The 72,089-nt window shown below is 36.9% G+C and overlaps 2 pseudogenes; one reads left to right on the forward strand and one right to left on the reverse strand.

Annotated features, from left to right (window-relative positions):
• Window positions 1-1,435: 1,435 nt before the first annotated feature.
• Window positions 1,436-14,311, reverse strand: LOC121249380 (annotated as a pseudogene).
• A 14,110-nt stretch (window positions 14,312-28,421) lies between these two features.
• Window positions 28,422-29,007, forward strand: LOC121250358 (annotated as a pseudogene).
• Window positions 29,008-72,089: the final 43,082 nt, after the last annotated feature.

A 72,089-nucleotide genomic window follows, 5' to 3' on the forward strand; every position in this document is an offset into this window, starting at 1 on the left:
GCAGTTGGGGTCGGGAGAAATCAAACCAACCACTATGGTATTACAATTTGCTGACCATTCAGTCAAAGTACCCCGGGGTGTGGTAGAGAATGTTCTAATTCAAATTGACAAATTTTATTATCTTGTTGTTTTCCTAATCCTTGACACTAGCTCTGTTGTTGATACTACTTCTAAAATTCCTTTGATTTTAGGTAGGCCTTTCCTTGCCACTGCTAATGCTCTTATTAATTTCAAGAATGAGCTCATGAAGCTGTCTTTTGGAAACATGACTCTCAAGGTGAATATCTTCCATATTGCAAAACAGCCAGAAGATGATGACAAGAGCCACCAGACATACATGATTGACTCACTCATGGATAGGGGAGTTTCTACAGCTCATGATTTTAATCCCCTTGAGTCTTTTTTTGTTAATTCTGAGTTTGATTCTATCAATGATCCATCTGATGTAGTTGATATTTGTGCTATTTTTTTATAGAACTCAAGATTATGGCACTCGGGCATGACAACCGAAATTTGAGGAGTTGCCTGAGAAAGGTGAAAAACAAATTCCTTCAACTGTGGAAGTACCAAATGTTGAATTGAAGCCTCTCCCTAAGGGTTTAAAGCATGTTTTCCTTGGTCCAGCCTTAGGTTGGAGCATTGCTAATATAAAAGGTGTTAGTCCCTTAGTCTGTTCTCATAAAATTAATTTGAAGGAAGGAACTAGCCCTCGTAGAGACCCCTAGCGTAGGCTTAATCTCACTATGAAAGAAGTGGTGAAGAATGAAGTGTTGAAACTATTAGACGCAGGAATCATATATCCTATTACTGATAGTAAATGGGTAAGTCCTACACTGGTTGTTCCTAAAAAGTCAGGTGTTACTGTGGTGAAGAATGACCTGGGAGAGTTAGTACCTACAAAACTTGTGAGTGGGTGGCGAATGTGCTTTGATTACAGAAAATTGAATGCTGCCACCCAGAAATACCATTTTCCTCTCCCCTTTTATTGATCAAATTCTTGAGCGTGTGGCTGGTCATCCTTTCTATTATTTCTTGGATAGTTATTCTGGTTAGATAAAAACTTGGGACTGGATGAGTTTAAAAGAGGTTTTCACACCAGTCAATCATAGTATGACATGTAGCCTCTCCAAGAAAAAAAGTGCTAGAGCCATGCCCACCCAATCAGGCTCTTTTCCTTCTCCCTCCCGAGATTCCATCCCCTGCCTCGGTTCATCTGCAAGCAACCCTCATTTCTAAGATTTCTCCATCTACTTGAAATTGGCCGATCTCAACACAGGGACCCAGAGCTTGCTAAAGAGGGAAAGGTTGAGAAGTTGCCTTTCGTGTCTTGATGTTCCTTAGAAGCTATTTTTGTCCCCTCAGGAAACCTTTGTTGGCAAACTCCCATCTATCTAGATCAGTTTCATTTCAGAAATGGATTGATTTAGATCTCTCATCAGTTCTTGCCCTCATCAAGTTCTTTATCCCCAATATCTAGTGGTTCTAGCTCCTCCTTCCCATCCTTTTGCTCCTTTCTCGCCTTACCAAGACCTTGCATTTCCAATGTAAGTGCTTCAAGCTCCGATACTTCAAACCCATATTCTCCCAATTCAAGTGGCTTAAGTTTAATGGGTTTTGATCTTTCACAACCACTCTGCCTTCATTGGCGGCCACTCTTGCCCAAGTAGGTCCTTGATCGATTGGCCTCCTCCTTTTCTGTTGGACTAATTGCAGGATAGAGATTGGGTTTTGCATTGCTCTAGCTAAAGAGGACATCATTTGTTGTTGCTTCATTTCTGTCCCCTGTAACCTTTGTTCCATTACTTGAAGGCAAGCTCTAGTATTTTATTGCTGCTGCCTAAGCTTCACTAGTTCCATTATTAATACTTGCTTGTCATGCTTCAGAAGGTCGATTTCTCCGTCCACTCCAAACCGGCCGACCTCAACATAGGGACCTAGAGCTTGCTGAAGAGGGAAAGGTTCAGAAGTTACCTTTCGTCTCTTGATGTTCCTTGGAAGCTATTTCTAGCCCCTTAGAAAACCTTTGTTGGCAATATTAACTTGCTTCCAATATGACTGCCCTGAGTCATGATGGGCGTCGTCCCTCTTTTCTTTTTGTTTTGTTTGTCGTGGTGGGAGCAGAATTGGGGGAGAGGGAGATGGAGAGAAAGAGGGTTTTTTTTTCCATAAATGAGGCTTAGTTGCAAGTGCAGATGAACTGAGGCAGGGGAGGGAGAGAGATTCGGTGGAAAAGAAGGGGATTGGGTGGATTCGGCTCCAACATTTTTTTTCCTAGAATGCCTACATGGCACATTATGATTGACTGGTGTGAAAATCTTTTTTAAACCCATCCGGCCCCAAGTTTCTCTCTTCTGGTTATTAACAAATTGAAATTGCATTAGAAGTCTAGGATAAAACCACTTTCACTTGTCCTTTTGGTACTTATGCTTTTCGTAGAATGCCATTTGAATTGTATAATGCACCTGCTACCTTTCAACGTTACATGATGAGCATTTTTAGTGACATGGTTGAAAATTGTATGGATGACTTGACTATTTTTAGATCTTCTTTTGATACATGCTTATTGAATTTAGAGAGAGTGTTGACTCGTTGTGAGGAGAAGGAATTGGTTTTGAATTTGGAGAAATGCCACTTTATGGTACCTTCAGGTATTGTCTTAGGGTATATTTTTTCTTCTAGGGGGATAGAAGTTGATCAATCTAAGATTGAATTAATCTCTAAGTTGCCTACACCTAGGACAGTAAATTGGACAGCGAAGGGAGGGGAAACCTTTTATCATTTACTATGCTAGTAGAACTCTAAATAGTACTCAGATAAATTATTCCACCACTGAAAAAGAGTTGCTAGCTATAGTGTTTGCTTTGGATAAGTTTCATGCTTGCTTGATTGGTTCTCCTATTATTATTTTCACAGATCATGTAGCCCTTAAGTACCTTCTTACAAAGAAAGATGTTAAGGCACAACTAATACGGTGGATTTTACTTTTGCAGGAATTTGACATCACCATCAAAGACAAGAAAGGAGCGGATAACGTAGTGGCTAACCATATCTCAAGGCTCACATTTGAGGACACCTCTGACCACCTGCTAATTAGGGATAATTTTTCCGATGAGCATTTACTTTCTATTACTTCTCTACCATTGTTTGCTCATATTGTGAATTATTTGGATGTAGGTGAGATACCGATGGATTGGAGCGCTCAGGACAAGAGGAAGTTCATGACTGAGGTACATAATTTCTACTGGAATGACCATTTTCTTTTCAAATACTGCTCTAACCAAATTTTAAGGCGTTGCATCCCTGATGAGGAGATTGCTAGCGTCTTGAAATTTTTTCACTCCCAATCTTGTGGGGGCCACTTTTCAATGAAGAAAACTGTTGCAAAAATTCTATAGTGTGGATTTTATTGGCCCACCTTGTTTAAGGATATAAACATTTATTGTCGCTCATGTGAAAAGTGTCAAAAATTAGGAGTTATGTCCCGTCGTAATATGATGCCCTTAAACCCAATTTTAGTAATTGAAATTTTTTATTATTGGGGTATTGATTTTATGGGACCATTTCTTCCTTCTTTTGGATATCAATATATTATTGTGGTAGTAGATTATGTGTCAAAATGGGTAGAGGCAGCAGCTTGCAAGAGCAATGATAATAGGATGATAATTAAATTTCTCAAAGAGAATGTGTTATCTCGATTTGGTACACCACGTGCTATCATTAGTGACTGGGGTACACATTTTTGTAATTGTTCTTTTGAGGCTTTGATGAAAAAATATGGGGTGGTACATAAGATCTCTACTACCTACCACTCCCAGACAAGTGGACAGGTAGAACTTGAAAATAGCGAAATTAAGCAAATTTTAGAAAAAATGGTCAACTCGGATCGCAAAGATTGGTCTTTGAGACTAGTTGATGCGCTTTTGGCCTACCGTACATCTTTCAAAACTCCCTTAGGCATGCCACCTTATAGGCTTGTTTTTGGAAAGCCTTGCCACTTACCTGTGGAGTTTGAGCATCAAGCTTATTGGGCCATCAAGCATTTCAATTTTGCTATGGGAGAAGCAGGTAAGCTTAGAAAATTTTAGTTGAATGAGTTAGAGGAGTTGAGAAATAATGCTTATGAGAACTCTAGAATCTATAAGGCTAAAATAAAAACGTTTCGAGATAAAAATATTTTGAGAAAAATATTTAAGCCTAATGATCGAGTGTTCTTATATGATTCTAGACACCAAAAGCACCAAGGAAAACTTCGGTCTAGGTGGACCAATCCTTTTGTAGTGAAGAATATTTTTTCCAATGGGGCGGTAGAAATAGAGGATCATAAGCAGATCTTTAAAGTAAATGGTCAACGTCTTCAAGTATTAATTGATAAGCAAGTTTCGAAAGTGGAAGACATTCCACTTGTTGATCCGGTCTATCAACCTTGACCACACCACGCAAATATGTTTTTTTTTATTTGTTTTTTTTATTTGTTTTGTTTTATTTTTGTTTTCTCTTATTTTCCTTCTTTTCCTTTTTGTTTGTTGTTATTTTGTTTGTTTTTGTTTGCAGTTTAGTTTCATTTTGTCATTTCAGGTTACCATCTTTGGTGCTTAGCGAGATACACACGTCACTCATCAGGTGTATTCTACCATTTTTAGTTACTCCCCATTCAAATTTGAACATTGAGGACAATGTTTCATTTAAGTTGGGGGGTGGTGGTGCAAATTCAATATTTAAAATCCTTATTGGAACTCTGTGGCATATTTTCATGTGTCAAAGTTTTTTTAATTTGCATCACACGTACATCATTTTCACATGTGTACTCATTCTCATTCATAGCCATCTTCGTGAATTCATCAAAGCCACCATAATCATTTTTTACTAAAGTATTCACAAAACCCATAATGCATTCATCCAAGCTTTATAGTAAGATGGTGGTTTGACACATGTAGCTAGAGAACTTTTTTGCTTAAGTATTCAAGTGAGTCTTGGAGAGGATTGAGTGTAACACTCCTCTCCTTCCTTCTGACGTACGTTCTTTCTTTTTGACGTAAGGTTTCTTCTTTCTGACTTTCGCAAATTCCAAGGATGAGATTATGCAATAGTATGTCCTTTCCCCCTAACTGTTGCGAGCCTCATCATGAGGGCTGAACCTCGATGACGTGTTTCAAAAGATATTACGTGACTTCTAAGGCACGCCCAGTGTTTTAAATGTATTGAAAATATTTATAAGGAGTATTTCTAGTGTTATTGAACTAAGTTTGATTTTAAATAGGACAAGAGCTCCAAAAATATTATAATTGTCGGAAATCATTTTAAGATTATTATTAAAATGATTTCAGTTATTTAAAATATTATGGGATTTAACTTATGTTTAAAACTCTAATTAAATTAAATGTTTTATTCTTTTAAAGATATTAAATAAGACTTCATCATTTATTAATGATGAATGAATATTATTCTATAAACTAAAGTTTTATTTAAATAATATTCTACCTTAATTCCTTTAAGTGCTTTTAATTAAGTTAATGTTTACGCATTTTTAAATCAGTATTTTAATCCCCCACCGTTAGATCTTTTTGAAGATCCCAAGACGAAGGGACTGGGTTAAATACCCAGACCCCTCTTCCTTCTCCCTCACTTCTCCCCCAGCTCTCTCTCTCTCTCCTCCCTCAGCTCACACTTACGCGGTACGCTAATCCTCTCCAAGCCGATTCTTCCTCTACCCAGCCCGGTGCCGCCGTGCGCTGGTAGGTCTCACCTCCACCACCACTGACACCACCTCACTCCAGCGAGCCTCCCCACACCGGTCTCCCTCTCTCACGGTCTCTCTTCCTTTCCCTCGGCAGTGCACAGCCCAAATGGGCTTCACGTTGCTGCGCTACCGTGCGCCGTCCTCTGGCGCCACCACCTCCATGGTAGCCCCTCCTCCCACCGGCCATCACCCTCCAACGAGCTCGGGCCCCTCCATGCAACCACCTTCTCCACCTACACGTACACAACCTTACCCATGCACGGGTTGACTGTGCACGTCCCTAGCGCCACCATGCTCGGCCCCCTTGGCCATCAGACACCACCGCAAGCTCCTCCTAGTCTCCCCCTTCCTCCTCCATCTGACCCAAGGCCCATAGCCTCCCTCCCTCATGCATGGGCTTCTCCCGTCCACCGCCTTACACCGCCACCCACGGTGCTCAGCCACCGTTATGAGCCTCCTCAAGCGACCATTGACCTACCCTAACCACCCATGGGCCCGATCTGCCACCTATGCTCTCTCACTATCTGACGGCATCTCTCCCTCTCACACGACCATTCCTCTCTCCATCACCTTGGACCACCGTGCCACCACCATCGAGCCTCCACGGCTCCACCAGAAACCTTCCTTGGTCTAACCCTAAGCCCGAACCACTACTTTATGTGGTGGGTAGCCACTGCACGTGATGGACAACCACTGTACACGGCTAGATCAGCCGTGTTATGCTCCTTGCCACCATCACAAGGCCACCTTGTGTCCTTCCAAGACCACACTTAGCTATCCAAATGCCCAAACAATCATTGTACGTGGGTTAGCAGCCACGTACAACCCTTCTAACATCATCGGCCGTGACGATCAGCGAGCAACGTACGGGTTATCCCATCGATAGTATAACCCTCTATCCTTCATTATTTATGTTAGATGTTGATTAGTTGATTAGGTTTTGGACTGTGCTATTGGTAATTGTGGAGTTCGCTATGTTATGATGTGCTGTTTGGTGAAGTGTTGGGCATTCTGTGTAGTGAAGTGTGGTGCAGTGTTGTGGGTTGTGTTATGTAGTGTTGTGAAGTATGTGCTGTAATGGTGGCATGACGTTGTGTGGAATAGGAAGAGTACACGCTAAGTGTACTCTATGTGGTGTAGCGTGTATGAAGGGAGTACACGTAGAGTGTACATCATGTGGTGCAGTGATGCACCATATGGCATGTACGCCATAGTGGTGATGTGGTATAGCGTATGAAAAGGGAGTATACGTGGAGTGTACTCCATGTGATGGGGCGATGCACCATATGGCGGGTATGCCATAATGGTGATGTAGCGTAGTGTGTATGAAGGGACTCCATGTGGTGGAGTGATGCACCATATGGCGTGTACGCCATAGTGGTGATGTGTCATAGTGTATGAAAATGGAGTATACGTGGAGTGGACTCCATATGATGGGGCGATACACCATACGGCAGGTATGGCATAGTGGTGATGTGACGTAATGTGTGTGAAGGGAGTACACGAGGAGTGTACTCCATGTAGTGGAGCAATTTACCATGTGGCACGTATGCCGTAATGGTGATGGGTCGCAGCGTGTGAGAAGGGAGTATACGTGGAGTGTACTCCAAGAGCCAGCGACACTCCGTGTGGGGTGTCACAGAGATAAGGATGGTTGTGTGATTGATGGGCGTGGAACGTGATGAGTAGTGTCGGGAACTGTAGAACAGTGTCCCGAAGTAGCTGTGATGTGGCCTATAGTCTGAGGTGAACTGTAATTGACTTATGACTGGGAGTATGTGTGAAGTAGCAAAACAAGTATCAGAGTAGTGCAACGGAAGCATGACTAGGCAACATCACGAAATGACGTGGTTACAGATAGTCGTGCTTGTGATGGGTGAGAAGTTAGTGTAGAAATCGTGTAGCAGGAACATGACGAGATGTCACGATGTGATAGGAGTACGTGAGGAACCGTACTCGTGATGAGTTAAGAGTTAGCGTAAGAATGGCATAGTGGGATGTCAGGTGATGTGACAAGGTTACAGTGTAGCTTGGGAGTAGTCCCGTGCTATATGACGTGACATAAGATGTGATTGTGAACGGAGTCTTGTCGTGCTAAGTGTTGGAATGAACTGTCAAAAGGGACGGGTAGCATGAAGAGTCATGCTAGCCGGGTTAAGAGAAGGTTGGTATCGGAGTATGGCCCTTGTCCCTGCGAGCAGGTGATCAACATGTTATGTGTTGGTCTCAGGTGATAAGGGGATAAGGTACGTAATATGTGCTGGACGGATTCACCATATATAATGGGTAATCTGTCCTAGACAGAGTTACACAGTGCTTAAGCCTCAGAGTTGGCTTAGATCCGTGTGGCTTGTATGGATACGAATGAGGATTAGTGTGAGCTAAGATGCACAAAGGCAGTTACGGGTGTATTGTCTAGGATTGTGATGCGTGATTCCATCGGTCGGAATCATGCGTCGCAATGTGGTTAGTAAGAAGAGTAAAACAAAGGCCTTAGTGTCTTAATCCTAAGGTGAATCATGGGTTCACTTTAATGGATGAGCACTCGAGACAAGACCTTGAGTTGGAAGATGTGGTGAGCGTAAGTAGTCCCCAAAGGGTTTAGCATAGTAAAGGACACGTAAGAGCACAGGATAGAAGGATAGTGTTCCAAGTGATGTGTAGCTCTATTTCTAGTTTAAGTTGCTTATGCATTAGATAGAGAATGACGTCAAGGTTATGTGTATGCATGTAGGTTGCCATCTGACACGCACATGAATGGACTGCATGATATGAAAGTAGCATAGAGTCCAGGTAAGTGTTACATTCATACTCTTCTAGAGTTTTCTAAAATATAATGAAATGAAAACGAAACGCTTTTCCTCACGATGCCTTACAAAAATGATGTTTTTACGAAAGCATGTAAGTGTTCAAAGGTATAAGTATGTACGGCTCCTCCTTGGCAGCCCTCTATTTACGCACCCAAAGTAATAGTTGTACGCTTGTGAATGGATGACTATACGCTATATCTATTGTATGTATTTTCTAAGAAAATTCATGAACTGATGAAAATGCATGAAAGACGATTTTCGGGCTTATGCCTCAAACGATGTTTTCTCATGAAAAATAATGTTTTCTCATGAAAGGACTATTAAATGAAAGAAAAGAAAAGAATGAAAGCTCCAGCTCTTTAAAGCTGACATGAATGAATGAATGAAAAGTAAAGAAAGACATTAAAACTTATGCTTTTATGGATCCTACAAACCGATGCTTTTATGAATGCCATGAGGTGATGCTTATGAATGCCATGAAAGACGACGTTTAAGCCCATGTTTTTAAATGATGTTTTCCATGAATGAACTGTTAAATGAAAGATAGAGATGAAATGAAATGTAAGTTTAAGCCCATGTTTTAAACGATGTTTTTCCATGAACTGAACTGTTAAATGAAAGGACTAAACTGTAAGAAAGGACTAAAATGAAATGAATGTTTAATATATGAATATATGTAACGGCCACATGAATAAATGAAAAGGGTACCAATAATGGGCAGATTGCAATGCCGGATAAGTAGTACTGGAAGTGCACCTAGTGCTGCCCCCTAACTGAAAAGGGATTCCCAACCCATGGCCATGGGAGGAGTCTAGGTTCAAAGGAAGATCGCTAACCCCAATACACGGGGTGTAATAGTGTGTACTGGCCTATGAAAGTGATAAGAAGAAAGTATGAATGTATGAACGCATGAATGCACGAACTCTTGAAGAAATGAAAGCACTGATGGGGGGACACATTTTACGAAAAGTAAACCCCTTTTAAAAGAAAATCTCGTCCAGTGATATTTTCAAACGAACACACGTATACATGTACGTATAGTATGTATGAATGATGAATGCATGAATGAAAACCTATGTTGTTATATTTTAACTGTATGAATTAATGCTTACGAGTCATCGACTCATTATTGTTTTTATGCATGTCCCTCCCCCCACAAGAACTGAATGTTCAGGACGGACACGGCCCATGGGGAAGAGCACGGAAATCTACGCATGAGTTTTAATTGTATGAGAGACCTTTTCATTGTAATATTAATGTTTTCCGCTATAAACCTCTTTTATTCTAAAAGCACATTTTATTTTATAAATGTAGAGTCTTGCACCCTGGGTATGCAAGTAAAAAGTTTTAAATCGAACAATTATTCTCGTCGTCCTTTCTAAAATTATTTTATAAAAAGTCACACCACATGCACGGGCGTTACATTGAGAGCCTACAAATACAGTAAATTATGATAAGCGTTTATTGATCTATTGAATTGGGCACTTCTTTTGAGAATATCATTACGTGGTTTGTGGTAAGATGGTGGATATACTTGGGATATGACGAAGGCCAACTTAGGATCAACGTTCGAGCCTTTCAAGCTAACCATTTCCATCATAGACCTCTAGTAGCCAACTTTGAGCCAATAAACACATGTAGCTTTTTCTTTTAATAAGTCCACATCATCCATGCCTCTCTACATTGGAGTATGGCCTATACACTGATTTTTCTACCCTTTTTACTTCCAAGTGTATATTAGGTGTGGAATTTGCATTTTCTTTCTTTTGTGTTGAGTTTTTCAATTTAAAAAAAAAAGTCAAGGTTGGGTAGAAATGCAAGAATACCAAAGTGGCGTGTGTTTCTTCATCAAATTATTATGAATAAAGAAAAAAAAAAGAGAGAGACGAGGAAGAAGAAGGAAAAGCATTATTATTCGATGATTTGAAAAGTTGGAGAGTACATCAAGTGAGAAGTGTGGTCTATTGAGATATTTAATAAGATTCCTCTTGTATGTACTTGGAAGTTTTTGAATCCTTTTTATACTTTTTTTTTTATATAGCCCCGAACCCAAGCCACATTACAACCTTTTGTGTTGACTGCTCTGATCCTAAGTAAGCTTTTGGAAAGAGTGGTGAAAGTCTCATTTGTTAGCGTTCATATCATAAGATCAATGTTTGCTTGTTGCTTGTACATAATTTTCTAATTCCCCATGAGAGTGTGTGTACACCCATTGTCAACTCCATAGAGAGAATCCTCACACGAAACACTTTTATACCCGTGAGTTTTGGAGTTGAACCTTTCGCTTGAGATGTTCTTGATGTTGCTGTGTCAGGGCTTCTGGTTAGATGGATATAGTTCGGAACACACACACACACACTCTGTGGATTGCTATAGGTGGATTGCTTGAGATAGGGTTATTAGATTCCTAAAATTGCTTTGATATATGAATATGAAAAGTGTGACTTGGTGGCCATTGTGTGTGATTTTCTTTGGTATCCTTCGTTGTTTTGGCATGAAAATTACTAGAGACTAGCAATAAGCAAGTTGGGCGGGGTGTGATGAGTGTACGAAAGTGCACTCTAAATACCCTATTATTGGACTAAAATGCTAAAATGTGAATAGAAATCATAGGAATTAAAGTGTATTCTTGAATTGAGTTTCTATTTACTTTGGGATACTCCTGAGCAGTTTTTTTATGTTTAATTTCAGAGTTTATAAAAGAGCAAGTCCAAACCTAGTCAAATTCAAAAGACTTTCAAGTAGGCAAGACATTGGAACAACCTAAGAACTTTCAACGAGTGTAGGACTCTTAAATAAGAAAAATGATGGGGTTTGAGAGTAATTCAGATCAAGAGAAAAAGTCAGTCTGAAATTCGCTAGAAGACAACCTGTACATACTTTAGTATTTTGCTCATAACTTTATGCTCAAATATTGGATTTATGCAATTCTTGATGCATTGGAAAGATATCTTAAAGGGATACAAAGTTATTTCTAATAAGAATTTCTAAATTCGAACTCTTGAAGCACATACATGGCTGCCAAGATGAGTCCTAAAATTTAGACGATTTTGTATACGGAAATATGAAAGACATTAGGGTTTCTTTCCTACCCTATATAAACATTTAATTAGCACGAAATTGGAAATTTTTTGGGAGAGGAGGAGGCACAGTTCTAGAGAAGAGAAAAATTCTATTTTTATTATTTCGTTCTTCTATGAAGAACTAAATCTTGGGTAAAGCCTATTGTGGAAATTGATTTGGTGAAAATACTTTGACTTTATTTCAATTCATATGTTAAGCTTTATTGTTTAAGATTCTAGGATTCAATTCTCCATTTGTTTTGGATATTATATGTTTGAGACAATTATATTAAATATTGCTATGGTTTGATTTTGTTGAGCTATAGGATTATGAATATATGATCGTGACTTAAACAAGCCTTTCATACCATTGATGTGATCTTCTGCTGCACTATTGTTTATGAACATAGGGTTGTCTTTAGATCTGATATTCATTTTTGTATATGAAAACCATGGTTTGTAAAGGTAGAATAGATTCTAGAATTAAATTTGAGAAAGTAGATGAATATAATGTCATATCTTCCAATTAGAAATTTTGTGCTATAATTCATAATTATGTATATCATTTGGATTGAAAAAGTCATAGTATTGGATCCGGTTGATAGAAGCCCAAAGCTTTACTTGTCTTCTTATCAATGCCCTAATCTCATTTTAATTGCATGCTGTAGGTAGAATTTTCAGATTCTTGTCATATTATAATTTGATCTTTTCTTTTAAGCTTGCATCTTGTTGTCTTTCTTCCGACTTGCTATGGATCGACACTCTGAACTATACTATAACACCTCATAACGTATGCGCCTTGTCTTATTAGTCACTCAGTCTCTACTATTCTTCAAGTCCGAAGGATAAATGGATGGTTGAGATCGAATGTCTCCCATCCAAGCAAGATAGAGGTCAGGGGAAACATCAAATTTCATCAAGACTGCAATTAGTAGTCGTGCCGTATAAAAGACAACAGACAATATCTCACTTCAGAGATTTTAAAGGACTTCAACACTCTTTTCCTTCTTTTCTACTCAAGGATTTCGAGAAAGCCGAGAGCTCAAAGTCTTCATCAACACAAGGATTGCCATTTCAACACAACTTTAGTATTAGAATACATTACAGTTAGGTTTACTCTTATGATCTTTCAAGCAATGTGGGGTAAATGTTTGTGAGTATGTTCAGGAGTTGCATATTCTGATTCTCATTTTGTTCTCTCATGAAAGAGCATACTTTGCTCATTATATTTATGGAATACTTTAATGATTATATTTTAAAATGATATGCTTTCACTGTGATATGTACTCATGATTCCATCTGTCATTCCTAAGGGCATGTTGGCACGAGTTTCTTATTGGTAGAGGGATTCCTCATGATGATGGGGGTGGGACGTTTCTATATAATCTTCACTTTATATAATGGGTAGAGAAAGTCCTTGTATTGGTCAGGTGGAGTGTCCTTGATGTTGTTTTAGTGGAGGTGTTCCACATGTTGACCGAGTAATGAGATTCTGTATGTCGAACAAGTGGAGTGATTCTTATGGAAATGCATGTTTTGCCTAGTGGGTGATTCATCACCATGCAATGAAAATGTATATGTTTTTCTTAGAGGGTGATTCATCGTCATGTTGTGAATATATATGTTTTTTATAAAGGGTGGTGACTCATCATGCTTATGAATACATGCGGTGAATATATATGTTTTTCTTAGAGGGTGGTTACTCATCATGCTTATGAATACATGCGTTTAACTTAGAGGGTGAGTCCTCACCATGCTTAAACTATGTGTGTTCTCACTCATTTACATGATATTGCACATACATATTTATCTCTCACAGTTGTAGGCGGACATGCAGTTCCGTTCTTTGAAACCGCTGACTTTGATGTAGATATAGCCTAGGAAAATTATCTAAAGGAAGAAAGATTGGTCCAACCTGAAGAATAGGTACGAAGGCCTGTCTCTTTTTTTTTTTTTTTTTTTTTTTTTATGAAAGTTAAAATTGTTATTCATGAACAACCACAATTACATCAAAGATTCAGACCGAATAATTTGAGAAATACATTATGGGAAAGAACTCCACCAAATTACTAGATCATCAAGATGTATAGCATACTTTGCCAAAGTGTGTGCTGCTTCATTAGCCATCTATCCCTTATGTTGGATAGAACATTTCAGGAGCATTTTCATCATATTCTTCACCTCAAAAATAAGGTTCCCCCCCCCCCCCCCCCCCCCCATAAAGATCTTGACTCACCTGGTGCTATCAATTCATTTATTATGAGTAAAGAATCACTTTCAATGATAAGCTCATAAATACCCATGGGGATACAAATTTGTAATCCTTTCAATATAGCAAGGAGCTCAATTTCCATTGGGTCATTAACTCCATTTTCCTTCATATTAGCAGCCATGATCACTTCACAAGAAGTATTTCTTAAAATAAGACCCATGCCTGCTCTGTTTAGAGTGTCAAAAACAGCCTCATCTACATTTAACTTCAAAGCATTTTGAGGAGGGGCCTGCCAACAACAACTGGGAAGCTTCCTGCTTTGTTTCTGAGATCTTGCTTCTTTGTAATCTATGGCCAAAGTCAGTGCATGCTCAATAACTTGATCTGTTGTTAAGATTTTGTTTTCAAAAACCTTCTGGTTCCTTCTATGCCACATGCTCCAAGCAATGAGAAAGTACTTATCAAAATCTTCAAATTTTCCTTGATTCATCACCTTAAGAACAAGCTGTATGACATCTAATTGAACCTCATTTGTAATTAAATAAGGAAAACAATGCTTCCACGACTGGCTTACAGAAGGGCAACAACATAATGCATGTGCCACATCCTCATCCCCCTTTGTACACCATTCACAAGGAGCTTCCTGCACTATATGTCGAGCTTTCAGATTCCTTCAAGTAGGCAGTCCATTTTTACATGCCTTCCATGCAAAGATTTTAATTCTATTAGGCACCTTCATCTGCCAAAGTTTCTTCCAAAGATGCCTCAGGTCTACTGCATTTGAGCTTTCACCATCTTGCTTAGAAAGCTTTTGAAAGAGATCATATGCACTCTTTACCTTGAAGATTCCAGACTTTTCTTGTTCCCAAATAATGCAGTCAGACCTACTCTCAGTACCTAACAAAACTTTGAAAACATCTTCTGCTTCTCGAGGGGTAATAATGTTCTGACTTTTCCCACATTCCACCACTGTGTTTCTTCATCAATAAGGTCTACTACAACTAAAGAATCATGTTCATGGAGATAAGCAAAATTCTGTATCAGTTTATGTCCAAGTAGCCCATAATCAGTCCAAACATTAATAGACTTACCATCCCTAACCCTTCATTTGCATCCTTTTAGCAATATATTCTTTGTTTCCCTTATTCCTCTCCAAACATATGAAGGGGGAGACGCTAATCTTGAATCACTAAAGCTTGAAGTAGCAAAATACTTTGCCTTGAAAATATGATGCAGCAAAGTTGTTTCTTCTATCATTATCCTCCAAGCCTATTTTGCAAGGAGGGATTGATTGAAAATCTGCAAGTCTTTGAAACTCAAACCTCCTTGTGTCTTAGCTTTACACATTTTCTTCCAGCTGATCCATCTCATTTTCCTGTCTTCCTTCTTTTGACCCCACCAGAAATTTGCTATCATGTTTTCTAATTCTCTACAAAGGGTACTTGGTATTCTAAAGCAACTCATTGTATAATTTGGAATTGCCAAAGCTACTGCCTTAATCAATATTTCTTTGCCTCCTTGTGATAATAATTTTTCCTTCTAGCCATTTAATTTTTGCCAAACTTTCTGTTCAAATCTGAAAAAGCTTGTCTTTTGCCTCTCCGTACCATAGGAGGAAGTCCAAGGTAATTTTCATATAATTGGCAATGTTGGATCCCCCAAAAAGCCATTATTTTCTCTTGTTGACTGCTATGGTTATTTTTACTAAACACCATTGTGGTCTTCTCTTTGTTCACCTTTTGACCTAATGCCCTTTCATAGATATCAAGGATCTACTAGATATGCAAACAAGATTGCAAAGTTGCCCTGCAAAACAACACACTGTCATATGCAAATAAGAGATGATAGCTTAGGAGCTTTTTTGCAAATCTGTATCCCTTCAATCTGTTTTGATCTCTCAACGTGCTGCAATAAGGAAATCAGTCCTTTTGTGCACAATAAAAAAAGGTAAGGGGAGATGGGTCCCTTTGCCTTAAACCTCGAGATGGAATTACAGGACCTTTAGGCACCCGAGTCACTAAAATATCAAAAGAAATAGATTGCATGCAAAGCATTATCAACTTGATCCATCTGTCACCAAATCCCATTTTCTACATAACAGTTTTAAGGAACCCCCACTCCACTCTAAAGCATTAGTGTTCTTTTGATTGACTAGGTAATTTGTTCATATCAATTTATATTATTGAAATTTATTCCTATAATTATTTACTTCTCTAATTAACTTAGGAGTGAGAGGACCATACTAGCGCAAGGGAATAGACCACCAATCGAGTTTGAGTGGAAGGCAAGGGAATAGACCACCAAGAGAGTTACTTGCCCAAGGCGAGCAACAATCGGGGAAGGACTAGGGCATATATGGGAGTTTTACAGAACAACATAGAAATGCTCAAAATGTCGAAGTGTTGGATGCAGAATCCCACAGTCCAACCGAAGAGCCACATCCAAAGTGGGTCTGTAGAAAAGGTTACGACTTGGCAAATCATATCATCTAATCCCGAGGTATGGTCCAACGTCACATAGGACACCCTTACTCGATGAGAGACTAAGGACTGGAAGTAAGTCAGGCAATAAGGATATGCTAACCATGTCCTACCGATCTGTCTCTATCATCCTGCACTAGGAGGATTGATGCTAGAGGATGACTTTTCAATCATGTCTAGAGTTAGAAGTATGCTAGAAGGATATCCAATGGCCCTGCTCACTAAAAGGGATTGAACAATGGAAAAAACCTCACTTTTGAGATTGTAACCACCCGAGCAACCTTGGAGTCAAATTCTTTGGACGAAGCAAGAGACTTCAAAGGAGACAAAGAGGGGAACAGCACAACGCCGCCGTGTAATTCCAAGCAGTGAGGTAGATTTGCTTTTAAGATAGTGCTGGGGAATGTGGGGTGAATATCGTGAGAATGTATGAAAGTGACATATGCATATTTTGTAACCTTATACTTTCTAATCATGAATTAATAAATATTTTCACCATTATGTTTATGTTTATGATTATTTTTACTTTGTGTTTTTTGGGAACTTGAATATAACTGCTTTCAGATTAATTCTACGTGATATCCAAGTGTGTGTAACCTTATCATGTGTCAATCATCATGGAAGGGTAGAGAGTCCTTGGACCATTCTTGTGGTACGTTGCCATGAGCTTCATATGGTAAAGAGTCCCCATGATGATGGGGGTGGAACAGTATCCTATTGGCCTCACCTGATAAATGGGAATGAAAGTACCCAGGGCATATCATGTGTGATGTCTTTGAGTTGGTTGGCAAGATAGACATTTCCTCGGTGCAACATGTATATTTTTGCATGGCATCCTTGTAAAGGCGCCATCTTTCTTAAGTAAAAACGTGACTTTCATATAGAGATAAGTAAGTATATCTCCATGTGAGTGTCGACCTATTTGAGACAAGAGAGTCGACTTGCACATTGGTAGGGTGGGAGTGATTCTCTGATTTCGAACGGTGCAGCAGCTTCCCTTGTTGGCCTTTAAGGCGACTAATGTTTATGTGATGAACATTAATGTGATGAATATGATGCATTTTACGTGCTTGTGAAGAGGGTGATTCCTTGCCATGTTTATGAGTACATGGGTGATTACTCGCCACACACTAATATATGTGTTCATCTTTTTTGTTACATGAAATTGTGTATTTCTTCTTCACGAATATTGTCTCTCATTAGCAGTTTTGTCATAACTGTCTAACCTACCTATGATTTCTTTTATCAAAATCGTAAGCTTTGATGCAAAAGTAGATCCAGGAGAGATATCCAAGGAAGAAGGACCAGTCCCATCCGAGCAATAGGCATGAAGGCAGATCTCTGATAATAGATGCTTGTTGTTCCTTTGGATTGGCGACGAACTATGTTCAGTTTGCTATTTGGAATTAGGGAACAAACAATTGAGTCTATATTTTATATTTGGAGGAAGTGACACATGGATATTTGGAGTATTTATCAAATGAATTTATTTAAGGTTTAAACTCTAGTACAACTAGCACTTAACCTTTACCATTCCGCTGCGATTTGATATCGACCATTCACTTACAAGTGCACTTTCTTGTGAACATTGTACGCCTAACTCGATTAGAATTTTTGGTGTTGCTGATTAGTTGACACTCTCCAGGTTCTTTTGCCAGAAGGGAAAAGAAACAACTTATGGCTTGAACAAAGACAAGTTGAAGATGCCTTGGAAGAGAAAGAATGTGGAAGGTTCAAACTCCTTCAATTTGTTTTGTTTGTGTTTCAAGACCGTGCTAGGGGTGGTTGTACCATGTATGAGTAAAGGATTCAATTCTTCATTTGTAAAGTTGATGTAAGTTTCTACTGAGTCGTCAATTATGAATTTTCTATATAATTACTATTAAATTGTCGTGGTACTGAATTGAGGAGATTGTCATGAAGATTCTTTTCTTAACTCATATGGTTTTTCCACTTATATAGCTCTATTTGTTTTGATTATTATCGCAACACCATATCAGATTAACTTTTTTTTTTTTACACTTTTTTTGGACTATTTGCAGCGAACTAATTTTGCTTAGTTCGCCGCAAATAATCATTTTTGCCGCAAGAAAGCATTTATTTGTTACCTGTAATACCAAGTAGGAAATAACATACTTAATTGCAGCTGGACTTGGTCACTGCAAAAAAGTAGTTATGACACAAACATTTGTTGCCATTAAGTTTTAGCATTGCAAATTGTTGCCGCAATTAGACTTTTACTCACAAAAGAGTCTAACAAAATGAAATTCTATTGTGGTGAAAATTAAACCTATCGCAACAAAGTTTTTTTGCTTCAAATACCCTCCTATTACAGAGAAAATTGATTCCGCTGAAATAAACTTGGTGAGAGGAGTTATTTTCGACCAACCTGCGTCGATAAAAAATTGACGAAAAAAACTTATTGTAGCAAGAAAACATACTTTTTGTAACGACTTGCCGCAAAATGTCGTTTAAGCTAGTTATGAGCTTTCTTTTGAGTAGGAGTTACATTCTATGCCCATGTAGAAAACTCATACTTTTCGGAGTATGAAGCTCATGGTGACAAGCTTTGATACAATTCATCTATCCCCATCATTCTTTGCAACCAATCCTTCATTCTGTACGCTCTGGATTTGTTCTTTCATTCAACTTACAACTTTAGCGATGAAATATTTCTCTTTAAAAAATATATTCAATTCCAACTAGAGATCTATCTTCCTTCGATGACCGAGTGTGATTAATTCGAATGGAAAAACCTATTCATCATGCATACGTTTTGTAACATGTATATGCATTTTCCAATTCGTTGAAATGCATACCAAGGCATGACATTAACAGGCAACTATATTAAAATAAACTTGGTTCCTTGCGCATGTTCTTTTCTTTTTTCACGATAGAGGGCGGCTGTAACACCCCCAGATTTCGCTTGGGATTGGACGGATATCTGAAGCGTTAGGACATGCAACATAAGGTTACTTGCTTCCGTTCATGACATATAAGATGCAATGTTCCTAACATGTATATAGCATTATGCAATATTATGCACTAAACTGATAGTTGATAGTACATCATCACAGTTGATAGTTCATCGTCACAGTTGAAAGTCTGTCGTTCGTTCTTTCATGCAAACGTGATGCCATTTGTGACAGTCAATTTTTGTCAAAAAATTATGTTCGAACGTGAACCCAGCTGACTAACATTCAAACATTACTTTTTCTAACATTCGATTATAGTAGTTCAGATGTGAAGAGGTAGACGTTCAGACGGTTAGTAAATATGTTCGCACATATCCTTCATTCGAACGCTTGGAATGCGACGTTAGAATGATACAGTATTTTAAGTTCGGACGTCAATTTATCAATAGTCTAAACTTGAAAGGATATACGTTTGGATGTGCATGGATGCTTTTACCATTCGAGAACTTTACATGTTCAAACGTGATATTGTACATTCAAATGTTTGCGGTTGCATGTATTCTTATTTATGTTCGGACGTTGTTTTGAGCGTGAAAACACGTTCGAAACTGTAAGGTTTATATTTGACCGTAAAGTCAATCAGAATTACTAAATCGATAAAATTAAATATCAAACTAATTAAAATTGTATCACACACAAATAAAGGGCAATGTTTGAAAATGTTTGAGATTGAGGGTACAAAATTAAATTAAATTTACCAGATGAAAATTCTTTCAAACATAGATTAAAGTTCATTTATTCTTCTTTCCCTGAGCATCGCGATCCTACTGCAGTGACATAACACGTTTCATCTAGTCCAACATCTCACATTGTATCTGTTCTTAAACTTCAATGCATATTATGTCCTACTGGTCTCTTTGATGCTCCTACAAAAGGAACTCTAAATTTGATTGTCAAGACAAGAGATCCTTCAACTCCTGTTGTCTCAACTTCATTTGCTCAATCTCTTGTCGCACAACGTCCAAATCTTTGATAAGATTATTCATTTCTGAAACACTTGAAAGAACGTCCAAGCCCTTTGACCAAACCAGACTTGGTCTCGAGGACCTAGGTAAATATGACGATGTTAAGGGGGAAGATTCCTTAGAGGTAGACTACAACTCAATCATTTTCTCCTACATGAATTACAAAAACTAAAATAAGTAACAAACAAATAATAAATAAAAAAAATGTAGAAAAAGTGATTTATAATGCCATAATGCTTTGAAAACTGAATTGAAGTTACATAATTATATCTAGCTATGGGATCAATCCACTCGCAGTTGGCATCGATATGGGTCATAGCATACACATGAACGGTGAAATTTTAAGGATTATCATTTTTCTAATTAAGCTGCATTAACAAAATTAAATCATTCTAGCACTTAAGCAAAGAATACCATAAAAAGATATGTCTAATTATCATTTTCTTTGCAAGACGTTGGAATGATCTTGAACCTGTGCGATGGTGGATTGTCAAAGACTACCTATTATATGCATTGAGAGAACTTAAGTGTTGTAGTTGAAATTAACAATGTTAAATATAACCTATAAAACCACGAGTTAATTAAAATAGGTTATAGGAAAAAAATGCAGTTACCTGATAATCTAGGCTTGAGAAAAGGTCGCAACACTTCCTCCAATCGTCTATGCTTATTTGTTGAAAAGTGTCTGAACTACCACGTCCAACGTCTCAATCTCTTGAAGTGTTCATGACACCTACCCTTGTGACACCAAAACAATGTAGCTATCTACTAATTCACAGTCCGTACATCCTCTTTACGATCGAAATTTAGATTGAATTCATCCTAATAAGTGAATAATTAAAATACCGTGCATGCAAACAGTAACATCACCTCATAAATAAAGTAAAAAATTACTCAAAAATCTTGAGATATATAAACTCACCAGCACACGACTTCAAATGTGACCCTTAACCTCATTTGGAACATCTCGCTAAGATCGCACGTAAAAGGATGCATAAGTTCTAACTAGTGTCCCAACATAGGAGGAAAGCCACGTGTTACTATCATCCATAGCTCCAGTGCAATCATTGGGGAATTTTGACCTTGATTTTCTCGTGCCTTCTCATTTTTTCCAACCACAAGCCACGTGTTAAGACACACCCGCAACGTAGTTTGGAATTAGCTAAGATATTTAAATGTATTAAAAACATTTAATTCTCCCTAAGTAGTATGTCAATAATAAATTCTTAGCAACAATATACTTACTGCTAGGTGTTGACTAGTCTGCCTCTGGTGTATCAAGATCATCAGGGGTGGGCTCCTCAATTGGTGAGTCCTCAACGGGTTCCGGACTTGGAATGGAGGCACATTTCTTTATTTCCTTTTCAGTGGTATCCTTCCAAATCACATTCACAATTGTTAACGAATTAACATATAAGTAATTATGAAAATCTATAGCACAATCTACTTACAATAAAGAATTTACTACATTTATTCTCCCTCATTCTCAAACGTATTGACCATGCTTGTTTCAAAATCTTGTTCAATAACATCATTCCCAACATCCACCTCATCTAGGGATCTTCATCATCATCATGATCATCATATTCTTGCTCTCTTCTTCATCCTTATCCTCTTCTTCTTCTTCTTCGTCATCAAGATCTTCAACCAGATAATCACTTGATACCGATGCATACAGGTGGAATTTCATCTATGCATAACGAGATTAGTTTGACTGCACCAAGGTCAACAAATAAATTAATACCCTGTCTACTGTCTTGGTAGGCGTCTATACTCGTAGTGCCATCTTCATCTTCACTAAGATTCTCCACTACCGATCTTGCATCATAAATATTCCGAGGAAAAAACTTATGTATGACTCGCCAACTTATCTCTTCACTTTTTCATTGGATTAACCAAGTAATACACTTGAATCGCTTGGCAACTCAATACAAATGGATCATCTTCATACCATTTAAATGTAGTGTTGACACTCCTGAAGTGACTATCTCTATGTATCAATACCCTACCACTGCCTAGATCCCACAATCACATTTGAATACACATGTCACATTCCCACCAAGATATTTCAGTCGAATAATGTAAGACACCATAGTAGTCAATATCTTTTGTTGCATGACGACCTTTAACCAATACATCACAGTTTTTAGTCTTCCGGCTATGTTCACGATCTGTGGTATGGAACCTATAACCTTGAGCTGTGCAACCTGTGTATCGAAATGCTCTATTTGAATGACCACAAGCCAATACATGCAATTCAGAAGATACTAATTGTGGATGATGATCACGTAGTTGCAAAATTAGACATGTGAAATAAATTTAATATGTGTGGGGTTTTGCTAATTTAACTTCAACCTAATCATGATTATTTATATAAAAGAAAACCTAAAATAAATACAAACCACCTGTCTCTAACACAATAAAGTTTTTTAATCAACACATTCACAATAAGTTTGACATTCACAATATAATCATAAAACAAACAAATCACAAGTCTTTTTTTTAAAACCATATCCATGTTTCTAACAAACTATCATCAACGCAATAAACAAAACATTCACATTAAATTTCACATTTGCAATTTAATCACCATACAAAGAAAACTCAAATCCTTTCTTCTTTAAGCCCTATACATGTTTCTAACAAACCAGCATCAACACAAAAAGCAGCACATTCACATCAAACAACACCCAACCCTTTCCTAACTACCCTATACATGTTTCCAACACACTTAAACAACACATTAAGCAACAAATTCACAATTAAATAACCATACAAGCCAACTCAAATCAACAATAAATTTGAGAAAAATCATGATCAAGTTGCAAGAAATTTACCTAAGCACACTTTTCCCCCCCTATAAATTCCTTCAAAAAGCTAAAAGATGCCTCTTAAAAAATCAACACAAATAAATTAGTACACACTACAAAATATTAGTAGTAAAAACTATGAGGATGAAAAACGCGAGAATACATACCAAAGGGCTCTCTCTCTCCCACGGAAATCTTCCTCTCTTTCTCTCTCCAAACACCTCTCTTCCTCTCCTCGACTTTAGTTCAAAGTCCCTTTCACTCACTCTCTCTCTCTCCCTCCCCTTCTCTCTTTGTTTCTCTGTTGTTGAAATGGGGAATGAAAAAATTCCCCTCGGCTTAAACACACCCAAACTTGTTTGGGGCATTATATTTTTTAAAAAATTGTTTTACTTCTTGCAATGAGTTTTGTTGCAGCAATACGTCTATATATACAAAACGATAGTGTTCTAGGCCACAGAACAGTTGTTACGATGACTATTTTAAACTTTAATCCATCGTTGTTGATAGATGCATCCCATTCGAGGGGAAGAACTCATTCTAGTAGTATATGCTAATACCATTTTTCAGGATGTTGCAACTCATAGTCGCAACAAACGTAAATACGGTGGCACATAAGGCCACATTTAGTCGGACTCTGCACAGTTCCTTCTACATTTGGCACATGGAGAACCTATTCATTTGCCATTGTGGATGTTTCTAAGGATCTGCTATGAGGCCAGCATCATCTCCACCGACAACCTTCCATATGGGGTGATCATTACTCGGTTGCTACTGTAGTGATGAGTAAAACCCCAAGCTGAGGAGTGGTTGACCCAGCAGATGAGCCCGTTCGACATGACCTTACATCGACGCAGCCTTTGACAGACGAAGGGGCATGCTCAATGTGAGGCTAGGCTTCCACTAGATCTTGTGCCACCGACCCAGGCTAAGGCTGGTGTTGATCCCCACAGTGAGAGTACTAGTGGGAAGCCAATGAGTTAAGCTACAAGTGATGCGCGCCCTGGTTGGGTCGTTGCGATTGTGTTAAATATTACTGCATACATCAATCGACAGACTGGGTCTCTTCGAACATCAGTAAAGGGCAATATGTCCTCAATTGACTATCGTTTAGATATCCTTAACAAAAAAGTCAACATGTTGTTGAACGAATTTCATACTTATTCAAACAACACGTACTGAGTTTCACTGATCCATTTTTTACTTTTGTATTTATCATCTTATGTCATTTTTTGTCTCTTTCTATGATGAAGAATATCAATTAATATATTTCATATTTATGTATATTAGTTCCCAACAATCTGTTAGTTTACATTTTCCTGTTTAATATTATGTTCTAGTCTTAATATTTAAATTTGCAAATTTAAATTCTAATACACATACGTTCGAACATTAGTGTATATCGTGCAAATGTGATACATTACGTTCGAACTATATATCAGTAACGTTCGTATGTCTCTAGTAACATTTAAATGTAAATCAGACAACTGATATAAATATAATTTTAAAACAGCACATTCATGCATAAATTAGTAGCATTCGAATAAACATAAACATTGTTCGTAGGTACAAATATATGTTCACATGTAAGATATATGTTTGCACATTTAATGATTTAGGTTTGAACGTACTGAACTAATAAACGACAGTGTATTGTTAACGTTTAAATGCATAACCTTTAATGTATTACCCAGGCATAAGCCAGGCCCAAGCTCGCAAAGAAATCGTGCCCACTCGAAGAAAATATGCTTTTTTCTAGTCAAAAGTTTTCTTTTCTTTCCCTTTTCTTCTCTCCTTCCCAATCAATTTCATTTTCTTCTCCACTACTCATGTCTCGTCCCCCCCCCCCCCCCCCACGGGGCATACCCACAGTGTGCCTTACCTCCATAATTGCTCTATCTCTCTCTGTAACCCATAGGTTCTCTCTTTACTCTCATCTCATTTGTCTCTCTCTCTTGTCTCCCTCCTATGCTATTTTATTTGATGTTGCATGCCCCATATCCTCATCGATTTCAAATTGTCGGTGCCTCCCTCGCCTGAAATCCTCAGTATTGGTAAGCATATTCTCTCTCTCTCTCTCACATTATTCGATCAACACCTCTCTACGACCATCTCTCTCTATCATATCTCTACCTCCCTTTCAACCCTATCTTTTTTCCTAATCTATCTCTCACATTCCTCTGTCTTTCCATCGTTGATCAAAGTGCCAGCCACACCATCTGGTTCTGTCACCTTTGTCCCCACGTCACCCATTTAGGTTCGTGTCGCGCCACCGTCATGCTAACCATCATGGATAGCCACCGATACCGGCAGAGACCATGGATTCAACCTTTTCTCTGTTGTGTGAGTAAGATTCTCACCTTCACTCTCTCAACTTCAACCCAAGCATCACCCCAGCAACCAGAGGCCGCCGCTTGAGCTTGTGATAAAGGTTAAGCAAATACAAAGAGGATGGGTTAATTTTTGGGAAGTATTGAAATTCTTTGAATGTTGTGATGGATTTGTGTGTGCTGAATCTATAGTTTGAGTTATGGGTGTTTGTTTATAAAGCTAGTTTTGTGCTTGTTTGAGCTTTGTTAGCAAAGTTAGGGTTATGCTTGTTTGGGTTATTAACACTTTAGTAAATGTATTCTGGTTTAGGTTGTGGTAGTATTAGAGGTTGGACCCAAGGCTTAAATAATACACCACAAGAGTTAGATAAGCGGTACTCCTATGCTAGACTTTGCATAAAAATAATGAACTGAGGTTGATTTTATGAAAAACATGCATGCTTTTGTTATGGAACATTGGAAACAACCATGGTCATTTTGTTATGCACTACTCATTGTATCTAAATAAAAAAAGAGAAAGATATTTTTGTCACGATTGGTGTAGACATAAGCAAATTTTTGAAATTTTGTTTCTCAAATGTGCAAAAAGCGCAAATATGAAATATGAAATTTTGTATATGATTATGTGATCTGTATCTATTTAGCACTCTAATTCTGATATGAATTGTTATATTTCAAAAACCTCTAGCATGACATTTTGATTATGTTTCTGTTTCTGATCCAACATCTTTGATTCTAATTCTGTTATTGTGTTGATACCAACATTTATGTTTCTGAGTGCTCCCACTTTGGAAAAAAATAATTTTCTATGTGGTTTTTCCTGTGTGCACACTCAAGGCTCCGAGAATGATAAAGGAAAGATCCACTTTTGTTTCTGCTTGGATTGGCCACTAGGGGTAGCGCAACCCAACAACGGGACAAGGCCTCTATTTTGATATGATTACCTTGCTCTAATATGATAATGTTCAGTTATGCTATGCCGAAAGACTTGTGTGTGAATGCTTCTAAAACTGTCGCTCTGATATTTTGACATTATGTTTTGTTTTGCATTATATAACTATTATATTTTGTTCTGCATTCTATAAAGGGCTCATGTTTACACACTGATATATGTTACTGCTTACTGAGTTGTCAATAACTCACCTAATTATCTCCACTATATTTTCAGATGATTTTGATGTTCTGCTAGGAATCAAGGATAGGAAGCACGTGTGGGATTAATTTAGCTTAGTAGATTGAGTACCAAAGGGTACTATGACTATTGGAAGGCCTTAGCTAGTAGATTTAGCTTAGTAGATTTGTCATGTTCTGTTAATTGGGTATTTTGAGAGATTGATATTATTATTGAGAATTTGTGGAGTTGTTGATTTATTCTGTTGTATTATTTCATTGATGGCCTTATAGCTATAGAGGAATATATATATATATGGTTGAAATATATGAATTTATATTTATGGAGTCTTTGGAAATTATATATGTATCGTGTGAGATCGATGATTTTCTAGGTAACAAGAAGTAACTCCCTGACCCATCGGGTATAGGACATTACATTTAAAGTTAGAACGTTGGTCAAATAACTTCCAAGTATGGTGACGGTTGAAAGAAACTGTCACTAAAGGCTATCTTTGGTGATGGCTAATTGACTGTCACAAATTATAAATTTACAAAAAAAAAGAAAAAAAATCAAATCTGTTGTAATGCTTAAAGGAGTGGTTACCTAAAAAAGGGAGTCTGAAGTTGAAAGGTCCATATTTTTCGTGACAAAACCTTTAAACTTTAAAGTAGTAAAGATTAAAATTGTGAGAACTGTTACGATTCCAATGTTATTATAGAATAATGATAAAATTAGTAAATAATAGATAATAAATTTTAATAGAAGCAACAAAATTATAAAATTAACTATGTAAATGTTGATCAGGTGGCTAAATAGAGAACTACAAAGTTGCTTAAAAAATTGTATAGGTATTAGATTTTGGAGGTTGAGTTCTCAACTATTTTGAGGAAAATCGCTCAAGATGAATGAATATCCTGGTTATTTTTTGTTTTACAATTGCTATATATAGTGTGGGGGAAAACAAAAGGGATGGAAATAAATTAATTAACAGTTTTAGCAAAATCTTGGATCTTATTTTGTCAGTCGGCTAGTAAAATGTCAGTACCCGTTAATAGTTCAAGTTCGATCTTGAGATGAGTATCTGAAAATCAATACTGTTGTTATTAACGTCTGATCAACATGACCTGTTTTATTAGTATGTTTTACTCGCACAACTGAACTGTGAAGAGTTTACAAAACTACATGTTGGCTCGCAAGACTGCTACATGCATGCCTTCGTATACTTATTATTGAGCCTATGCATGTAGTTCAAGTTACTTGAACCCAAATAAAGTTCATTGTCTCTCCTTTTCCCTTCCAGTGGACCACACATATACATACACACACACTAACTAATAGTAGAGCCACATCCGAGGGACGTTTGCCTAGTTGGTGAAAAATATTTTTTACAAAAATAATATGATTTTTTATGCAAAAAAAAAAAATCATTAATGAATTATCTAAGAGGAAACATGGAGGCCGGTCCGTCTGTTCTTCTTCAATAAACAGTCCTCCAATAGCAACCCTCTATGTAAACCTTCTAGTTTACATATTATGCATTTACTTACACCTAATCAACATCTCATACAGCCCTCCAGTGCCTTCATCACTTTCTTCATCTTCCACTTCATCCCAACCCGTACGCAGATCTTGACCCCACACTCATCCTCGACAACAACTCGACCCCTTGAGCCAAGTGACGGAGCTCGACCCCTAGTGAATTTTTCACAGCCCTCCCGTTCTCTCATTGTCGCTGTCTCTATCCTCACCATCGTGATTAATAATTTCACTGCTTATAGAACTTTGGCTAATATGTTTTGATTTTGATGGTTGTGGGTATTAGCTAATATCATATTTTGGCCGCACAAGCCAAGTGGCTCCCATCAATTTGTGTAGCACTGCATGTTGCTACACCAGGGACACTCATTCGTCGTCACCAGGGGTCACATGCACAGTCGAGGCAAGGGTATTTCAGCTTCTGCTCTCCCTTACAAGAGGACACAACCAAGCTGGCTGAAGATCTCTTATCAGGATGTCGAGGAGAACATCTGGAAATTTGCCAAGAAGGGCTGACACCATCTCAAATTGGTGTTCTTCTTTAGGATTCTCTTGGGATTGGGTGAAGAGTGTTATTGGAAGCAAGATTTTGCGTATACTGAAGGCCCATAGACTTGCTCCTGAAATTTCAGAGGATCTATACCACCTCATAAAGAAATTAGTCTTGATCTGCAAGCATTCGAGAGGAATAGGAAGGACAAAGATTCCAAGTTTAGGTTGATTTTGGTTGAGAGCAGGATCCATCGCCTAGCTCGTTACTACAAGACAAAGAAGCTACCACTTGTATGGAAATATGAATCTACCACAAACAACACTCTTGTGGCTAAGGACAAAGTTAATTAGAAAAGTTTTGGATGCTCCCATGGATGTGTTCTTGGGCGAGGAACTTTCAGTCTGCAATGTTTTTTTTTTTTTTTTTGGTCAGATTTCGATTCAAAGAACTTTGTCAAGATAAATATTATGGTGGAACAATTTGAAGATCCTTTACCACCCAATGTCACATCTCCCATACTTGCTTAGTTTTGTTTGGAATGGATTGGTGATGGTGATGAACTTTTCTCTGTTGTTGTTCATGGTGTTGTGAAGTGGGGAAGGGGTCTCGGTGGGAAAGGCACAGGTTCAAGGGATTTATGAAGTGGGGGAAACTTGTCTCTTTTCATTTGTGGGTTTTAATCATATGTGGGTTTGTGTATAGTGTATTTTCTTCACTTTTTGATGTGTCTTTATGTTATTGGTGGGTTGTTTTCCTCCCATTACCAGTTGGATTGTTCCAAAGCGTTTCACATTATCTAATGCATAGAAACAAAAAACAAATTTTAACAAATATCTTTGGATAATGATATGTTAGTGAAGTATAATAATTACATGTTTGGATAGATTAGAAAATAAAAAAAAATTAGTTCAAAATACACCATAGTTTAATACAAGTTTTGCAAATTGGTCATTTTGCTAAATTTGTTCAATACAAGTTTAACGAAAAGATTAGTTCAAAATGTTGGCTAGCTAGTTTGTGGCAGACCATGCAATGCATGACACCTCTTTATGATCATCGTGTAAATTAAGTTGTGGAACATGCCTATATATTGTGATTAGGCAACATGTCACAAGTACATATTAATTTGAACATTACGTACCTAGAATTCATTCTTTTTTTTTTAATCATGCTACATCCCTTACATTTCATCTATCTTAATGGAGATATCTTAGCAAGAGCATAAATCATACTTATATTTCAAATTGGGATTAATTATTAGATTATACTTTTGGTCATAATATTGGCTAGTTTATCATTGTATTACAAAAAGATTAATAGTTTGAGAGTTTAATTCATAGACAACACTTCGATCATTCTGGCAACTGATTTTTGAGACTCAATGAGATTTCTCCATTGTTCTTCTCGTGACCAGTGTGTAGGACATAGGGTTGCAAGCAGAACAATTGTTATGTATATCTCCAACTGTCTAACCATTGTCTGTGGTAGCCCAAACTTTTCCAGTACCATTTCTCCTTGCTCAGTTGACCAAGGGTACCCTGCAAATTCAATATGTCATCAGAAAGGCCAGGTCATGAACTTTTTCTATGATATTCATAAGTTCAATTCCAGGAATTTTTTCTATGATAATGATAACCATTGGGCACAAGGTTATGAACTTTGAGTCAGATTAAGCGCTGAATTTGAAGCAAAACTTACAAATGAAACTTAATGCAAAAAATCACCAAAAAAGAAAAAACAAAATCAAAGGGGTAGAAGTTCTCATTCAAGTAGATAAAAAGTTTTAGGAGCTTTGCAATTACTTTTATATATATATATATATAGGAAATAAAACTTCATTTCATCAAGAAACAGAATTACAATATTGTTTATCAAGCCAAATAACATTTTCAATAAAAGAGAGAACACTATGCCACCAAACTTGCATATCAGTTGCACTTCATGCATGTCTTGCAATCCAATGTTTTGCCAAGTTTGCTACTCTGTTTGTATGTTGCAGTTTGCACTCCTTGAATTCTTGTATCAGCCTTCGAACCTCAAACACCAATGTTTTGTCAAGAAAACAAACAGTTTTCTTCTAGTTGAAAAAAATAAAATTAAAAAAAAAAACCAAAGGACATGAAAACAAAGCATGTGCATGATCTTCCAACTGAGTTTTACAAAAACAGCCCATCCACATTAATCTTTCTCTTGATCAAATTAGCCATGGTAGGCAGTCCCTCCCTACAAGCTCTCCAAGTGAAGATTTTAACCTTTTGAGGAACTTTTAATTTCCAAATAGCACTCCAAGATGCTTTTTGGGATGTCACAATGTAGGTTTCCCCCATAGCAGTCTTCACACAGGTCTTGAAAAACTTGTAGGCACTCTTCACACTGAAAATACCACTCCTTTTTATGCTCCCAAATCCATTTGTTAGTACCATTTGAGGGCTAGGATGCAGCTTCAAAATGTCTTCTGCTTGTTTTGGATTGAAGAGAGATCTCACTTTAGCTATTTCCCACCATTTAGTATTGTTGTCAATAAGCATTGCAACTTGTCCATCCAATGAATCACACTCTCTATTCTGTTGTAAACTACCTCTATCCAAAAGCTCTCCTAGATTTCAAATACTAGGGATCCATGCATCTCTCAGAATATGAATGGAACAGTCATCCCCCACCACCCATCTACATCCTTTAATGAGAAGATTCTTTGCTTCCCAAATTCCTCTTCTCCAAGCATAAGAAGGATTCACACCGAGAGTAGCATCTTGCATGTTACGTTTTGGGAAATATTTAGCACTGTAGACTTTGTAAAAAAGACTATCATTCTCTTATAGTAGCCTCCATCCTTGCTTACCCAAAAGAACCATATTGAAAGTCCCCAACTCTTTTGAATCCCAAACCTCCGAAGAACTTAGACTCACACATTTTAGACCAACTGACCTAGTGCACTTTCCTCTCCTCTTGCTTTTGACCCCACCAAAATCTTGGTATCATTCTCTCAAGATCATTGCAAAGCTTGACAGGGAGCTTGAAATAGCTCATGGCATATGATGGTATAGTCAAACAAAAAGCCTTAATCAGAATCTCCCTACTACCTTGAGAGAACATGTTCTCCTTCCAGCTTTGTAATTTCAACCAAAATCTATGTTTGATGTCTGCAAAAAGCTTGCCTCCTATGGTTGGTAAGTCAAAAAGCTTTACAATTACTTTTAGTTGTTGTTACTTAATAATAGTTTATAGGAATTAAAATTCAAATAGCAAAAACCATGACATCTATCCAAGTTTCAGTTTGTACAATTGAATGACATACAACACTTCCAGGAATAAATAGTTTTTAAGCTGGAAATAAAAGAATATGAAGAAACTAAGTGAACTAGACTATCATGGTTTTGTATTTCACAATATGACTAAGAGAATCCAACCATAGCCTATCCGTAATAACTTCCTATTCTCCTCAAATATTCATTGGAAGTTTACCTAAATTAATCATAAAATAGCAATGTGGAAAGATTACCTATTGGTGGCCATTATGGTTCCTTATTATGCACTCTCGATACCAATCAATTGATAACAGTCTTCTGATAACGGATTCAGCTTCTCTCAAGCCCTTCACAGTTTCAGGGGAACCACGTGCAGCCTATTCCAAATTATATGTTGATCTTATGAGAAATATTGTTGCAAATACAATATAAACAGCACACATGATGACGTAGACAGGCAAATTCGGCTATTTTTCATAATGGAGTGCAAAACAAAAAGATACATTTTGTTTCAAAGTGCATCCAAGCTTTCCAATAAAAGGCTGACAAAAAAATTAAAATGAAAGAGATAAAATATTGTGACAATAAAATATAAGATTGAGATAAAAAATAAAAGATTGCATTTCTTTAACATCAGGAGCAACCTGAAAGACTCAAGTGAGAGCTGAGCAAGTGCATAATTCACCAAATAAAAGAGATAAGTGTTTTGCATCAATCCTAAAAATTGCAAAACGTTGGAGAAAATATCATTAAATATAATCAAGGGTTAGACTTCTTGTCTCTCTTCTTCTGTTGCTTCTTCTTCTGCCAATTTTCTTTCATTTTTTGCACATTGGAGAACTATATTAGCAGCAGTAAGTGTCTTCACACGTAAAGACATAAAAGAAATTTTACGATTGTTTGTTAACATACCTTGATTTTATTCTCAATTTTCTCCTTCTTCTTTAGAAGCTGAAAGGCCACATTATTTTGAAGTTTCATCTACTCTTTCTCTTCCTTTCTAAGGTTGACAACTTCTTCATCTTTCTTCTGCTTGTAAGCTTTCCATTTGTTGCAAATAATATTCCTTATTCTTATTTGCCATCTATAAGTTCCAAATAGAGAAAATAGTGAGACTTGAGCTAAACAGTAATTTAAGCCATGATTACTTGGGGCACAAAATTTTTCTTTGAAAATGAGTTAACTACTAACCTCTTCATAAGGTCCTATCTGTCCTTCTATCATGTTTTTTCACTCTTCACCAGTGATCTTTCCAACCTATTGCAAAGCCCGAATTCATCAAATTAGAGGAGAGCAAGTGGCTTAACAACTAGAATAATATTGAAAATGAGTTTTATGCAATAGAAAGAAATATGTAAATAAATCAAAGTTAAAATATAACTTAATCATTATTACTGTAACTTAAGAAAGTGTGAATAGTATAGAAGAAATGCAGCTATTCACCTAGCTAGTGTTATCAGCCCTATGGAAGCTGCTGTTCAGGGAGCTTTCAACAACAAAATATTGTAGAAGATACAAAAAATAGAAGCAACAAAGAAACATTAATTAATCTAGCAACAATGAATTGAGATGAAACATTTCTGGTGGCATTAATTTCTAGATGTGGTTAAGCAACAAAGTATTGTAGAAGCATTTATGTAACTGTGTTGTCTTTGATATTTCAAGGATCTTATGAAGTATCTATTAAAAAAAAGGTAAAAATAGAAATTGAACTATAGATAATGGACTATAGATAATGGAATTGAATCCAAAAAGGGGAATTGATGCTAAACCTGATACTAGTATGCAGAGATAGGCCATGAACAATGGATAATAGAGCAAATATATTGGATAGTGCGCCATAAGAACTAACAGCATTGTGAATTTATAGATAAAGACACCATTTAAATTTCATTGCATAACGAATGAATCCATTTGTATTTACAACATCCAGAGTTTGGAAAGGGATCCACAAAAAATAACAAGTGGACTTACCATGATGCTCCCATTTCTACTGGACAACCAAATGAATAGTTTGTATGAATAGAGACTGCCAAATCTATCCCTTGATTCTAGCAAGATCACCTGGAAAAAAATTAAATAAATAAATTGACGATATTAAGAATTGCAGAAGAGTCTTGCTTACCGAAAGCCTCTAGTAAAGAAAAAAAGATATACTGCATATACCAATACCAATGATTATAACTGAAGCTATTTGTGGCGACCTCGACCCCCACGTGTGATTTGGAGAAAGTCGCGACACCGAGGTGCAAAACATACAAATTACACACCCCAAGCGTAACGTGAAAGCAAGTGTGTGCAAGCATAAAACTTAAAAGTGTACAGTTATAGATGCAGCGAAAAAGTAAAAAGGGGTTGTTTGAAGTGTTAAGAGTACCAGAATTTCAAATATTTAAAAAATGGACCAAGCGTTAAAAACAAGTAAAGTCATGCCATAATGACTATTGTGCAAAGAATTCATGGAAGGACCCTTTCGAGAGTATACCAAGTATGAGTGAGTGTAGGGAGGTTTGAGTATTTGAGAAGATTCATGTTGATAACACTCAAGAGCAGATTTTGCGGGTGACCGCACTTCATGTAACGTCCGTACTTGTGGTGGGACTTTTTGTAAAATATTTTGATAAAGGACGATGGGAATTATCGTCCGATTTAAAACTTTTTACTTTCTTCCCAGGATGCAAGACTCTACGTTTATAAAATAAAATGTGATTTTGCAATAAAAGAGGTTTACAACATAAACATCTTGCAATAAAAGGGTCCCTCGTACGATTAAAACCCATGCCTAGACTTCTGTGCTCTTCCCCATGGCCGTATCTGTCTTGATGTGTACTTCTCATTCCGTCCCTGTGAGGGGGGAGGGACATGCATAAAAACTAAAATAAGTCGAAAACTCGTAAGCATTACTTCATACAGTTAAAATATAACAACATAGGTTTTCATTCATGCATTCATCATTCATACATACTATACGTACGTGCGTGCGTGCATACGTGTGTTCTTTTCAAAACGTCACTGGATGGGGTTTTCCTTTGAAAATGGACTTTCTTTTCGTAAAACGTTTCGCCCGTCATTGCCTTCATTTTTGCAAGAATGCGGTGCATTCTTGTATAAGTGCGTTCATTCGAAAACATCACTGGATGGGGTTTTCTTTCAGAAAAAAGTTTCCCCCGTCAGTGCCTTCATTTCTTAAAAGTTCGTGCTTCCGTGCGTTGCATGCCTACATGCATTCATGCATACATACATACATACATACATGCATTCTTTCTTATCAGTTTCATAGGCCAGTACACACTGTTACGCCCCTTGTGTTGGGGTTAGCGGTCTTCCTTTGGACTCGGACTCCACCCGTAGCCTCAGGTTGGGAATCCCTTTTCAGTCAGGGGGCAGTATTGGGTGCACTACCAGTACTACTTACCCGGCATTGCAATCTGCCCATTCATTGGTACCCTTTCCATTCATTCATGTGGCCGTTACATATCTTCATACATTAAAGCATTCATGTCTTTCTTTGCTTTTCATTCTTTCATTCATGTCAGCTCTAAAGAGCTGGAGCTTTCATTCATTCATGCCAGCTCTAAAGAGCTGGAGCTTTCATTTAGTTCTTTCTTTCATTTCACAGTCATTTCATGATAAAACATTCATTTATGATTCATTTCATGAAAAAACATTCATTTTCGTGAGAAAACATTTCTTTTCATGAGAAAACATCGTTAACAGTTCATTCATGGGAAAACTTCATTTAAAAACATACATGGCTTAAATGTCAGCTTTCGTGGCATCCACAAGCATCACCTTGAACGTCGTCTTTCGTGGCACCCATGAGCATCACTTCATGGCACACATGAAAGTGTCGGTTCGTAGGATCCATAAAAGCGTCAGTTTCATGCTCTTCGTGCATTTTCATCAATTTGTGAATTTTCTTAGAAAATACATAAAATAGATACAGCGTATGTCATCCATTCACATGCTTACAATTAATACTTTCGTTGCATAAAAAGGGCTGCCAAGGAGGGGTCGTACATACTTATACCTTTGAACAATTAGCATTTTCTTTCGTAAAACGTCTTTCGTGTCTTTTCTTAAAGCATCGTGAAGAAAAGTGTTTCGTTTTCATTTCTTTATATTTTAGAAGACTCTAGAAGAGTATGAACGTAACACTTACCTGGACTCCATGCTACTTGCATATCATGCAGTCCATTCATGTGCATGTCAGATGGCAACCTACATATGTACACATAACCTTAACGTCATTCTCTATCTAATGCATAATCAACTTAAACTAGAAATAGAACTACACTTTGCTTAGAACACTCTCATTCTATCCCGAGCACTTACGTGCCCTTAACTATGTTAAACCCTTTGGGGACCACTATGATCACCACATCTTCCAACTCAAGGTCTTGCCTCGAGTGCTCATCCACTAAAGTGAACCCATGATTCACCTTAGGATTAAAACACTAAGACCTTCGTCTTACTTTTCTTACTAACCACATTCGATACATGATTCCGACTGATGGAATCACGCATCTCAATCCTAACAATACACCCATCACTACCTTCATGCACCTTAGCCCATACTAAATCCTCATTTCCATCCATACAAGTCACACGGCTCTAAGCCAACTCTGAGGCTTAAGCACTGTGTAACTTTGCTCATGACAGATTACCCATTACATATGGTGAATCTGTCCGGCACATGTGTCTAACCAGATTACACATGTACCTTACACCCTTTATTACCTAAGATCAACATATGACACGTTGATCACCTGCTCGGAGGGACAAGGGTCATAGTTCGATACCAACCTTCTCTTAACCCGGTTAGCATGACTCTTCATGCTATCCATCCCTTTTAACAGTTCATCCCAGCACTTAACACGACAAAGCTCCATTCACCATTATGCCTTATGTCACGTCAAATAGCTCGAGACTATACCCAAGCTACACCATGACCTTGTCACGTCACCTGACATCCCGCTACGTCATTTCTTACATCAACCCTTAACTCATCACGAGTACGGTTTTTCACGTACTCCTGTCACATCGTGACATCTCGTCACATTCCTGCTACGCCATTTCTACAATAACTCTTCACCCATCATAAGCATGAATGTCAGGAACCACGTCACTTTGTGACGTTGCCCAGTCATGCTTCCGCTGCGTACTCTTATACTTGTTCTGCTGCTTCACGCATATTCCTAGCCATAAGTCCATCACGGTGACACTTGTGACTTCAGACTACAGGCTGCACCATAACTACTTCGGGACATTGTTCCACAATTTTCGATACTATTCACCATGTTCTACGCCCATCAACCACACAACCATCCTTATCTCTGCGACACGTCACACAGAGTGTTGCTGCCTCGTGGAGTACACTCCACGTATACTCCCTTTCCATACGCTACAACCTATCATCAATATGGCATACCTGCCATACGATGCATCACTTTACTACATTGAGTACACTCCGCATATACTCCCTTTCCACACGCTACAACCTGTCATCAATATGGCATACCCGCCATACAATGCACCACTCTACCATATGGAATACACTCCGCGTATACTCCTTTCACACACTATGCCACATCACCATTATGGCATATCCATCATATGGTGCATCACTCTACCACATGGAGTACACTTCACGTATACTCTCTTCATACACACTACGACCTATCACCATTATGGCATACTTGCCATATGGTGCATCTCTCCACCACAGAGAGTACACTCCATGTATACTCCCTTTTCACATGCTACACAACCTATCATCAATATGGCATACGATGCATCACTCTGCCACATGTAGTATACTTCACGTGTACTCCATTCACACACGTTACACCACATCACCATTATGGCATACCCGCCATATGGTGCATCACTCCACCACATAGAGTACACTACACGTGTACTCTCTTCACATACGTTATGCCACACAGAGTACCCTCCACGTGTACTCTTCCCATTCCACAATACGCCAGGAGGGTATATTTTACATATACTCTCCTTATTCCACACTACGTCACATCACCATTATGGCATCCTGCCATATGGTGCGTTACTCCACCACATGGAGTACACATCACGTATACTCCATTCACACACCACGCCATACAGAGTACACTCTACATGTACTCTCCCTATTCCACAATACGCTAGGAGAGTATATTCTACATATACTCTCCTTATCCCACACTACACCACATACACAGAGTACACTCAGCGTGTACTGTTCCCACTCCACATGCTACGTCACCAATACAACACATATTCCACAACCGCATTACACGGCACAACCACGCCATAATTACAGCACAAACTCCACAATCACACTTCACAGCACACTTCACAACACAAAATGCCCAACACTTCACAAACACGCAACATCACATCACCACACTACACAGATATGCCCAACACTTCACTACACAGAACGCCCAACACTGCGAACTCCACAAATACTAATAGCACAATCCACAACCTAATCAACTAATCAATATCTAACATAATTAACAAGGGATAGAGAGTTATACCATAGACGGGATAACCCATGCATTGCTCGTCGATCGTCACAGTTGATGATGCCGGAAGAGTAGTGCGTGGTGGCTAACCCACGTACCGTGATTGTTTGGGCATTTGGATAGCTAAGTGTGGTCTTGTAAGGGTTTGTGAAGGCCTTGTGATGGTGGAAAGGAGCGTAACACGGCGGATCTAGCCATGTACAATGGCGGTCAGTCACGCGCAGTGACTGTCCATCACGTGCAGTGGTTACCCACCACATAAAATGGTGATTTGAACCTAGGGCTCGGCTAAGGGAGGTGCGGTGGAACTCGTGGTGGTGTCGAGGTGGTGCCACGGTGGCTCATGGCGGCTGTGAAGTGGATGAGAAGCCATGGGAGAATGAGAGAGAGTGTGCGTGCATGGGTGGCAGATCGGGGCCATGGGTGGTTGGGTTGGCTTGGTGGTGGCCTGAAGAGGCTCATGAGGGTGGTTACCCACCGTGGATGGCGGTGGGGGATGTGCACCCGTGCGTTAAAGAGAGGGAGAAGCTGTGCGTGGAGGAGAGGCTATGGGCCTCGGGTCACATGGAGGAGGAAGAGGAGGAGCTATGGTGGCCAGGGGAGGCACTTGGTGGCCGTGGGTGCCGCGCATGGCAGCACTAGAGGTCACGCACGGTGAAGCCATGTGTGGGTCTCTTCATGCATGCGACGGGGAAGGTGGCTGCATGGAGGGGGCCAAGCTCACTGGAGAATGATGGCCGGCAGCACAGGAAACTGCCGTGGAGGTGGTGGCGCTGGAGGACGGTGCACGGCGACGCTACTTGCATCAAGCCCATTCGGGCTTTGCACTTCCGAAAGGGAGAAAGGGGGAGCGTGAGAGAGAGGGGCTGGGCTGGTTGAGCTCGCCGGAGTGAGGTGGTGCCAGTGGTGCCGGTGGTGAGGGCTGCCGACGCACGGCGGCGCCTGGCTAAGGCATGGAGCATTTGGCGAAGGAGAGAGGCCGCGTATCACGTACGCTGGGGAGAGGGAGGAGAGAGAGAGAGGGTTGAGGAAAAGTGAGGGAAAGAGAGAGGGTCTGGGTTTATAATCCAGTCCCTTCGTCTGGGGATCCTCAAAACGATCTAACGTTGAGATATTAAAATACTGATTTGAAAATGCGTAAACATTAACTTAATTAAAAGCACTTAGAGGAATTAAGGTAGAATATTATTTAAACTAACTTTAGTTTATAAAATAATATTCTTCATCATTCTTAATAAATGGTGAAGTCTTATTTAATATATTTGAAAGGATGAAACCATTTAATTAATTAAAGCCTTCAACATAATTTAAATCCCATAATATTTTAAATAACTGAAATTATTTTAATGATTAATATTAAAATGATTTCCAACAATTATAATATTTTTGGAGCTCTTCAAGAATATTATAATTGTCGTATTTAAAATCAAGCTTAGTTCAATAAAACTGGAAATACTCCTTATAAATATTTACAGTACATTTAAAACACTGGGCGTGCCATAGAAGTCACATAATATTTTTTAAAACACGCCATCACGGTTCGGTACGCATGATGAGGCTCGCTGTCATTAGATGGAAGGGGCAAACAGATCACATAATCTCTGCCCTCAGGATTTGCTTACATCATAAAAAGAGAACGTACGTCAGAAAAGAGAAGCGTACGTAAGAAGGAAGGAGCAGGGTATTACACTTCAAGCATTTGCGGCGAAGAAGGTTTGAATTCTTCTGTCAAATCCTACATAGGCCAACATATATACTACCGATCAGCTCTAAGGCAATGGTATCCTCACACCCAAACTTTATCCAAGCGGTACCTATCTAATCAAAGTACACGCATCCCATCTAAGTTAAGCAACTCACTCTGAAAGGATCGAAACCAACCCACCAACCATTAAAGAACACATATAACTTCTACTCGACAACAGATACTAATCTACTCACGACCCCAGTTCAAACTAACATTCATCCTAGCGGTACTAAACTCAATATCATTCGCCACTAAAGTCACCCAATCCTATTCTTAGCCTAACTTGATCACATTCTACACCATTTTCCAACACCCTAATAGGCTTATATCCTTAGAATCGACAAAAATTATTTCCTAAATTTGTACCATCTATAACCCTTAAATTTGATAAGAATCATTTCCTAAAATTAGCCAACCTTATAACCTCAAACCTGATAATAATTATTTTCTGAACTACTCACTCTCCATATCTTCATAACGTAAATTAATTTTTGAAAATTTGCAAAATCAATACCATCAAACCTCATAGAGAAATTTGCTTCCTGTAAATCCCCACATCAATAACTTAAACTTGATCAAAACTCACATTCTAAACATTGCAGACTAATTAACTTCATAATTCATCAAGCTTGCATACCAAGTTTACAATTCTAAAGCCTTAAATCATATAAAAATCATTTTCTAAAGTATGCAAGATTATTGACCTTAGATCTAATAAAAATTGCCTCTTAAAGCTTGTAGATTATAAATCCCAAATATTATCAAATTGTTCCTCAGAGTCAGCAAAATCCAAAATCATCAATTTAATTGACTCCTCAAATGCTTGTTGAACCTACCACCTTAGATTCCATAAACTTGTTTCATAAATCCTATAGAATCTCAAACATTAGATCTCTTCTGCATTTAGAAGCTGTTACCTTCAACAGCTCATGACTTTAGTCTTTGCTCCATTGAGTTTGACTAGAGTACATCATTTCCCCTTCAAGCCTTCATACTTCGAAAACAAAATTGCTAAGAGTTCAAGCCTACTATACTAAATATTCATACCTATCATGCTAAAAGTTCCAGCCAACATCGCTAAAATCCAAGTCTAACTTCCTAAGATTTTTAAGCCTATAGTACTAAGATTGAGGCCTAGAATTCTAGTACTATACCTAAGTGACTCATGGATTTACCTAGAGTCGAATCGCTCTGATACCACTTGTAGCACCCTTGACACCCACGTGTGATTTGGAGAGAGTCGTGATGCTGAGGCACGGACCACAAGGATCACACACCCCAAGCGCAATGTGAAAGCAAGTGTGTGCAAGCATGCAACTTAAAAGTGTACAGTTATAGATGCAGCGGAAAAGTAAAGAGGGGTAGTCTAAATTGTTAAGAGTACTAGAATTTCAAATATTTAAGAAATGGACCATGCATTAAGTATGAGTGAGTGTAGGGAGGTCCGAGTACTTGGGAAGATTCATGTTGATAACACTCATGAGCGGATTCTGCAGGAGACCGCACTTCAAGCATTCGTGGCAAAGAAGGTTTGAATTATTCGGTCAAATCCTACATAGGCCAACATACATACTATCGATCAGCTCTAAGGCAATGGTATCAGTGCCTATCCCAGCCAGAAATGTAGGACTTGAACCGTGCCACCTACAACGGATAGGTCTGACGAGGATGTCAGGAATTTAAGAGGGGGAGATTGTGATACCCGCATATAACAAGGGTAGGTGGTGTATGAGATCCCACATTGCATGGGAATTAGAAGATTTTGCTCTTTATAAGGTTCCAATTGGGCTCCAATTGTATCGTTAACTAATCCTTTTGGAGTATAGGTCATATGATTTGGACTTTCCATTGAGGCGTTGCACTATTGAACATTGTTGCCTCTGAATATGGGAGGCAAATGTGCCTAGTCATCATTCACATGCATATCAGCATGGGAACAACTTTCTCAAGTACAGATAAACTTAATACAAGATTAAAAGAGACACCCTAACTTAATTAGAATAAATCCTGACTTAATTATTTTAGTTAAAAATACACCCTCTCTCTGCTCATCTTTTTCTCCACACAAATTAAATTTAAATAAACAAAGAGACAACTATTAATATTGTAACATGCTTAAGCAAGAAAAACCAATCTAGAATTTTTTTTTTCTTTTTACATTCAAATGGACAATTGGCACCCAGAGATAAATCACATTAAATACAAGAACAAGGTTATATTTTTCATCACAATCATGCCAATTTAAAAAATGAAAAAACAAATTAACGCACTTTTTTAAATAGTTTATCATTTGATCAGGCCCATTCTTTCCCATTTCTTAACAATAAATCTAGGTGATTAAGAGATAATTATATTGTTAATTGAATTAGAATAATGAGTTGGGCAAGTTTTGTTGTAAATATGTAATGTGGAAGGGAACATTTACATGCACTACATCATTGGACTATTAGATCAAATAGAAATTGAATGTGTGTGTGTGTGTGTGTAAATAGTGAGAGAGAGCAGTACCACCACCACAAAATCGACGACACCACTACCATCACCATTACAACTACAATCAACAAAAAAGAGGAACGAAACAAAAATAATCTACTTTACACTAAAATCTAAAACATACTAGGAAGCGAATGGGAGGCTAGAAATATACAAGACCCAATCCGACCCTGTTGTGAAAAAATCAAAACCAAAAATCAAACAACCAAGAAAAAATGAAAATTAAACAACCAGTACATATTACATTCACTCTTATGAGAATCGGCATGTAACTTTGCACTAAACAAAGAAATTCTCACTGGGCAGAGGCTTCAGCCATGGCGGCCACCTATTGTTGTCGTCATTAGGGCCTCCAACACCCTATTCAATAAAAATCAAGAATTAAAACTAGACTCAAAAAAGAAAATCATAGAAGAATCCCAACCAAAAATTGGCTAGAACAAACTAACACAAAAAAAGGGAATCCTAGATTAAAAAATAAAGAAAAAGGGAACAAAGCCAGCCTAGCTATAATTCTACGGCAGTAGAGCTAGGATCCTCTAGCCATGGACGGTGGAGAGAGAGTGAGAGAACTATCGAAACCATAGCTTCTAAGGCACGGTGGAGGAGATTGAGAAGAAAAGCAGCAGATCTGGCTAGCTCGACGTGGCTTGGTATGGTGGAGCCGTTACTACAACACGGAGGGGGCGCAACTGGTGGTAGCTCTAGAAATCATAGAAGTTGTGGTCGAGATGATGGAAACAAAGGGAGAGAGAGGTGACAGAGACGCATACATGCATACAGACCATTAGCAAGAAAAATGAGAGAGGGATCTAGACCTGAAGTAAAAATGGAAAATTTAGAGAAACCCTAGTAGAAACCCATCTATCACGACATACAGACCAAAAAGAAACCCATCTATGTTTTTCACAAACAAAGAAATCAAATCATTTAAAGGAAAATAAAAAATATGAAAAAAAAACTACAATCCTTAAACCAGCTTGAACGACATGAAAAACAATAATGTTGTAGAAAACAAACCTGAAGTTGTAGATACGAACACGAAGAGAAGAGAGAAGATGAAGAGACAAAGAAGGAAAGGAGTTTGGTTTTGGAGAGAGAAGACGAAAGAGAATATGCAGAAAAATGAAAGAGAAGACAGAAAGGTAAAAATGAAAAGACTAAATTCAGCCAACCCCACATTAACTCAAGAAGAGACTGAAAGAGAAAAAAGATAAAAAGATAAAGTTGACCATTAGCCGACCCTCTAACGCACCTGCGCTAAAAGATGAAAATTACCTCATTTAAATGGACACAAAAGAACAAAACAGAAGGATAGGAAATACACAACATGCCAAACATGGACTACACACAGAGGATGATAAATTTACTATTCACAGCTATCCCCACTTATTACACTACAAGAAAAAGGTCCTCTACTGGCGATTTATAAATCACTGCAAATGGACATTATTTGCAGCGATTTTCAACTCGATGCATATTTTTAACACCAAACTAGTGTTTCTGTCTATGACTTCAGTTAAAAAGTTTTTTGCAGTGATTGTTTTGGTTTTAGTAGTGAATGTGTGCGCCTAAAAAAGTTTTAACTTGTTGCGATGCTGTAATTTACGTCGGGATTGATTCTGGGGCGCCAAGACACGAAATAGATAAATTTCCCCCAAGCTATTTCCCCCATGGCCTATTCTTCTCCACTTCGACGAAACCTAAAAAATACGAAAACCCACTTCGCCAAATATGTTCCCGGTGCTTCCACCTCCTATTTATGCCGCCGGTCACTCCTATTTGGGGTGGACAGAAAACCACTTGAAGGTCTCACTACCGAAACTCCTCCGTTCACCTTCGGAGTCCCATTTTTCCACGCCCTTCTCTAACTTCCCCTATACTTTGATGTTCCTCCATGGACAGCCCCAACTTAAAGTTCCTCCTACCCTAGTTTACACGCAGATTTTTTACTTCCCCTGTGGTATCACTCCAATATTTCGAGTCGTTTCCTACCCCTTGAATTAGATTAGGAAATAGTGCCTCCATATTCGGCTGGGAACTAAGTTTTTGGGCTCTATTTTGTGAATAACCGAGGCTGATTTTCAGGGAATAAATTCCCTTTTAGGTATATTTTGGGGTCTAATTTTTCTATTGGAGGAACCTTCTTGCATTTCTTGTAATGCTTCATAGTTTTTTGTTTGTTTGTACAATAATTTTTTGTCACTGTTAATCTGATTGCCATGTTCTTCCTTGAGGTTTAATTTTTGTATATCTACCTTTTGTGTACGTGGTGGTCTAAGCTGTGGATATTTCCATAATGCAGCGATTCGTGGGTGATATTCTTCCAAAACTAGAGCCTTTTCTGTTGTAGCATTTATGGCCCTTTTTGGTACCTTCTTATGTGTAATTAGAAGATTTCTGTGAAGAATGTTGCTTTGTTTGAATGTGCATTCTTAGAGTTTTGTGGGAATTGTTTTGCTGATCATGAATTATCGTACGTTAACGCTTTCTTTTGTATCCATATTGAATAAATGCCTTTTTTGATTGCCATTCAATTTTTTGTTTTTGATATATACAAATACTTATATCCATCCCTCTCAATTCTGTATGATATATTGATCATCTATAACTATCAGAAATAGAAATAAATGCCTTGTTAACAAGACTCTAGATCAGAAAACATATAAGTGTATTAATTTATTGCAGAAAGTAATATTGAAACCTAATTCGTGATGAGATATCAAAATCCTTCGCTTCTAGCTAAGGGAGCAATTAGGGAAGGTTGATTTAGAACTTTGGCTGAATTTCATTGTTTTTCTTCCAATTCTTCTTTTTGTTTGCATGCATGCATTCTACCTATCTACTTGCTAGCTGCTTGTTTGTTTTCTTTAGGTTATCTAATAACTAGTTTGTATATATGATGACCATGATCATCATGTGCAAGCTACTAGGATAGAAAGATTAATTTTTTTATGTGTCTTGAGATTTTGATCAAACAAATTAAGCTAGCTAGCGTATTTATTAACTCTGACCAATTCCCCTCATCTACACTAATTAACCCTATACATACCTCAAATTTATACCTAAAAAACCAAAAAAAATATCATAATTAAGTAAACTCAGTACTTAAGGATGTTGGTTGATCATTGCTTGCTTCAACATATAGAACGTAGGGATCGATATTCTAATTACATGATATGTATGAACAAAGTCGAAATAAATTAAAATGTATAAGCAGACAGGGACTAGAATTACCAGTACCTTCGCACATGTTAATCCGAAGATCATCGATTGATATTCTTAATTTTAATTAGGTCAGCCTCCAAAAAAAAAAAAACGTACCATTATTGCATAATGTCATAATTTAGAATTCATTCCAACCAATTAATTTAAGTAAAAAGAAGAAAAATGGATGATGTGATTTGTCATCATCGGTGAAAGATCAAAGTGATGGATCAATGTAGAAGATCATTAATGGTTGTATGCTATAATTAGCTATTATATATATATATATATATATACACGTGTAGGCTATATATGGAAATGGTGAAAACTCAATGGAATGAATGCAGAAAGGAGACTATACTAGCTAAAATATTCAAGAGTTAATTAATTAGGTCTAGAACTAGCTACTAGATCTTTGTGCTCGACATGATTAATTAATGCAAGTTGCTTAATTGATAATTGGTGTAAAGAAGTAGAATTTCCCAGTTAAATAAGATGAAAAAGTTCATATGAATATTGGAGGTGCAATAATATAATAAATATACCATCTTCAAATTCCTTTAAATTGGAATCACTACAACACAATTGCTTTTTAGTGACGGTTAGGAAATTGTGACAGTCCCTAGACCATCACTAAAAGGCATTTTCTGTGACAGTTTCTGGAAACCGTCACTAAAGATAGAATGAGATTTTTTTACGTTTCAACGTATGGGAAATATGCGTTCGAACGTTACATATACATTCGAACATTATGTCTGTTTACGTTTGAACGTAAAATGTTTTGGTACAACCGTTCGAATGTTATTAATTTTACGTTCGAACGTAAAATGTTTGCACCAATGTTCGAACGTTAAGTAATAACATTCGAACGTTCATTGTAAATTTAAATTAAATGACTTTAATTTAAAAATTATGTGGTTTTTATTGTGCATAATTTGTGAACAAGTCAAAAAAATTGAATTGTATATATTTATATATACACACTTTGTAATATATAAATATATATTATTGATTTATATATATTTGAAATGCAGTGATTTAGTATTAAAGTTGAAAAATATAACATCAAAGAAGATTAAAAATTGAAATTAAAAAACGATAGAAATATTCAATAATATTTTTTGTTACAAATATTAAAAATAAAATACAAAATTTGATATTAACAGTCAGATGATAACGTTATCCGCAAAAGTCGAACTCCGTACCTCCTCAGTCAAGGTGTCAACCTTGTCGTTGAGGATAGTTACACGATGGGTGAGTTCGGCAACAGACGCCAATATAGCCTCGAGCGATCGATCGATCTTATGATCGATATGCGCAGTCAGCTGTGAGATGACCGCATCAACCCAAGCAGGCCGCACATCTCCTGCAGATGTACTCGGCGTATGCTGACTACTACTCCCGACATGACCTGGCTCAGGCTGCGTCGAAGGAACTAGATCCTCTACAGGGGGTGGCTGACGTCCCCTCGCCTGTCCAATGCTACGTCGATGCGTGGTCATGTCGAGGGGGCTCATCTGATCTTTGACCCGCTCCTCTAGCTGGGTCGGCACTCCCCGTGCAAGTAATAGTCGGCTGATGAGGACACCATATGGGAGATTATCCGTGGAGACGATGCTCGCCTCGTAACGGATCCTCTGAAAGATGTGCAATGGCAAATCTATAGGATCTCCACGTGCCACTCGTATCAAAAATTGTGCCCGAAGCCGACTAAATGTGGTTTTATGAGCCACAGGATCGACATTTGTTGCAACAATAAGGTGCAACATGCGGAAGAAATGCAGCAGATGGTTCTGGTTGAAGGCGTTCTTCCGCTCGATCTGCATGCGATCCCTCCCGGTGAGGATGTAGAAATCCTCGTCTCGGTCATCATCCCGAGCCTCGACGCCAGTATCCTCAACCTCTGACTGGCCTGCATCTCTGGCTGATGATATATATTATTGATTTATATATATGGTATAATTTATATATTATATACATTTATGTTCTCATTGAAAGTATTATGCTATCATACTATACAATGTAGTATATAGTTATAGATATATAAAATGTAGTATATATATTATATTATAAGTTAGTATATAATAAAGAATTTAATAAGTAACAATTTAATATATATTATTGATTTATATATATGGTATAATTTATATATTATATACATTTATGTTCTCATTGAAAGTATTATGCTATCATACTATATAATGTAGTATACAGTTATAGATATATAAAATATAGTATACATATTATATTATAAGTTAGTATATAATAATGAATTTAATAAGTAACAATTTAATATATATTATTGATTTATATATATGGTATAATTTATATATTATATAAATTTATGTTCTCATTTAAAATATTATGCTATCATACTATACAATGTAGTATATAGTTATAGATATATAAAATATAGTATACATATTATATTATAAGTTAGTATATAATAAAGAATTTATTAAGTAACAATTTAATATATATTATTGATTTATATATATGGTATAATTTATATATTATATACATTTATGTTCTCATTGAAAGTATTATGCTATCATACTATACAATGTAGTATATAGTTATAGATATATAAAATGTAGTATATATATTATATTATAAGTTAGTATATAATAAAGAATTTAATAAGTAACAATTTAATATATATTATTGATTTATATATATGGTATAATTTATATATTATATACATTTATGTTCTCATTTAAAATATTATGCTATCATACTATACAATGTAGTATATAGTTATAGATATATAAAATATAGTATACATATTATATTATAAGTTAGTATATAATAAAGAATTTAATAAGTAACAATTTAATATATATTATTGATTTATATATATGCTATAATTTATATATTATATACATTTATGTTCTCATTGAAAGTATTATGCTATCATACTATACAATGTAGTATATAGTTATAGATATATAAAATCTAGTATACATATTATATTATAAGTTAGTATATAATAAAGAATTTAATAAGTAACAATTTAATATATATTATTGATTTATATATATGGTATAATTTATATATTATATACATTTATGTTCTCATTGAAAGTATTATGCTATCATACTATACAATGTAGTATAGAGTTATAGATATATAAAATGTAGTATACATATTATATTATAAGTTAGTATATAATAAAGAATTTAATAAGTAACAATTTGATATATATTATTGATTTATATATATGGTATAATTTATATATTATATACATTTATGTTCTCATTTAAAGTATTATGCTATCATACTATACAATGTAGTATATAGTTATAGATATATAAAATATAGTATACATATTATATTATAAGTTAGTATATAATAAAGAATTTAATAAGTATCAATTTAATATATATTATTGATTTATATATATGGTATAATTTATATATTATATACATTTATGTTCTCATTTAAAATATTATGCTATCATACTATACAATGTAGTATATAGTTATAAATAGATATATAAAATGTAGTATATATATTATATTATAAGTTAGTATATAATAAAAAATTTAATAAGTAACAATTTAATATATATTATTGATTTATATATATGGTATAATTTATATATTATATACATTTATGTTCTCATTTAAAGTATTATGCTATCATACTATACAATATATTATATAGTTATAAATATATATATAAAATGTAGTATATATATTATATTATAAGTTAGTATAGTAGGAATCGTACGTTCGAACGTTTCAAGTTAACGTTCGAACGTTAAAATAAGAGCGGGAAATTTCCCGCTCGATTAAGGTATCTGTGTGATTATTCAGACGTTCGGAAGTTTAGACTATACGTTCGAACGTTATTTGATGAAAATCACCAGAAAATTATGTACATCCGAACACCAAATATGTTAACGTTCGAACGTTAGTTAAATTAGTGCGGGAAATTTTCCGCTCAAATATGGTAACACTTTGATAAAATGTACGTTCGGACGTTTAAGTTAAATGTTCGAACGTTTATCTGTAAATTTACGAACGTTCGAACGAAAAATTGTGATACATTCGAACATATATAAGGAAAGTGCGGGAACTTTCCCGCTAGATTTTATGTTATAAATAAGAAGGGTACGTTCGAACGTGTACTGTAAACGTCCAAACGTTATGAGCGGGAATAATTTTAGCAAATAACGCTCGGACGTACAACTTAAACGTTCGAACGTTTAAACTAATAATTTGCGGTATTAATCAGTACGCGCACTGGAGGAAGCGGATCATTTCTTCTTCTCCCGTGCGCGCAACAGACAGAGAGAGAGAGAGAGAGAAAGGGTGTTAGTGTGAGAGAGAGTTGAGTTTTGGTAAGAAAAATTTTTTATTTCTTGTCTTTATTTGAATTTTATGATATTTATACAATGTGTTTTTGTTATAGAATATTTCTAATAAGTTAGTGTTGTATTTTTTTTAAGGATTGCTTGTTTTGGGAAGTTGGAAGATTTTGATTTGTAAGGGGATATTGTGAGTGCTAGGTATATTTCTAAACTTTATCAATATATTGTTGTGATTTTATGCTTACTCTTGAAATATTGTGATTATTATTTGTATAGTTTGTAAATAGTTTGTGAGTTTTTGTAAATATGTTGTGATATGAATTTGAAATATTGTGTTTCTTATTAGAAATATATTTTCATTAGGCTTTGTTAATACATGTTTATTACTTACTCAAGTTTAAAAATATGTTAATACATGTGGCATGTTATTTTGTGAATATAGTGTGAGTTATTATGAATATGTTGTGATATGGACTTTAAATATTTAAATTATTATTTGTGAATGAGGTTTGAATATATTTACATTATTACAAATAAGCAATAAGTTAGTATAGTAGGAATCGTACGTTCGAACATTTCAAGTTAACGTTCGAACGTTAAAATAAGAGCGGGAAATTTCCCGCTCGATTAAGGTATCTATGTGATTATTCAGACGTTCGGACGTTTAGACTATACGTTCGAACGTTATTTGATGAAAATCACCAGAAAATTATGTACATCTGAACACCAAATATGTTAACGTTCGAACATTAGGTAAATTAGTGCGGAAAATTTTCCGCTCAAATATGGAGAGACTTTGATGAAATGTACGTTCGGACGTTTAAGTTAAATGTTCGAATGTTTATCTGTAAATTTACGAACGTTTGAACGAAAAATTGTGATACATTCGAACATATATGAGGAAAGTGCGGGAACTTTCCCGCTAGATTTTATGTTATAAATAAGAAGGGTACGTTCGAACGTGTACTGTAAACGTCCGAATGCTATGAGCGGGGGAAATTTTAGCTTATAACGTTCAGACGTACAACTTAAACGTTCGAACGTTTAAACTAATAATTTTAGAACTTAATCAGTACGCGCACGGGAGGAAGCGGATCATTTTTTCTTCTACCGTGCGCGCAACAGAGAGAGAGAGAGTTGAGTTAGAGAGTTAGAGAGAGTTGAGTTTGGTAAGAAAAAATTTTTATTTCTTGTCTTTATTTGAATTTTATGATATTTATACAATGTGTTTTTGTGATATGGATTTGAAAAATTGTGATAATAATATTTCAAATTAAGTAATAACAAATAAAAGTAACTCTTTAAGAATTATAATAATTAAAATTATTGTATAACCATTGAAATTTAAGAATGATAATTAAATATTTATAATAATATTTAAAATTAAGTAATAACAAATAAAACTAACTCTTTAAGAATTATAATATTTAAAATTATATTATACTTCTTTTACAATTTAAGTATAACAATTAAAATTATATTTTAAGAATGATAATAATTAAAATTATAATATAACCTTTAAAATTCTCTTGAATAAAAAAGTCTTGAAACTACTAAATAAGTAGAGTTTGAATATGTAAATATACTTATTTATTATAAACTAAAGAGAAAGGAAATAAGGATCAAATATATTCTTATATAAAAATTATATACTTATTGTCTATATAAGTAAATAACTCACTCAATTAAGTATAACAATGAAGATTATAATTGTGGAATGATAATAATTAAAATTATATAATAACCTTTAAAATTATATATAACAATTATAATCTGTAAATTTTGGTCTAATTGCTTGACTGTCATAGTCTATTAGGCCTTGAGAGGAGAGTCGAGGTCGGACAGTTTGTGACGGTTAAGTAATTAGACCAAAATTTAAACATTTCTTCAAGATCATTCTCCCTCGTTGTGTACAAGACACGAAACGTAGGGTCACATAATCTTCCATCCCCCTTTAGTTTAACAATATGGAGATATTGTTGTATGATTATACTGCTAGATGCGTGTGATATTGCATAAATACCCTTAGACCCGTTTGGGAATCAGTGTACATTTATATGTCCACTGATTCCTGAATTGTCCAGTGTGGACAGTTTGAGATTATATTATCTGTATTGCACATTTTTGTTACTCGCTACTTTCCACGTTTAATATGAAGTTTCGGTGTCTTCTTCTATTGTTCTTCGGGTATACTGTTCGTAGGGTCACAATCCCGATATTTGAACATGTATACTTGGAGAATTATGGGGAGGTGCTGCCGAAATTTCTACTAACGTAGAAATTAGTAGAGTGACGAGATTTGTGCAATATGGAGAATATAATCTCGAATGGGATAGGACCAACTACCTTATCAAAAAAGTAATGACAATTGGAGCATGACATGCATGTGAATTTTCAATGTACGTGTTATTAATATATAGATGTTTTTAGAAATGGACAAAAATTGGATGCGTCTGGACGATAGACTTGGAAAGGATTACGTACCCTATGCATGTGGAGTAAGAACTTTCATTGATTTTGCATGGGCTTCTGCTGATAGTCGTGGTTACATTAAGTGTCCATGTCGAGGGTGTAAAAATTTGTGTGCGATAGGATTGGATGAAGTAGAGCGTCATATATTTGTGAACGGTATGGATCTGGGGTATACGCGATGGGTACTGCATGGTGAGCTGTATGAAGGGTCAGCAGATGTATTGGTCGATCATCACAATTATTTGCGGCACATGGATGATGATTATGAGCATGATGAGATGGAGGAGATGTTGGGTGACATTGGAGCTGGGATGTTTATGGATGAGGTTAACGACAATGCCTCAACTGGTGGATCAGGGACTGATTGTGATAATTTCCCTTCACTGTGGGAAGATGCAAAGTGCGAGTTTTACCCAGGTTGTACAAAACATTCCAAAATGTCGTTTATTGTGCGGTTGCTTCACATTAAATCATTGTGTGGGATGTCGACGAAAGCAATAAACATGGTATTGGACTTATTTAACGAGGTGCTTCCCGAAGGGTCTGCATTGCCTAAGAACTTTTATGAAGCGAAGCAGTTGAGAAAGGTATTAGGATTTGAGTACAAGTCCATACATGCATGCAAGAATGATTGTGTATTGTTCTGGAAGGAGAACGAGGAGAAACAAGCATGTCCTGTATGTGGAGAGTCGAGGTGGAAAGGTAAGAAAAACGTCCCGGTTAAGGTGTTGCGGTATTTTCCCTTGAAACCTAGGTTGCAAAGACTATATATGTGTAAGAAAACAGCTCATGATATGAGGTGGCACGAGGAGAAAAGAGTTAAGAATGACGGATATATGAGGCATCCAGCTGATTCACTTGCGTGGCAGTCTTTCGATAATCAGTATCCAGAGTTCGGGTTAGAAGCTCGGAACGTGCGCCTGGGACTCACAACCGATGGATTCAACCCTTTTGGGAATATGAGTACAAGTTATAGCACTTCGCCCGTGGTATTGATTCCGTACAATCTTCCACCATGGAGGTGCATGAAGGCGCCAAACTTTTTGTTAACTTTACTCATCCCTGGCCCTAGATCACCTGGGAATGATATTGACGTATTCATGCAGCCGTTGATTGAAGAGCTGAAAGAGTTATGGGAAACAGGGGTTAGAACTTATGATGCATCTAAGTCGACATCTTTTCAGATGCATGCTGCGGTAATGTGGACCATAAATGATTTTCCGGCGTATAGGAATCTTTCCGGCTGGAGTACGAAAGGGAAGTTAGCGTGTCCGACGTGTTTCATGGGTCATCGATGTTATTTACCAGCAAATCATGCATGGAGAAGAGAATGTGCCAAGTTTGATGGGAGAGTAGAGGATAGGATTGCACCAAAAGAGTTGTCTGGAGAAGAGATAGTGGAACAACTGCAACATGTTAGAGCGAACAATTTTGGCAAAGGTCGGGGAAAGAACAAGAGAAAACGAGCTTACAAGAATTGAATTGGACAAAGCGTAGTATTTTTTTTGACTTGCCGTATTGGTCGTCATGCAAGTTGCGACATAGTTTGGATGTAATGCACATAGAGAAGAATATTTGTGATAATATACTGGGTACATTGATGAGTATTAACAAAAAGACGAAAGACACGATCAAGACGAGGAAAGATCTTGAGAGAATAAGAATTAAACATAATCTGCATTTGCGGGTGGAAGGCAACAGGGTGGTCATGCCGCATGCATGTTTTACGATGACGAGGGAGGAGAGGATGGATTTCTGCAAATGGTTGCAAGGTGTGAAGTTGCCAGATGGTTATGCTTCAAATATTGGTAGATGCGTGAGTCCTGATGATTGGAAAATCAATGGATTGAAAAGTCATGATTGTCACGTATTTTTGCAGAAGTTATTACCTGTGGGAATTCGTGGGAAGTTTACATCTAATGTACGTGTGGCCATATCTGAACTATGTATGTTTTTCAAGGATTTGTGCACTCGGGTAGTAAATCGAGATGTGTTGTCGAAATTGGAAGAAGACATTGCTACTATACTATGTAAATTCGAGCAGATCTTTCCACCATCATTTTTTGATGTCATGGTCCATTTAGCAATACATTTACCGCGAGAGGTACTTCTGGGTGAACCGGTGCAGTTCCGTTGGATGTATCCAGTTGAAAGATATTTGGGTCGATTGAAGCGCACTGTTGGGAATAAAGCCAAAGCTGAGGGTTCAATAGCAGAGGCCTATGTACACGATGAATGGTTAACATTTTGCTCTCTATATCTTCGTGGTGTTGAGACACGATTTAATCGTCAAGAGTGAAATGCTGATCTTGCTACTCCGCCTCCTCGTGAGCTATCAGTGTTTTCCCAGAATGTACAACCCTTGGGTGCACAAACAGGTTACGATTTAATTGATGGAGAGTTGGGTAAAGTTCGGTGGTATGTGCTAAATAACTGCCGAGAGATTGATGATTATCTTAGGTATGTCATTTCATTTCTTTGAATAATTATAGTTTTCTTTAAATTAATTAGAATTATTGTGCTCAAAATATATTTCTTTTGCAACATGTTATAAAAGTGACCACATGGACAAACTTAGGACGGAAGGCGTAGAAAATATAGAGGCAAGACACGAGGAAGAATTTCCCGGATGGTTTGAAGAATGTGTATGAACTAAAATTATATATATGTTATATTGTGAAATTTTTAACTCTGGATAATGAAATAATAAATATATACTATTTCAATTTATAGATTTTGGAACAACGTGCTCGTGATCCCGGATCAATTTCTTCTGAATTGTATGCATTGGCCCGTGGTCCCTCAAATAGAGCACTTCGATATACTGCATGCACGGTTCGAGGTTATAGATTCCATACTTTAGACCGTGAACGTAATAGAAAGACTCAAAATTGTGGTGTGTTGGTCGAGGGGAGTCATGGAACAGATGATATTGACTATTATGGTGTCATACGTGATATTATCGGATTGAAATATCTGGGTGGGTCTGTAACATATGTCTTTAAATGTGATTGGTGGGATCTAGGCGGTGGTCGGGTTTCGATACATAGGGATAATCACTTTACGAGTGTCAATACTGCATCTAAATGGTACGAAGATGATCCATTCGTATTGGCTTGTCAAGCTACCCAAGTCTATTACTTGATTGATCTAATGGAAAGTGCTGATGAAGATAGTGGGGAGATAACTTGGCGAGTCGTACAAAAATTTGTTCCTCGAAATATATATGAAGCAGGAACAGGTGCAGATTACGAGAATAGTGGAGATGAAGATGACACTCCGATTGTTGAGGCATACCATGAAGATGGAGAGGGTATTAATTTGTTTGTTGACCTCGGTGCACTCGAGTTGCTCCCCTTGTGTATGATGTCCCACCCGTACATCTCGATCTGTCTGTATTAAATGATCATTTAATTCAAGTCAGTGAGGAGGAAGAAGAATAAGACGAGTCAGAAGATGAAGACGAATCAGAATCCGGGCAGGAGGTGGATAAAGATGATGAAGAAGAGGTGCATGATGATGATGAAGATGTTATTGATGGAGATTCTGAAACAAGCATGGAAAATTCATCTGAAGAATAAAAGTACTAAATATTTTATTCATATAGGTGACTATAAAATATCTTGAATTTTCATAATTTCTTCTAATTAATTTTCTTTGATATAATTAATTATTTTCAAGAATGCCGCCAAAACGACAACGAAGAAATGTGCATCCGCCAAGTCCAAGTCCTGAACCCATTGAGGACTTCCCACTCGAGGAATCCGTTCCTGAAGATGAAGCTAACACAGAAGAGAACAACAGCCAGTCGACACCTACCAGTAAGGAAATATTGTCGTTGATAATTATATATATAGTTAATATTTTTTTCTCAATAACTATATAATTATAATTATAGTATATCTAATATCATGTAGTTGATGCATCTGCACGTCGCGGTCGTGGCTATACACGTGGAATCTCTCTTGAAAAAAATAGAAGGCATGGTAGACTGAAGATCACAATTCCTGATAATTCCACTGGAGGAGTGGATGATAGTGCAGCAGCACTTTCCTCCTATATTGGCACAGTAGTTCGAGCTTATGCTCCATTTTATGTGCGCTCATGGCGAGATGTTCCGATAGAGATTAAGGAGCACATTCGAAGTCGTGTGCTGGTGAGTTTACTTTTCAGTACATTTTTTTCACCTAGATTAATATATTATATTTTTTACTTGATTCCCTTATTAGGATGAATTCGACCTCGACTTTGGCCGTAGCGAGGATTTGAGAACCGTGAATGAGTTGATGGCTACACTATTCCGACGTCACAAAGGACGATGTCATGACCACTTCAAGAAGTTTGAGACGTTGGAAGAGGCTGCGCAGTCTCCTTTTCAGCAGATGAAGTTAGATGATTGGAGAAAGTGTTGTGATCTTTCCGCATCTCCAGATTATCAGGTATTTTACATTTATATCTTTTAATTATTTACATTCATATTCGTTTTATATATTATATGTATACATATTACAATTAACATTTTTAATATATTTTGTAGCACTTGAGTTCTACAAATGCACAGAATAGATCCGTTCTGACTGTCCACCATCGTGCCGGTTCAAGGTCATTCCACCGTCTTGCTGAAAAAATGGTAATTAAAAAATTATAGAATTCATTTATTTTCCTGATATTATTTCTGATAAGTACTAATATTATCTTTTTAAAATTGCTAATATTCTCGCTTTGTTAGAAACGTGATGATCCTGAAAAATTTTCCCTCATTCATGTCTATGCTGCTGCTCACACTAATGAGCATAGTGAGTGGATGGATCCTGTCGCTGCAGATAATTATGTAAGCAGTGTTAATTTTGTTAAATAAATTATTTATATAATATTTTAATAGTTTATTTCTTATTTCTATTTTTTTTAATACGTTACTAATTATTTACGATCATTACCTTTTAAATTGCAGAGCAAAATGTTGGAGATGCAGTCGGCTTCTGAGGAATCCTCTCCTAGTGACATAGACATATTCAAGCAAGTGCTCGGGCCGCAGTCTAGTATGGCAAGAGGTTTGGGACGATCTATCAAGCATAAATGTTCATCCTCCTCAACCTCATCGGCTTCACAAATTAATAATCTTACGGCAGATTTAGAAGCTGCACGGCGTGAGAATGAGTATATGAGGTCGAGACAACAAGAGTTAGAGTCTCTCATAGAATGACAGTCTCATTTAGAGACGTGTTTGCAGGACCAACAAAGAGACCAGGAGGAAAGAATACGCAATGAAGTGCAAGAGCAAGTGCAACGGGAGATGATGGTGCAAATGGAACGTGTTATGTCGTTGCAACAGAATCCCCGTGGGCGAGGGAAAAAGAATAAATAAATTTTATCAATATTTCTGATTAGTTTTAATATCTAATTTTGTACTTTTATAAGACATTGTTACTTGTTAATTGGGTATGGAATATGATACAATTGGTATTATGTTTTTAAATTTTATGAAATTAGTATTTCTGATCTGTACGTTCGAATGTAAATAAAAATCGTTCGAACGTTGGTTCACACTGTAACAAACGTTCGAACGTAAATACAATTGAATCGTTCGAACGTTAAACTATACGTTCGAACGTACTCACGCTAAAACGAACAAACCGTTCGAACGGTAAAGCGACTAACGTTCGAACAAAGAACTTGCATTCGGAAGCTCCTTCGTTTACATTCGAAATAACGTCCGAACATTAAACGCGCTACGTTTGAACATTTACGTTTACGTTCGAACAAATATTCGAACGTTTAATGTAATTAACGTTCGGACGCATTAACATTCGAACGTAAATTTTATACGTTCAAACACGATATCCAACGAACGTCAACTTCTCTCATTCGAACGCCAATCGGTCGGGTATAACGTCCGAACGTTTGATTTTACGTCCGAACGTGATTTTCTATGACAGTTCATAACCGTCACAAAAAAATGAACGTTCGAACGTTGTACCGAACGGAACACTTCCAACCGTCACTAAAAATATTTTTTGTGACGGTTGAACAGTAAACCGTCACCAAATGTTTTCTGTGACGCACTTTAGGTGACGGTCATGGTGACGGTTTCAAACCGTCACCAAATATGTTTAGTAATGGTTTGCCATTTTTTTGTGACAGTTTTCTCTGTCACAAAACACACATTCTGTTGTAGTGAATTAGGTGTTGAGACACAGCTTGCAGCAGCTGGTACTTGACTTCTATTTACCCTAACAAGTCAATTAACTGGCCTAAAAATAGTTGCTTATCATATATATGCAGGTTAATTGAAAATGTATAACTTATTTTGATAGGAAGGAAATGCTACTATTATAAGGTATATGCTGCAATATTACAAACACACACACACACGGAGCACTGCAAGGGGAGTCATTTAGCCAGCTAGCAGGTGGTTAACTTTGTCATTATCCCAGCCTAGAAAGTGACCTAGCTAACTTTTTGTTAATTGGCAGATTGATCGAGTTATAATTATTATATATATCTACTTTTATAGCATAAATTAATTAAAGCTATACGCCTAGTACTGATCTCTCCCTATTCCATTTTTTTTTATGTTTGAACTACTCTTTAACTTTTTTTCAATTCCAGTGATCCCTTTGTTTATCTTATAAAAATTGTATCACTATTATTACCTTCGGCTTATGTTTTCTGCATTTTACTAGCCTTTGTGACAGCTTGCACTACGAACTTAATCTGTTATTCAGTTTTGTTTTAGTGCAGTGGGATTTTAGTGCACATGACAGTTGTGATTCTGTTTTGTGCATCTGAGTTGTGGTTCTTTTCTGTGCATCTGTGTTGTGACTCTGTTTTGGGGTAGTTGGTTGTTGTCATTTGAAATGTAGGCATATTGAATTTTCGTATTTATTTCTACTCTTTTTAAATATACAGAAGATCTTCTGTTTTTAATATTGAGTTTGAATGAATTAAGTTTTGAGAGCCTTTAACCCTTTATGACTATGTGTTAAACTAGTAGATCATGGGAATGTACTTTGAGAACAATTTTCTTCAAGATTTGGTAAAAGTTATTTATTTTGGGAACTTTTAGATTGAACTAAGTATTGATTGATGTTTAAGCCTTGCTATTTTTATTCGATTGTGAGTCGAGCTTAAGCTTATAACTAGCTAGCATACTTTGTGCACTAATATACTTTCATTTTCTTTCAAATTGCTATGTAGCGCACTGAGAATGAGAATTTGGTTGACTTCTACAAGGAGATGTGCTGGTCGAAGAAGAAGAATAAGTTTGTGACAGATGCTATAGAAGATACTTATGTGAGTAGTACACTTACAGAAATTGGAGATCTATATTTCTTTCTCTACGTGATAAATGCATACATAGCACGAGCCTAGGTTTGTTAAAAATCGTTGTTTTGTCAATGTGCAGAAGGAGATGCAAGGTAGGTTGGATGGCTTAGGACTAGAGCAACGTAGTGATGAGGCAACAACGACTGTCTTTAGGGAGGTCCTTGGCCATCAACCTGGATATGCACAAGGACTTGGGGAGATGGTCATCCCAGAGTCAAGTAGACAACGTGACCAACTTCAAATGCAACATTACCTATTTGAGATTGTAAAACACAAGAAAGATACTGAACAACATAAGAAAGATGCTGAAGAGTACAAGAGTCAGCTGGATGAAATGAGTATAGAGATGCGGGCTCTTAGGGAGCATCAGATACAAACTGACAACCTGATTCAGTCTTTCTTTTGGGGTTTTCCGTCATTCACTGAGTGACTTCGACAAACTCAGTGTAACGATTCCCCCGACCCATAAGTGGCTTCTCTTATTCTGGATATTTTGGGTGGTTTTTTGTTAGTCAATATGACATTGGGCAATATATATATATAGTACTATATATATATATTTATATATAAAGGGATCTATGTCTACACAGGGGAGATAACAAGTTTGGGTGTCCTCTTTTTGAGAAGCTTTCGAGCATATCTTTAAACTCCATACTTGAACCATTAAGTGTAGGACAAGTTTTATGGCTATCTAGTGTCTATGTCCCTTTTATTCACAAGTAGGCCGGGGCGAAGATAATACAGTTAAATCTCAGTGTAAGTTCCTTAATTCAAAAACAAAATTCTCACCCAAACGGTATAAATACTTGCTGACTCTTTCTTCCTATTCCACATCTGATTCGATTTGATATGCTCTGCAGTGATGTGATGCGTGAATCATCTGATGGGACATGGCTTGCAATACAATGCAGGATGAAGATTTATTTTAAACGATTTGTTGTTTGTACTTCCATCCAACACTCTTGGATTATATTCGCTAGTATAATCTATGAGTGTTGGATGGAGGTCATTTCTCTATAGTCCTACTAGACATGGGTGTAAAGTAACATGTCTTAAATCTAGTCAAGTCACCTGACTATAGAGATTGTTGTTTGGAATCTGTGGTGCTTATTCACTTGAGTTTTTTTTTTCTTTTTTTCATTTTAGTTATTCTTGTAATTTTTTCCTTGGATGAAGAAGCATGATAGGTGGCATAACATACTCAAAGTTTGTTGTGCTGATGTACATTTGCATGTCACCATGTATTCATGACCACATATCATAACTCATGCTTGACTAACATTTGTGGTCATGTGAGATTGGCACCCAGATTTGTCTTGATATATGTGGATATAGTTACCTAGATTGGCTGCGAAGTATTCATGAAAACATAAATCTCTGAAGTATTGTCGTAGATGAACTGACCCAAGGTACAATTATATTTTCAACCAAAATTTTTGTATAGCTACATTAGGGAAGAAGTATGGTTCTACGCCATGCATCTTGAACAAACATGATGAGTATGTTGTTAATTTAAATAGACTGGGGTTTCAAATATATGCAGGAGCTGGGAGACATTTATGGAGAATAACTGGTTGCTTACTCTGCATGGGTTTATCCCTTTGAGGTTGTGATGGAAATCAAGGCGGGCCTACTCTTAAAGATCATTTGTAAGTTCTAGATAGGCTAATTACAAGATCAAGGGCCAAGAAAATCAAGGAAGCAATGCACGAATTGGTGCAATCCACTTGGGATGAAACTAGCAAGAGCACAACACTCAAGATTGGCTTGAAAGAATGAGAACCAGCTTTGATCCACTTGATTCAAGTTGTGGAAGACATGACTTAGAGATAGAGCCTATTGTTATTGGAGGCTTCCAATTTGGTTAAATAATTTATTTTATTAGTTTAGAATAAGTGGGCTTAAAGATGCTTGGCCCACACGTCTTATTTTTAATAAACTAGGATTTTCAGGAAGGCCTTGTATTTTGGCCAAGGGCTTATTTGGAAAGTTACTTTTTAGGAACTAGGGTTACTGTAGCGTTACTATAGCTGCGCATACAGTAGCAGCGACACTATTCATCAGGGGTATTTTGGGTAAAATGGGCTTTATTTTGGCTAGGGTTTTAATTAGGTTTAGGTTAAATACTCCTTGTAGTCTCATTTAATGCTCAGACAATATTGAATTTTATTTGAGAGTTTAGTTTTCTCCTCTTGTTCTTGATTGAACTCTTGAACTTATCAAAGGTTAATCACAACCTTTGTGGCATTCCTCCTTTGTAATCTGGGTTCTTGAGATGGGTTCTTCAACGGGTCTAGATTTTAATATAATCTAGGTTCTTGAAACGAGTTCTCATTGAGTCTAGGTTCTCCATCCGTTGACTTGATTTTGACTTTCTTGGAGAGTTTTCAAATTGATTGTGAGTCCAAGGGATTTCATTCCCGCGGGTTCATATCATTTGGTATTCAGAGCAAGGTTTCCAATTAGGTCTGATTTTATCTTTTATTTCTTGCATATTTAATTTTAGGGCTTCGTTGTTCTAAGATTAATTACAAAAAAAAAAAAAATAGAGGTGGATGCTGGATTTCTTCACTATTGTTAGGGTTGTTGAATTTCATTATTCTACGGTTTGTGTTGGCTGAAATCTCTTGTTCTAGGGGCTGCCGTGTATCACTTGTCTTAGGGTTTTCTCAATTGCTTATTCTTCATTGTAATCAAATTAGTTGGTGAAAAGAAAAGAAAAAAAAATCTGAAATTTTTTCTTGAGCCTTTTCATCAAAGGGGCTGCATACATTATTCTAGTTGGTATCTTGTCTTATAGTTACTGTTTCATTCGTATAATTTCTTTGATTCACGTGCCATTTTTTTTCATTCCTTCCGTATTTCTCTTATTCTTGTTTCTTGGACCTAATTACTAGTTGAAATAAAATAAGGTTGCTTTGTCTTGATTGAGTTCAATTAGTTCTTAAATAACTTGAGTGGGAAAACTCTTAAGGTAAAAGGCAAGAGAGTGTGAGACTATTATCGGGGAAAAGCCAATTAAGAGTGAAACACAAATAGAGTGCCATTATTTGAGTGTAAACACGTAAGGGAGTGTGTGAGGTTTATTTGTTTGCCACTAACATTCTTTTGTGCAGCACCTTATAATGTCTCATCGGAGTAGCGCATCACCAAGGAGGAGAGTAGATAACTCATCCTTTGTGTTGCAAGCCATGCAACAACAATTTGAGCGGTTGAACTTTGTGTTGGGTGAAGTGAGGGATATGATAGATCATCAAGAAACAGCGATTAGAAATCTGCAAGGTGGGAGAGATAGGAGGCGACGTGAGCATAGAGTTGAAAATGAGTATGAGAATGATGGAGATGGTGACGATGAGGAAGACTTAGCATCTAAAGTTGGGTTGGGTAGACATGGAAGAGTTAGGCGTGAAAGACGACTTAAGGGGAATCTCAAGTGTCGGAATGGTGTAGATAGAGACCTTGGGAGCATCAAAATGAAAATACCATCTTTCCAAGGTAGAGCTGACCCTAAGGTTTATCTAGAGTGAGAGAAAAAAATAGAGTTGGTGTTTGATTGCCATAATTACTCCGAGGAGAAGAAAGTGAAGTTGGTAGTAATTGAGTTCACTGATTATGCTATTATTTTGTAGGATCAATTAGTGACCAATAAGAGGAGGAATTATGAGAGGCCTGTAGATACATGGGGAGAGTTGAAAGCTCTCATGAGGTGGAGATTTGTACCTAGCCATTACTATAGAGACCTTTACCAGAAATTACAAAATTTTACATAGGAGTCTAGGAGTTTGGAGGATTACCATAAGAAGATGAAGGTGGTGATGATTCGGGCTAATGTAGAGGAGGATCGGGAGGCCACCATGGCTAGATTTTTGAGTGGTTTGAATAGGAACATACCCAATGTAATTGAATTGCAGCATTATGTGGAGATAGAAGATATGGTGCACATGGCTATGAAGGTGGAGAGGCAGTTAAAGAGAAAAGAGATAGGAAGGTACACTTAAGTTTCTAGCACTACTTGGAAATCAAAGTGGGATAGGAATGATCAAGCTGAAGCAAAGAGAAAAATCGAACCACCTAAGGGAAAAGATGAGGGAACTAGCAACAAACCCAAGGTAGAATCTCAACATTCATGAAATAGAGATATTAAATGTTTTAAGTGTTTGGGTTCAGGGCACATTGCTTCTCAATGTCCAAATAGAAGAGTGATGATTATGCGTGACAATGGGGAGGTGATGACTGAGAGTGAGGATGATAGTGATGAGGTGCCCGAGTTGGTTGATGCTAGTGATTATGATGGAGTGGTATACCCCGTGACAGGTGAGTCTCTTGTTGCCAGGCATGCTCTCAATGCACACATTAAGGTGGATGATGCAGAGCAACAGAGAGAGAACATTTTCCATACTAGATGAGATGTCAATAATAAGGTATGTAGTATGATCATTGATGGAGGAGTTGTACTAATGTGGCTAGTACTACTTTGGTTGAGAAATTGAATTTACCAACTTTAAAACACTCTAGACCATACAAATTGTAGTGGTTGAATGATTGTGGGGAGGTTAGGGTAGACAAACAAGTGTTAGTTAATTTTTCTATTGGGAAGTATCAGGATGAGGTGCTTTGTGATGTTGTATCTATGCATGCTGGCCATATTTTATTGGGGAGGCCGTAGCAGTATGATAGGAGGGTGACACATGATGGGTTCAAGAACATGTACAATTTTGAAAAGGAGGGCAAAACAATCAAGGTTGCTCCTTTAACTCCAAGCCAGGTCTATGAGGACCAACTGAAATTGAAAAGTGAGGTTGCTCAAAAAAGAAAGAGTGAAAATGAGAGTGATCAAAAGAGAAATAGTGAAAATGAGAGTGATCAAAAAGGAAAGAGTGAAAAAGTAATTGAGCAAAAAAGAAAGAGTAAGAGTGAAAATGAGCATAAAAGAAAGAGTGAATAAGAAAGTAGAGAGGTAGCTGAGAGTAAAGAAAAAAGAATGGAGCCACGAGAGAAAAAAGAAAGAGAGTCTGCAGAGATAAAAGGAAAGATAAAAATGAGTTTCTATGCAACAGAGAGTGAGGTTAAGAGGGCTTTCTTCGCAGATCACCCTATGATTTTTCTTGTCTATAAAGAGTCTTATCTTACTCTTTATGAAACTAACCAGTCTCATCCTAGTTTGACTTTTTTTTTTGTTGCAGGAGGTTGAGGATGTATTCCCGGAGGAGATGCTAAATGAGTTGCCACCCATTAGAGGCATTGAGCACTAGATTGATTTTGTGCCCGGGGCTGCTATTCCAAACCGACCAACCTATAGGAGTAATCCAGAGGAGACAAAGGAGCTTCAGAGGCAAGTTGAGGATTTGATGAGCAAGGGGTACATGAGGGAGAGCATGAGCCCTTGTACAGGACCATTGCTACTAGTGCCAAAGAAGGATGAGACGTGGAGGATGTGCGTTGATTGCAAGGCAGTCAACAATATCACGGTAAAGTATCGCCATACCATTCCTAGATTGGATGATGTGCTTGATGAATTGCATGGCTCATGTATTTTCAGTAAAATTGATCTTAAAAGTGGGTACCATCAAATTAGAATGAAAGAGAGTGATGAATGGAAAACTGCTTTTAGGACCAAGTATGGGCTTTAAGAATAGTTGGTTATGCCATTTTGACTTACAAATGGGCCCGTACTTTCATGAGATTAATGAACCATGTCCTACATGCATTCATCGGCAAGTTTTTGGTTGTGTACTTTGATGATATCTTAGTGTACAACAAGGACTTAAATGACCATATTGAGCATTTGAGATATGTGTTTGATGTGTTGAGATGTGAGAAGTTGTATGTTAATTTCAAGAAATGTGCATTTTGCATGGAAAAAGTTGTTTTTCTTGGTTATATTGTTAGTACAAAAGGTATTGATGTGGATGAAGATAAAGTCAAGGCCATCAAGGAGTGGCCAATGCCAAAAAGCATCATTGAGGTAAGAAGCTTTCGTGGGTTAGCTAGCTTTTATCGGCGTTTTGTTAAAGACTTTAGCACTATTGCTGCACCACTCACTGAGGTAGTTAAAAAGAATGTTGGGTTTCACTAGGGAGCTAATCAAGAGAATACTTTTTTCACTATTAAAGAAATGTTGTGCTCTGCACCTGTGTTAGCATTACTTAATTTTAACAAAGCTTTTGAGATTAAATGTGATGCCTCAGGAATAGGAATTGGAGCCGTTTTGATGCAGGATAGGCGGCTCATAGCCTTCTTCAGTGAAAAGTTAAGTCAGGCATCCTTGAAGTAATTTACTTATGACAAAGAGCTTTATGCTCTTGTTCGTGCATTAGAGACTTGGCAGCACTACCTATGGCCAAGGAAATTTGTGATCCACATCGATCATGAATCATTGAAGCATCTCAAGGGTCAAGGTAAGTTGAATAAAAGACATTCTAGATGGATGGAATATATTGAGACCTTTCCCTCTATCATCCATTACAAATAAGGTAAGGAGAACATTGTTGTTGATGCTCTATCCTAGAGGTATGTACTTCTTACTTCTATGTGTGCTAAAATGCTTAGGTTTGAATATGTGAAAGAAATGTATGCCGATGACGCTGACTTTTCTGCTGTGTATATGGCATGTGATAAGGCGGTATTTGGTAGTTTTACAAGCATGATGGTTATTTGTTTAAGGAAAGCAAACTTTGTATGCCAAGTTGTTCTATGCGTGAATTATTGGTGCGTGAGGCACATAGTGGGGGATTAATGGGACACTTTGGTGTCAAGAAAACTTTAAACATTTTGCATGAACATTTCTTTTGGCCTAAGATGAAAAGAGATGTTAATCATATTTGTGGAAGGTGCATTACATATAGAAAGGTCAAATCTAAGGTATTGCCACATGAGTTGTATACACCCTTACCCATTCCTAGTGAGCCATGGGTAGACATATCTATGGACTTTGTTTTGGGGCTGCCTAGGACAAAAAGGGGTAGAGATTCTATTTTTGTAGTTGTGAATAGATTTAGTAAGATGGCACATTTCATTCCATGCCATAAAACAGATGATGCCACAAATATAGCTGACTTGTTTTTTAGGGAGATAGTGCGACTCCATGGTGTACTTAGGAGTATTGTTTCTTATAGGGATGTTAAATTTCTTAGCTACTTTTGGAAGGTGTTGTGGGGAAAATTGGGTACTAAACTCTTATTTTTCACTACTTGTTATCCACAGACTGATGGTCAGACTAAAGTAGTTAATAGGACTTTAACTCAGCTTTTACGCACTGTTGTTCAGAAGAATTTAAAAACTTAGGAGGATTGTTTGCCATTTATAGAGTTTGCATATAATAGGACCACGCATACTACTACTTCATATTCTCCTTTTGAAATTATTTATGGATTTAATCCACTTACTCCTTTGGATTGGATGCCTTTCCCTATTGATGGCAGGAGTAGCTTGGATGGACAAAAGAATGCGAAGAATGAAAGGGTTGCTACCCAAGCCAATAAAGGGCGAAGGCGTGTCATCTTTGAGAGGGTACGACTTCAAATTGCCCAAAAGAATGAAAGGGTTACTTCCCAAGCCAATAAAGGGCGAAGGCGTGTCATCTTTGAACCGGGAGATTGGGTTTAGGTTCACATGCGCAAAGAAATATTCCCAGCCCAAAGAAGGACTAAGTTGCATCCTCGAGGAGATGGACCTTTCCAAATTCTTGATAAAATTAATGACAATGCATATAAAGTGGATCTTCCAGGTGAGTATAATATTTCTGCTACTTTCAATATTTCTGATCTTTCTCCTTTTGATGTAGGTGAAGATTCGAGGTTGAATTCTTTTGAGAAGAAGAGGAATGATGGGAACTAAGGTGAGCCTACTCATAAAGATCATTTACAAGTTCCAGATGGGCCAATTACAAGATCAAGGGCCAAGAAAATCAAGGAAGCAATGCACAGATTGGTGCAATCCACTTGGGATGAAGCTAGCAGGAGCCCAATACTCAAGATTGGCTTGAAAGAAGGAGAACCGGCTTTGATCTACTTGATTCAAGCTGTGGAAGACATGACTTAGAGATAGGACCTATTGTTATTGGAGGCTTCCAATTTGGTTAAATGATTTATTCTATTATTATTATTTTTTTTTTTGGTTCATTGGCTTTTCTTCTAGTCATAATGTCATTAAACCTATTCTTGATTAATATTATAACTGAATTTTTTAGTTTTCCTTAATGTTGTGCAGTCTGTTGATACTGTCAAATACACAGATGAGAAATAACGTGAGATATATATCTTCGTGTTTGCTACCTTTCTCGATCAAAGACGATATGTAGAACTGTGGGTGCTAATGCCGATGAACGGTCCCACTTAAATAGAGTTGTGGAACTTGGTAGTGGTTATTTTGCTGGATAGTAGAGTTAAACAATCTATTATAACAATGATGTTTATCTATTATCTCAAATGTAGCTCAGTTTGTACTTGATATGAGAATATAATGCACCACCCCAGTGTATAAATACATATGAGTTTGGATGAGTTCATGGATTTTATTTGCTTCATGTGTTTTCAATGTTCAATGTGAATAAATGAAGTAGAAGTTGGTTGAATATTGCATTTAGGAACAACCAAAAACGAGGCCTAGTAAGAAAATTGGGTCAACAAGTTTTACCAAAATTCTCTTTCCCAGGCGACTTTTAGCTCTTTACAAGCGATGATTTTTCGCCAGGAAATATATTAAAAAATTGTAACTCGTAACCAGCGATTTGAAAATTGTTGGTAATGACACAGTTGCAGTAATTTAAAAATCGCCGCAAATTCATTTTCAAAACAAAAGACTAAGTTACGGCGATTATAAAATCACCGTAATTGATGAATTACTAACGATGTTATGATCACTGCAACTGAGTTCACAAAACTATTAACTCAATTGCAGCAATTTATAAATCACCAGTATAGATACGAGTGACGATTTTCTACTTGCCGCATCTGGATATTGCAACAGCTAAATCAGTAGCTGCAATTTATAAGTCGTTGGCATTGATCTATACCTGCACATTTTTATGGCCGCAATTGTTATTTCAAAACCGTTTAGTCAATTGCGGTGATTTTATCAAATTGCTGGGAAAGTATATTTTTTTGGCGATTTTTCCTCTTTTAGTGACGATTTTAAATCGCTGGAATTAATCTTTCTCAACGATTAACAACTGAATTGTATCGTGCAATTGCGGTGGTAAAATGTACTATTTGCGGTGAATTTTATTCGCCGTAAGAAAATCTTTCTCGATGATTTTTAGCTTCTGTTGGAGTAGATCAGAATTGAGGCTTTAATATTGGCGAACCTCCAGATATTTATAAATCAGTGGAAAAGGTGATAGGTGACAATTTCATTGTTTTTTTCAGCAAAAATGAATTGTCGGAAAAGATAGTTCCCCTTGTAGTGTTAGGGGATCAACTCTAAATATACATACATATATATATATATATGGAGCGTTAGAGGATCAACTCTATATATTATCATAGGATGATCAGTAAACTAATTACTAAAGTAATTATGACAATCAGATTCAGGCTTTTTAAAAAATGAGATTTGCAGAGAGGAGCCAGAAAATCCAACAAAATCCATAATGGGTCAAACTGGGGTCACCGCATTAGGACCAAATAAGCCAGGAGATAAAACCCTTATCCCTTGTCCTCTTTTTCAGGTTTATTTGCGATTCTGGAGGCCCCATTGGATTTTTTGCAATAGTTGAAAAACGAAAAAACATCAACTCGAGGACAACACGACGTACACTTGATGACATTCGTTTTCTTTTCCCAAGACATTCTACCTATACATAATTCATAATTGAATCAAAAGCACGTCAATGTTTAGGCTTAGAACATGGGCTGCCGTGTTCGAAAGTTATAAATTTGTGTTGTTCACAGAACTTTCAAAACTTGTACTGCACACCACGCAACACTCACATTCTGTCATGTAACCAAAAGTAAGACACAGTCAAAGAGACTGGTACAAGTATATGGTTTCTTTTCTCTTTCCACATTCTTTTTCCCTTTTACTTTTAATCCTTATTTCCCCTTTCATGTTTGTTGATTAGTTTGATCCTGCACTCGTGGAAAGGACTAGAAAAACCTATTGATCAAGAGAAGTTATTTAGCCTAACTAATTCATATTCCAAAAGTATGTATATATATATATATATATATAGTCACAATAGTACTGAAAAAACATATCACACGTCCAGAAACCTGACGAATGATATTCATCAAGATGCATGTACAAAATTAGCATGCAATGTGTTAAAAATTCTTGACAGGAAAAAATCATATAGAAGATCATATGAGTTCTGCTTTGTACCGGTCTGTCTATTGTTGAGGCTTTAACAGCCTCCAATAAAATTCCACCACGTCAGTAATTTCAACACAAGTCATACGAAGAGCATCACACTAGATAAAATATAAAATTTCAGCAGAAACTCAACCTCTCGCCTTCGCTTTAAGCCAGTCGAACCTCAGCCTCAACCTCGGCATCACAGAAATCAACTCTTGTCTTCGTCGCCCACCGCCGCACGTAACCAATTCCATCACCCTCCAATAATTTTGCCATCGCCCACCATCTCCCCTGGATTATCATGTTAGCTATTTTTTTTTCCTACTTGATCATGCTGTTTGATTCTCTAGAAAAAAATTCTTCTACAGAAAGGATCAGAACAGTTAATTTAGTCCATAAAGCTACAAAAGTTCCACCCATTTCTCTACTATCTGTATGTTCGCGTCGAGAAAATAAACATGATATTTTTTTTATTTTTTATTTTTGCTCTGCTTCTAGCTAATAGATCCAAATCCCCTCGCAATCCCATGTTCCTAACCCTCTCGTGCATAGAATAGTTTGAAAAACCAACTTCCGTTCAACAACAGAAGACCACTCACTGCAACAAATTTGAGATTTTGGGAATAAATTATTTAGGGATGAAAAAAATTTCATCCCTAAAAGTCATTTCTTGGGACGACATTTAAATTTCGTCCTAAAAAATTGATGACTTTACAAAACCGTTCGAACGTTACAATAACCGTTCGAACATTATTTTTTGTGACGAATTAAATTGTCTCAAAAAATTTTCCCGTTCGAACATCAAAAAATACGTTTGAACAGTAAAATTTGGCAGAGAATTAATTTATTATGGCGGTTAAAATTCACAAACGTTCGAACGATTATTTGTTGCGTTCGAACGGAAAATATTTGGTGGCAAATCTTGGCGGGAAGGTTTCTAAACCGTTCGAACGGAATATATTTAGTTAGAACATATTCAAGCACCACATTTATACATTTGAAGGTATAATATTAATTTCGGTACGAAACTTAAAATATAAAAAATATATATCATATATACAAATTCATTAATTAATTTTATGTAATTAATTTAAAAATATTTTAATGATTTATTTTATGTTAAATAAGATTTTTTAGTTAAATAAATATTATCAACCATACACCACATAATATAAATCAATAATTACTCCAGAAAAGATTTTATATTTAATTTACAAATAAAGCAAATTATCAAAACACCATATATATTGTTCATAACTATAATAAAATAAAATATAAATAAAAAATAGAAACTACTGTGTCTCTACACACATCCTCAACTGCAGTTAATTGTGTCTCTACTTGTGTCAGTCGAGTACTGAGCATGACCTGAGTTGTATTATTGGCATTAATCGATGTACGTAACTCATTAACCTCTGTACGTAACCCAGAGACGGCAGCCATAATCTCTGTACGCAACTCAGACATGGCAGTATGCACTGCAGTATGCATTGCATCAATACTACTGATGTGTGTACACCGAGCTCAGCATGCAATATGTCAACCATCTCCTCACGAATAGATGTGCGTGATGCCTCAGCCTGTGTAGATGTCTCACCAGCCGATATTCCAGTATCTCCCGGCTGTGCATCTCTCTAAATCTCAACCCTGTCAGGAACAGCCCCACGAAAATGAAATCTCGAGTGTCCCGTACTCCGTGATAGGGTGGTGCTGTTGATCGGTGCCATCGGAAATCGGGAATGCTCGGCAGGTTCGGACACGACCCCGGCATGTAGCAAAAAACGAGTGATGAGGATCCCAAATAGCAGTATATCTGTCGTAATGAACCGTGCCTCTTATCGGATCCTCTCAAATATATAACCAACGAGGTCGATCGGGATGCCACGAGCGACCCGTATCATAAATCTCGCTCGATCCATGCCGACCTCGGTCTTGTG

Source organism: Juglans microcarpa x Juglans regia, chromosome 2D (assembly GCF_004785595.1).
Source record: "Juglans microcarpa x Juglans regia isolate MS1-56 chromosome 2D, Jm3101_v1.0, whole genome shotgun sequence".
Classification (NCBI taxonomy): Eukaryota; Viridiplantae; Streptophyta; class Magnoliopsida; order Fagales; family Juglandaceae; genus Juglans; species Juglans microcarpa x Juglans regia.